Source organism: Garra rufa, chromosome 16 (assembly GCF_049309525.1).
Source record: "Garra rufa chromosome 16, GarRuf1.0, whole genome shotgun sequence".
NCBI classification, from domain to species: domain Eukaryota; kingdom Metazoa; phylum Chordata; class Actinopteri; order Cypriniformes; family Cyprinidae; genus Garra; species Garra rufa.
In genome coordinates, this window is record NC_133376.1 from 1,561,083 (window position 1) to 1,633,171 (window position 72,089).

The window sequence follows — 72,089 nt, forward strand, 5'->3', positions numbered from 1 at the left end:
ACTTGACTAATGCATCTGACTAATCCGTCTCATCTGTATCTTCATTCAACGAAAACCCAGGCAAGCTACCAGTGTATCAACGCACAGCAGAAAGGACTATAGTTAGCTTGTGTCTGGATACAGACTCTTCAGTCTAGTCACCTTTATTTTTATGGCATGTCATACAACAGAGATTGTTTCAAAGCAGCTTCACAGTGATAAACAGAGAAGAAACTGAATTAAAAATCCTAATTCTGTTGTAAAGCAGCTCTAACCACACAAGAGTGTCATCATTCAGCTCCAGCTCTTTCTGGATAGAAGGACTGTTTCTACTGCTCAAAGAGTGCTGTTAATTATGATTACCACCTAATTATGGTACATCTGTTTAAGCAGCACGGCTGAAGGGTTGCTGGTGGAGCGGGAGATGAGCAGCCTCAGCATGAAGTGGAAGTGATTGGGTGGATGTGTGACTTCAATGTGACTCAGAAGCTGCCAAACATGAGCAGCTGAGGTCCACACCGATCATGCCAAGATCTCACTGCTCTCAGCGAGAACCGCAGGAGGTAATGAGCGTCTGATAACTCAAGAGGCTGTCTTCTGGCTGGAGCGCTGAAGCCCTCAGTGGTACAGTGTGTTCAGCCGTGGGACATCCGCTGAGATGAGGAGCTGACAGAGAGTCACATGAAGGCATCTAAATAGAACAGCATGTGAGACAAACTGTCTCTGACTCAGATGTGATTTAAAAACTGCCTTCCACACCAGTCAAGACAACACATGAAAAATCAGACTCTTATTTGAACTGAGCAGAACCAGATTAGCTGTGAGTGTCAATGAATCTGAACTGAACTCTGTAACGCACATGAGATGTAGTTTTTTAACTTTTTGGGTTGAAATTTGAAAGTTCAAACACACACGTTCATAAGTTTACATTAACCTTGCTAAATCTGCTAAATTACCCCTTTTTTGTTATTTCACATATATTGACACATACTCACAAAGTTTACATACACTTGGTTCTTAAAGTTTGCTTTAAAGCAGCTTGAAAAATTGAAAAAATAATAATAATAATAATAAATCCGTAATTACAGTAAAATGACATCTTCAATTTGATCTATAAATGGTCCTGCAGAGAATATATTGGCATTATTCAGTTTGATTATTCAGTGACCTCATTCAGTCCAGTGCAACTAAATCAGTACATTTTGCTCAATATTATCATTATTATCATAAAGCCCCTCTTAGTAAGACATAGGCAACACTAGCAAAAACAAACAAAAAACTACTGGAGAAAAAAATGAGAAAAGAAAGACTTGGGAAGAAGAAACCAGGCTTCAGAAAATTATTTTGTCTTCTAGGAATTTTATTAATGTCTTATGTAGCTTCAGAAGGGCATTTCTAAATTATGAAAAAATAGCTTAAAGGGGTCATCGGATGCCCATTTTCCAATTTTTTGTTTAGGGTCCTGATGAGAATTCCATAACATACTTTGGTTAAAATTTCTCAATGGTAGTGTAAAAAACACTCTTTTTACTTTGTCAAAATCAACCCTTTTTTAGAGCGAGCTATTCTGTTGCATGTTCTTTTAAATGCTAATGAGCTCTGCTCGCCCCGCCCCTCTCTGCCGTGGGATGATGAGCCGTAATGTTTACTTTAGCTGCATTTAGCCACGTTTAGCTGCGAAACTGGCTAACTAGCACATTATTAAGAAAGGTCATTTGGAAAGATGCATAAAAATCCCTTATACTCACTTCTGCTGTGGGTGAAGCTGCATCAGGAATGATTCACACGAACATAGACGCATATGTAGATCGGGATCGGCGCTTTCCTTCTTAAAAACAAAAGTTTTCAGCGGCTCAGATGTCAGGAGTAAATGATGACTGCTATGTTCATAATTACATCCAACAACAGATTCTTCGATCGCTCAATCAGAGACATTCTTGTCTTCCTCTGCTCCTGAGTCACACAATGGTGATCAGAGTCGGACTGTTTGAGCTCGATGAGGGCGGGGCTAAGGTAAGACACTCATGTCAATCAACTATCGTGGGAGGGGCCTCTGTCTGTGTGTCGTCACACCTACAAGAAGCTGAGAATGAGCTGATTTTAGAAAGGGGATATTACTTTTAAAGATTTAAAAATACCACTGGGTGGATGTTTATCATTGTAGGGTGGTTGTGTTCACAAACTGCCAACACACATTAATGTTCAAACATCATGGAAAAGTGAGTTTTGTATCTGATGACCCCTTTAACTAACAAAATAAGGCCTATAATGGCACACATAGGCCTAGCTGTCAGATTAGAAAGGACAATAAAAAAATAAAATAAAAAAATGGTAAAACAAAGCGATTCAAGTTTTTAGTGTTGTAGTTGTAGTAAATTGTAGTTGTACAGTATTGTTAAACAGTATTTTTAAGTGTGTTTACACCATTTTTAATACATCCAAAAAATATATTTTATGTAAATTGAAGCAAAACAAAGTGTTAATTTTAAAATATTTAAAATGCATTATAGCTAATTAAACGGCTATTCAGCTAAATGTAAACAATAAAACAAATAAAACATAAAACAATTCATGACACTGCAAAAACAAAAAAGGTATATGCAAAAAATACAAGTATGAAAAACACAACAATTTTTGAAAAACTTACTTGAGTGATTAATAAGCTAGACCAGGGTCAGTTATAATACCTTTTGCTATATTCTTTTGTTAGTTTTTCGTTTATTGTAACAGTAAGTGGGATGTAGAAAACACAGACATCAGTTATTTTGTTGGTCAAATGTAGTTGTTTAAATGTATTTTTATTTCAACTGTTAGCGCAAGCTAGAGAAAGTGATTATTACATTTTAAAATGTATATTTTTCTTACAAAAAAAAAAAAACATCAATTCACTACAGGAGGCCTTTCTTCACCCCCCGGAGCTGTGTAAGGCACTTTTTTATTATGGATGGAGGCACTTTATTGGACTTGTTTTGAACTGTTGAAGAGAAACACCCACCCACTGCCATGATAAAGCTGGAAGTGCCAGGGTAATTTTAATATAACTCCGATTCGTCTGAAAGAAGGAAGTCATATACAGTCATTTAAAAAAGTTAGGACACCCTATTGAATTCCATGGTTTTCTGTATCAGGATATAATAAAAAAAGATCTGGTCCTTGGTAGATCTTAAAATTTGGAAAATAAATCCTCAGATAAACATCATCACATGACATATCACACAGTGTCATTATTTATTTAAGAAAAATACAGTCAAGAGGAAAAGGCAATGTGTGACAAAGTCAGATACCCTATGAGTCAACTGCCTGTAGATCCACTTTTAGCAGCAATTCATTTTCTGTGTGACTTTATCTGTCTCTCGGATGTTCTGGAGGAATTTTGGACCACTCTTCTTTTCAACGTTGCTCCAGTTTATTAATGTTTGTGGGCATTTTCTTATGCACAGCTCTCACCACAGCATTTGAGTCAGGATGAGCTCTGGACGTTGACTGGGTTTTTGAATACCTTGATTCTTTTCTTTTCAGCCGTTCTGTTGTAGATTTGCTGGTGTGTTTGGGATCATTGTCCTGTTGCATGACCCAACTTTGGCCCAACTTTAGCTGTCAGACAGATGTCCTCACATCTGACTGGAGAATTCTTTGATATCCAGAGGAGTTGATGGCGACTCAATGACTGTGAGGTGCCCAGGTCCTGTGGCTACAAAACAAGCCCAGAATGATCAGCCCTCCTCCAGCTTGCTTGTCTTTTAGTATGAGGTGTTTGTGTTAATATACTCTTTAGGTTTTCATCAAACTTGGCGCTGTGCATTATGGCCAGACATCTCCACTTCTTTCTCATCTGTTCAAAGGACATTATTCTAGAAGACTTGTTTTTTTCAGACGCAACTTTGCAGACCTAAACTGTGCTGCCATGTTTTTTTTAGATAGGAGAGGCTTTCTTTTGCTAAGGCTTCTAAACATGCCATTTTTGTCCCATGTTTTTCTAATGGTATTGTCATGAACTTTATCATTTAACATGTTAACTGAGGCCTGTAGAGTCTGAGGTGTAGTTCTTGGGTTGTGAGCGTTACACGTCTGATCTTGGGGTGATTTTGCTGGGATGTCCACTCCTGGAAGGAGAGGTGTCTGGTTTAAACGTCTTCCACTTGTGAATAAACATCAAATAGTTTGGAAATGGCCGTATTACTCTTCTCAGATTGATGGCAGCAACAGATGCTTCTCTAAGATGATTGCTGATGTCTGACCTCCTTGGCATTGTGTTAACACACACCTCCAGACCAGCAAACTGCCAAAGCTTATGCTTTTATAGAGGTGCTTAATCAGACTTAATCAAAGGTGTTTAATTAGCAGTGCTTGACTGTTATTTACCCTCTTAATTCTAATGTTAACAGTAAGGGTGTCCTAACTGTCACACATTGTTTTGTTTTTTTGTTTTTTATTTATTTTGGCTTAATTTTTGATCAGTAAATAATGACACTACGCATTAAATACAATTTGTCATGTGTTGTTCATCTGAGATTTTCCAAATTTTAAGACCAGCCAAGTACACTGTAAAAAGTTTTCACCAGATTCAGCTTAAAAAGTTCAGCAGCTGCCTTAAAGCAACACTAAGGAGTTTTTTTTTTTTTTTACCTTAAAATAATGTTTCCGAACTCGTGTCAGTGGTTCATCAACTCATAACAGGGTGAAACGGCACTTCCGCATTTCGCTTTGCGTCCCTCTATGGGCCAGAACAGCACTATGTAAGTTTGGGTCGTGGGGTAGCGGTTTTGTAGTTCAAATGAGACTACAAATGCGACTTGCTTTACGGAAAAAAAAATAGCAAAAAAAGTCATTATTATGTTTTATTTCGTTTTCATACTTTCAAAAAGTCATGCAACATACTCTACCTTGTCACTGGACATCGTTTTTCCAAAGCCGGTCCCGGATAGCCTCCAAACAAATAACGTGCATGTGACGCGTCGGTAGGCTAAATTATTTACGACAGCGGTAATGGACAATTCCCCTTCTAACCTGTAGAGGGAGCGTTGAGGAAAAAAGTTACTTGGTGTTGCTTTAAAATTTTAAGTTAAATCAACTCATTTTAAGTGTAATAAGTTAAAATGACTTGTAGTTTTAAGCTGATTTAACTTAAAATATTAAGGCAGCTGCTGAACTTAGGTTTTTAAGTTGAATCTGGTGAAAACTTTTTACAGTGTACCAGATTTTTTTTATGATGTCCTGATACGGAAAACCATGAAACCATGGGAGTTCTAACTTTTTCACATGATTGTGAGTAAATAACTGGCTCATTTTAATTTTTGGGTAAAACTAATTCTTTTAAAGTTTATTAAACAGAGCATTTTGTGAGAGTACTGCATTTATAAAAAAAAACACCATTAATCTAACAAGCTTTAAATAACTTTAAAGAAACAAATTCAAGGAAAACAAATAGCAGCTTAAACTAAAAACACATATCTAAATACAGATGTGTGTTTACTGTGTGCAACGGCTAAACGAAGTAAACCTACAGTCTTGAATGTATGGAAGAAGTTTAAACAGTATTTGATTTCATGACATTTCATTCTTAAACTGGTCCACTTGATGGTTTTAATGACAACTTTAATCATTTACAGTGAACAATAATCTAATATATATAATAAAAATAAGATATAAACATAATCAGACTTGTTTATTTTGAGACAGTATTAACCTGTTTAATCCCAACTTTTTCCCAGACATGAAAATATCCAAATAACGTGTCTTTAGTAACCCTTTAAAATAATCAATAATTATTTTGGGAATTTCCTAGGGAAAAGTTTGAGAAAGTTTGTGTTTTATGGTCAGTACTGAATTGACATATTTCTGCACTCATAAAAATGGTTATATATCTTAGCCCAGCTATTTTAAACCCTTTGATCGCTTTCTATGGTTACTATTATGCATAAAACAACCTTATACAACACTGACAGGAACACTGAGATAAAACACAAAAAAATACAACCATCAACGTATTTCAAAATTGTTACTTTTTATAAATTTTTATATAGTGCAATATTTCGTCATTTTAACGTTTTTAGTGTAATTTTCACTAACAACTGCAATTGGATTTATATGGTATACCTAAATTCACTGTTATCCCACCATTCACTATTATGACAAACAACATGTGTACCAAAAAATCTTTGTCATATCTTTGTGTTAACATACTTTACTAGCCTCATTTTTTGGAGTTCTGATGCATATATCATCTTCTCATGATGCAAACAGTTAAAAACTGCTCTGGTCATGTGAACCTGCACATATTTAATCAAGACCCTTTATTTCTCCATATTTGCAGGAAGTGCACCAAAACATCAGTCAGTAAAGTTTTTAGAGCTTTATAAATGAAAACGTTTTTTGGGAGGTGGGATTAAATGGGTTAACAATATAATACAGAGATTATATTGCGAAATTAATTAAACTAGGTGTAAAATCATAGCAGCTCCTGATAGGTAGACCTTGACAACCAGCTCCGGAATGGCATAATATTCTGTAATATTATAGAAATGTTTTCAGTTTATTAGAGAGATTACTACAACCGAGTCTCACTGGCCTCAAGATTAGTTTGGCACGACCTACTTTCTGACAGAGGCTCGTTATATGAAGTGCGACACCGGCGTCATCATTTGTCGTTTGTAGAAGTGTCGACTGGAGAAGTGTCGGGTCCTCCTGAAGGGTTTATTTTGGGCGGTCTCTCTCTCTCTCTCTGAGGCACTGACTTATCTCACCAACAGGGGCTTCTGTGTTAACTGAGGCTAAATAAACACAGATGAACTGTCGAGCACATTCACAAAAATGTCCTGGCAATGTCTGCCTGACTTCACAAGACTCTCGGAAACCGCAGGAGAAGCGCGTCACCTCACAAACACACTGACATGGAGCTGCTTTAAACAGGCGAAGCGGGCATGTTCCTCCTAGAAGACTCCACTGGCGCCCAGCGAGCGCGCCTTTGACGCTTTCCACAGCAGTTTACCTTCTGTTTGGACTTTTAGTGAGAGCGGACATCCGAGATGAAGAACCCACATCTGAACGACCACTGCAAGATCATGCACTCGGTGTCAGGAGACAAGAGAGTCAAACGGAAGGCGAGAGAGCCAATTAAGCACGTCAGTGACGAGCATTTACCTTACTTTAAATTGTACAAGGACGCGCATCTCATGGCAGAGACTGACGGCTGTCCGACAGAGGCGCGCGGCACGGAAATCATCGCGTCCAGGGACGACAGTGTGTTAAATACCGCGGTGGATATGAGGATTAACACCGTTATTGCTGGAGAGACTCCCGACTCCAAACTCAGAGCCGTCTCCGAGAAGACTGTCAGCGGCAGGAGCGCTCACGCGGGCTCGCGCAGTCCGCAGGTTTTTCCTCTGGAGCGAGTGTTGTCTCAGCGCGCCGCCTCTCAGGCGCCTGGCGAGAGCGCGGAATCACCTAGGAAACGCGCCGGAGAGCCGTCTGGCGTCGTCACGGAGATCAAAGCCATTCAGCAGACTCGCAGACTGCTCGCGAACGCGCGCGAGAGGACGCGCGTGCACACCATCAGCGCAGCCTTTGAGGCGCTGCGAAAGCAGGTAAAGTCCCGCAGGCAGCATCGCTTTGGTGCTCCACGAAGAACAATCAAATCATCAATTCATGAACTTCCAGCACTGCGTAGAGACAATTCATTCAAGTCGAAGTTAGAATAAAACAAATCAGCAACTTTAAGCTGTATATAAACTTTTCACAAGAAGATAAGCAGATGTTATTCTCATTTTTGCAGTTCTGATGGAGGTGTAATCAGTGTTGGGGAAAGTTACTTTTGAAAGTAGTGCATTACAATATTGACTCACTCCCTAAAAAAGTAACTAATTATGTTACTTAGTTACTTTTTATGGAAAGTAATGCGTTACGTTACTTTTGCGTTACTTTTTAAATCTGGGCAGGGCTTGCTTGTTTGTTTTTAATATAAAAAGTTCTATTTTTGACAAATGTAAAAGCCTTTTCCCACCAAAACGTGAAATGAATAAGTCTAAGGTTGAATGAAAAGTAATTTCACATCTGTAGAACTGGGAAAAAGAAGTTCAACAGCAATTCTTCAGCAATGAGAAAAAATGAAGCACAAATCTAAAGTAAGTTTTGCTTAATAGTATGCTTGAATCGGATCAACAAAGATCAGCAGCAAAGACATTGGTTAATAAAATGGGATTAAATACATAAAGGAAACAAAAAGTAACTTGTGTTACTTTTTTGAAAAAGTAACTCAGATATTTTCTTGTAAATGAAAAAGGATTGCTTGCTTTATTAGTTACTTGAAAAAAGTAATCTGATTGCGTAACTTGCATTACTTGTAATGTGTTACAAAAAAGTAACCAACTTAGTTACTTTTTATGGAAATTAATGCATTACAGTATTGAGTTACTTCCTAAAAAAAGTAACTAAATATGTTACTTTGTTACTTTTTATGGAAAGTAATGCATTACTTTTGCGTTACTTTTTAAATCTGGGCAGGGCTTGCTTGTTTGTTTTTAATATAAAATGTTTGATTTTTAGCAAATGTAAAAGCCCTTTCACACCAAAAAGTGAAATAAATAAGTCTAAGATTGAAGGAAAAGTAATTTCACGTCTGTAGAACTAGGAAAAAGAAGTTCAGCAGCAAATGTTCAGCAATGAGAAAAATGAAGCACAAATGTTAGTTAATCTAAAGTAAGTTTTGCTTATTAGTATGACTGAATTGGATCAACAACGGACATTGGTTAATAAAATAGGATTAAATACATGAAGGAAACAAAAAGTAACTTGTGTTACTTTTTTGAAAAAGTAACTGAGATATTGTCTTGTAAATAAAAAGTAATGCGTTGCTTTACTAGTTACTTGAAAAAAGTAATCTGATTACGTAACTTGCGTTACTTGTGATGTAAACACTGGGTGCAACGTAATTGTAACACAGTCTATCAGCACAAAACAAAGTTAAAGTATGAAAAACCTAAGCTTTAATATACTTCATCACTGATTTTAACACATCCAGACCACACACTCACACTTTATTATTAGAAGATAGCCAAGAGCTTAAATCCCAATTCACAAATCCCTTTTTTATGATGACAATAGTTCCAGTCACTTCAGTGTTGGTTCAGATCAATAACAGTGTGAAGTTCATTTCAGAAGTTCTACAAAAGTAAGTGTTGTATTCAGCTGTGAGGTTCAGTTCAGGTTAATTGAGTTTTGGTTTTCACATTGACAGCCTGCATTTCCTCTGACCCTGGTCTGCTTCCACAGGTGCCCTGCTACTCGTACGGCCAGAAGCTGTCCAAGCTGGCTATATTAAGAATCGCTTGCAACTACATACTGTCGCTGGCTCAGCTGGCAGACCTGGACTACACGCCGGACCAGAGCAAGCTGAGCTTCAGGGAGTGTGTGGAGCAGTGCACCAGGACGCTGCAGGCCGAGGGACGCTCCAAGAAGAGGAAGGTAATCCAGTGTCCAAGCGCTTCTCCGCTGCTTCTAGATATGCTCTTTATTATATGATTGTGGAAAAGAAAACAATGTGTGCGTTTCAAAACCATGCCTCTTGAAATACACGTTGCTCTCATGCGAACCACGACACTGACCCACAAACTGTGAATAATTATAGACTGGCTAGAAGCTTAAGACTCAACTGCATTCAGTTACACTTTATTTTCATAGTCCACTTTAGACATCTGTTTACTGTAACTTTGCAGCTACATAGCAGTCATTATTAGAGTATTAGTGGTTTAATATCTGATGACAGAACAGAATGCTCCCCAACAGACATTCAACTGAATATAACTTCACAGATACATGTCAGCTGACTCTCATTAGAGTATTAGTGGACTGCTCACTGTAAAAAACAAAAAAATAGCTGTGGTCGCCAGAATTTTACCATAAAAATATGGTAGCGATATTTTAACGATTTAACTTCAATCTTCTACTGGAATACTGAAATCTGTTTTGTACCTTTGTAATACACTGATAACCACCAAAAGCAGATGGCAATGAGAAAGGCACATGATGAACCAAAGCCCATCACAAGCAGCTTTTAAATACTAACATATATAGAAGGTGCACAGAGTCATTCACACAAACACTAAACACCATCATGGTAAACTCAAATAATGCAATAAACATTCATTTAACAACATTAGATGTAACATACAACCCTAATGCACACAACTGATAAGAAAAAACTAAGAAGAAGAAAAAATCAACACAAAACAAAACATCAAATGTGAAATAGGGAATTCTGGAAATGTTAATTTACAGTTATTCACTGCAAATTATACAGTCTTTTTCACTTCCAAAAACGGTATACTACTGTAAAATTACATGTAATATCCAATGCAGTTTTCACCGTATTTAGTAAGGGAATTTACTATTAATCAATTAATACTGAACTGTGGTATTTTTACCTTTAAAATCACAGCCATTTTTGTTAGGTTAGGGTTCAGGTTAGTGGAATAAGTTGACATTGATACTTGCCAAGTGACTTACAGTCAGAGGTGGATAGATTACTTACAGATTACAGATTACGTGATGAAAACTCTAGTCAGTAATCTAGATTACTCTTTTTAGGTCATGTAATCTGACTACTTTTTAAGATTACTTTTAGGTTACATTATCAAACTTGTTTTAAATGTAAAATTAAACACACCATATTGATATAAAAAGCAAGGAGAATGAAAATACATTCACTTTTTGATGTCAAATAACAGTGCATTAGCGGTTGATATAGTGAATCTTTTTTTCACATATTTTAGTAATCATCATACATTAAATGTAATTTGAAAGCTTAAAATTCAGTGGAGATTGGGCACCTGGTGACTGTGGTATAATTCCCTAAATAAAATCTCACAGGAGTCTCAAATTTTTTTTCTAGCAACTTCAGATTTGGAACATACTTATTTAGACATAGGACTTTAATTTTATAGTAAATTTATAATATTATGCAAATTATATATATATATATATATATATATATATATATATATATATATATATATGTATGTATATATAGTACAGTGCATTTTCTTCACAGTAAACTTCTATAACTTTTTGATACTTTCATAATTTGAAATAATTGTAAAAAAAAAACTTTTTTGAAAAGAGTCCAAAAATCAGTTAAATATTTTTGACTTCCAGAATTGATAAACGGAGTGTCTATTTACACTTAGTGCAAATAGCCTGACTTGTTGGCAGAGGCTATTTACACTAACTCCATGCACCATTGTGTGATTGGGACAGTCAACACTACAAAAGATGGCTGATAATCATCAGTTCCAGTGGTGCAGAGGATAAATCGTGTTTCACTCTTTTCGACGCGACAAATCCAGGTTCAAATCCCCCTTCTGACTAACTTTTTCCCCTCCCTTTTCAAATCTCATATCATATCGGAAAGGCATTTATTTTCAATAAAAATGAAGGACATAATTGAAAAGTTGAAATAAAGTATTGGTTAGGGTTAGAGTATACGTGTAGAGAGGGTTATATCATTTAATACATTGAATTAAAACTATAATTTACACTCAGTGCATAATAACTGCATTCTGTTTTAATTTACTACAATTCTGAGGTGCAGATAATTGCGTCTGTTTGCAATAAGTATTACAAATACCAGAAAGTCCTGCTATTTAAACATAGTGTATTAAATTATTAATAATTCCAGAACACAATCACGCAATCCATAAAAAGTAACTGTTATCTGACTACAAGCTTTTTTAAAGTGTAATATACTGTAATTACAAGTACTTAACTTTTGTAATCTGATTCTGTAATCCAGATTAAATGTGATCAGTTCCCACCCAGAACTGAATTTAGAGTCAGTAGAAAGTCAATGAAAATAAAGTGTTAGCGATTAAGCGGTCTACTAATGCTCTGTCTCAAAGTAATGTGTAAACTAGTCTATAGTTATGTTCTGCGAGTGACAACAGTAACCAAGCCAGAACATACATGATGTGTGTATATGTACCAATTAGAGGGAATTTCCCCCCTCTGCCTAATAACCGTCCCATTAAATGAAATTATCATCAGCTTTTGTCAGAGCAGGACTGGGTGTTCCGCCAGCTTTTTCCTCCGCCGCGTCCCGGCCGAATAAGCAGCGATTGATGTGTTTTTGGGGGAGTTTTACCACACGGTCATCTGTGCAGCGGTGATTTCCTGCAGCGCTATCCTATATCGGCGTGTGCATTTTGTCCTGCGATAGGAGAGTGCGGGACGTTTGTAATGAGATTACGAGTGGTAATTGAGCAGCTGTGACACACTTCAGGCTCTGGAGAAGGCCAGCAGTTAGTCTGTGTGTGCATGTGAGCTCATGCGCTCCCCCCGTCCCGTCCCCCGTCAGAGCCAGACACCAGATGTTCGCAGCGCTGCTTGGGAAGTCCTGCTGGCGCCACTCAGGGCAGAGGGCAGGGGGAAGGCACGCGAGCCGGAGCCCAGAGAACGCACTCGCTGCAGGAACTGGCACATTCCCCAGCGCGCTCTTGGCCCGCTCCCCAGTTCTCCCTCGGCCATCTGTTCCAAAAAAACACTTTGAAATAAAAACGCAGCGCTCATCACTCTCTTAGGATACGGCTCCACGGAGCAGCTGTTACAGAGGCGAGGGGAAACGGGAGGAGGGTTTGGAGGAGGAGGGGCGCCGTCCAAGAAAGAAATCCCTTTGTCAAGTAGAGCCAGTGAGTCTGAGGGGAAAAATGTTTTGGCAGAGCAGAGCCATGAAAAGCACTGAGCGAACATGGAAATGTGCATGAATGTTGCAATGCGGGAACCTTTCTCGACAAGTCCGTTTCTAAACCTATCTAGCCCAACGCTGACTTTGTTCTTCTTCTCAACAGGAATAAAATGAAGCCAATGTGGAGAAAGAGGGACCTCAATCCGTCCACACGAAGCCTTGTAATGTAATGAAAGTGTAAAGTGACTTTGCACTATTGACTATACAGCCAACGGAGTCAACAACAAAAGCAATATGCTATTCTACAACTTTTGCACAGCGGAAACACTTTTCAAATGATGTGAAATCAGTTCAGCAGTCACAGACTTATTTATTTTGGTTTGTTTTGCAGTGTTCTCATACACTTGAACAGATCCTACACAGCTGCAATGTGCACATTCTGTCCAAAACGTCCTGCCGTGTGCAAGAAAGTGCAGGTTTTCTCTTCTTTTTGTAATCCATGTTATTATGTTATTCTTCATTTTATCGATTGCATTATAAACCATGATATAAATGAAAATGCATATAATAAATTCAGCACTCGTCTCTCGTCTTGCATCTGCTTTGTATTAGCAGTCGTTCTTGTTCTTGAACAGCAGACTGTGTCTCTGTCAGACAGTTTTATAAATGTATTTACTGTTGAAACACTGGTGAATGTAGTCCATCTTCATTACTGAAAAACTGCTTTTCTGAGGCATTAATAGGCAGCTGTTGGTGACCCGCCAAAAACATCAAACTCCAGGAGGAAACAGATCTGAACGTTCTGAGCCGTGTGGGATTCCTATCAGCAGCTCACAAACACACCATTAAAACTAATTAATCAATGATTGTGTCACAGTCAGTATTATCTGCTACATACATGTCTGTTTTCCAGCCGCTACAGCGCATCTGTGTGCTCTGACAACAACAACTTACTTCAGAACACACGCACTGTTTTTAAGTTGAACGAACTGATCACTTTTTAGTGAAAAATGTTCAGTAAAACTATTTGATTTGTGTCTCTTACCATGTCATATAAAAATAATGAGTTTATTTAATGTGAAGACTGGCCATGTGTTAACCAACTGATATTTTTCAGGGAAACATACACATTAAATATTTCTCGTATTTTATTAACATTAAACATTTTATATGAGATGTAACTTTATTTTTGAATACTGTGATTCACATGATGCTACAATACTGTATGTCTCACAAATCATCTTCTGTGTTCATACTATCTCCCCGTGGTCAGCTGCTAAAACTGCACGTTTGCTAAAACAGTAAACATGCTTTCCATATTCAGAGGTGGCTGCTCAAAATGTGCGTGCGTCGATACTTTCATTCCTCTCTCAGGCCATCTGTCCACCACGTCGAAATTTCATATTGCAGTCTTTGATTACATCACTTCTTCCATTTAAATGACAGCGTTCAGAGACAGGAGCACTGGTGTTCTTCTCTCACTCCCCTCATTGTCTGGCTCATCTAAGATTCCAGAACTATTTGACAATGTCTTTTTCCATGTCCTATGCTTTGCAGATTTCCTTTAATAAGGGGGTTGCCTCTCTAATTCTCCAAGTACAATTACACCACAGCTATATCTGTTTTGGTTTTATGATGTGATTTACATTTTAATCCCTTTTAAGATTAAAAATAACAGATCATTTCAATTTAAAAGGCACCTATTATGCCCCTTTTTACAGGATGGAATATAAGTCTCAAGCGTCCCCAGAATGTGTCTGTGAAGTTTCAGCTCAAAATACTCCACAGATCATTTATTTTATCATTTTATAAATGCCTATTTTGAGTGGAAGCAGAAACAGGCTGTTTGTGCATGTCTCTTTAAATGCAAATGAGCTGCTGCTCCCTGCCCCCTTTTTTTGCGTTCTCTCGCAAATCCAGTTGAGCTCGTACAAACACTTCCTGATTACTTTTTCATTCAGCTCTGTGTATTCACAATGGAGCAGTTAACAGACTTTTATTTTTGAACTTGAACTCAAGTATAAAGAAATACAGTCAGTGTTTACGGTAGTTCAAAGCACAGTTTTGGGACAGTCTAAAATGCTTAATGTGAAACACTGGAGGACCAAATTCAGTACACACCTTATAAAGCATGCAAAGAAGCAGGATAACCCAGAATGTGAACAAAACCCGCTAAATTGCATGTAAAGGAAAAAAGATGAAGACCTCCCATAAAGACTGTGATAAAAAGACCAAATATGCTATAGAAATGATTGAAAATATATTGTGTAACTGCAAGCAGATGAGTGCAGAATATGAGCTGAATTGCATAAGCGTTTTCTTCCCCATAGAAAACTGTGCTTAATGTGGCTTAACATTGTATATATTTTATTAAGAGTATATTATGTACAGGTGAGCAACGCAGTAATCCGTTAAGCGTTTATAATGTTTTTCTATGGGGGAGGAAACACATTTGGTCTTTTGATATTATTGTCTATTAGCCTCTTAAGCGTGTTAATGTTTTTTTGTATGCTGGCTTATTGTTTTAGTACATTAAGCCACTTCAACCCTTTAGAATGTCCCAAAACCATGGCTTGAATGAAGTGGTATGAACCACTAACTAACAATACTCTGCTAAAAAACATTTGTTTCGTTTATCATATCTATCGCTCTGAAATAACACGTCTTAAACCATATTAGTTTAAACGTCTGGTATAAGGTTTTCTAAGTGCACACATTTGAAACACGTGGACAGAAAGTGGCTTTGTGTCACATGCGAGTACTAATCTAAGTTCTCTTTCATGTCTAATTGCACCTAAACGGTCAAATACAAGTTTACGTTAAAAAGCAGGAGTTACAAGAACAGTCAGTTATGACTATGAAGGTAAACAGCTGGGAAAGGAATCCCATGTTTATATTAGATCTGTGTGGCAACAGCATAATATACAGTAAATCAATCAATCCACTGTTCTCTTGTCTCCTCTGAAAAGGGGACTCTAGGAGACTCTGGGACTCTAAACAGTGTTCTGTGCTTGTCTGTGCCGCCAACAATAGAACAGATAGCATGCTTTGCTTAAACTTTTGCCATAGTGTTAGAACCATTATTGCTTGAAAAAAAAGAAAAGAAAAAAAGATGGTGCTGTGGGTGGAAACGTGCAGATAAAGGGGCAGAAATATTATAATAAGATCTGAGCAGCTCATTTTTTCACATGCTTGCAGAGAAAGGCTTACCAAAAATTTTGTTTTCTTTTTCACAATTTTTGGGTTTGGTAGATGCCCTGATTATAGTACTTCAACATGGAAAATGTCAGATTTTAAAGTCATATGATGTTGCTAAAAAGAGCATTATTTTGTGTATTTGTTGTAATGCGATGTGTTTATGCAGTTTGAGGTGCAGAAAAGGCGCGATAAGACAGAAACAATAAAACCCATTATAAACTAGGCATTTGTTGCATCCAGTGGGGACATAACTACTGATTATAATGACTCATACTGTCTTTTTACGCATTGCATTGTGCCACATAAACATAACACCATGTCTGCATTTGCGATCTTAGAACGAGAAACAACAAGCACTACTCTACACTGCTCAAAACTCACGTGTAAATAGTCAGTACTGAATTCTTTAAATATGAAAACGTACTTACAGGCTGCGAGTCAGAAGCGCAGACTGTCCTTCAACATTGGAATTGCTCCACTTTATAGCCTTAACCCTTTGTGTACAGCTGGCATTGTAAGCTGCTCTCCCAGGTTCAGGAAACAGTCCTCCGTGAAATGTGAATCACCCACTCCAATATTAGCGTTGCACTGTTCCGGTACAGTGTTGTAAATATAACTTAACCACTGATTCCTATTTGTGTCCTCATTTGGAAGGCTAAACACACTGTGTCTCCACAACATGGCGGCTGCAACACTAATACAGCTGGTAAAAGTTAGGCCTTTTTTCTTTCCATATACATATAGGCGGTAAATGCAGACTCCTTGACAGTTTTCAAGCAACTTCTGAAAACCCATCTCTTTCGACACTATTTGACTCAATAAAAAAACAAAACAAAAAAACTTTTTTCTCCTCTCTTTCTTAATCTTCCCTTTCTAGCCTGTACTCATCTAACGACGCCTGATATTTGGTATTTTGAGCACTTCCTATGTCGATCTGCCTCCTTAGGATGAAGCGCTTGATGTATTCCCCAATTGTAAGTCTCTTTGGATAAAAGCGTCTAAATGTAATCTACTCTCCCCGTGACGTGGACCAGTGAGTGTGTTTGAACGAGCCGTTTTAGGGAGGTGTGGCTGAGTCTTAACTTTTATAATAAATATCTCTTTGGCTTTGAGACTTTAAGCTCATCTTTAAAAATCTTATCTATACACAAACAGCTTGTAACACTCCAAAGACAAAGGAAAACAAGAAACCGCATCACATGACCCCCTTTACTATGTCACTATAAAGTGTTTTTCACATAAGGCCAACTCTTTCACACAAGTACAGGTTTTACTTCATACTGTTACCACAGACTTCCTGAAAGATGGTGAATGTCCATATCTGTCTCCAACACATTTGGTGAGATCTGTCCATCCTCATTCTGCTGAAGCTTGAAGGGCAGGAGCTTTAGGCTCTTTTGGGAAGGAGAGGTGTCGAACCCTCATTTATCCAGTGGCCCGCTCTCCTTCTACATACGTATCATCGTTGAGTCCATTTCTACAGGCACAGACTGGCCATACAGAGCATCGGGATTTTCTCCTCTGGGTCGGTCGGGTGTGGGCTGACCAGACTGTCACAACCAGTTTAATAAATAAATGATTTAAACAGGAAGAAAACGAATAGCATGACATGCAGATCTCACACCCATTCACAAACTACTGAATCATTCTAATTCCAAAAGATGTTTTCCAAGTTTCTGTCTAGGCAAGGACAAAACAGGAGAGAGATCAAATAAACCAAAGGACATTTCTGAATGATTTGTCTCACCAGCTAAAGGAAAGAAAAATAGTTAAACACAGGAACCTAAAAACGTGACCCGTTCAGAGACATGGCTCAGGTCCAGCACAGGGTTTTGTTAAGGGATAAATGAAACCATCTGATGGACAAAAACGCTGTGGACCTCACCAAAGCTGGTGCTTAATATCAGGAAAATCACATCCACCTGTCTGAATACTCTACACAGGTCTTTTGCATTTCAAAGACAATCGCAATGCTTTAATATCTGATCTTTCAGCTCCAGCACGACCTGACATCACACTTCACTGCTTCTGTGTCCAAACACAATATCAGACGCCAAAAACAAACACCAAATGGTGCTAACGAACACTCGCAGTTCTGAAATACTACTGATAAATAATAAATAAATAACAGTCCTTGCTTTTATCTCCTTACCAAAATATCAAACGGTCAGACAGTAATTTATCTTTTCTGAAAGTAAAAACATTGGTGTTCTGGACGCTGTGAACCCTGAGACCAGTCAACAGAGTAATTAAAAGCTTTTAATAGCTTAAATGTGTGCTATTAATACATAATACATATAAACAGCTGTTGATGTATTCTCACAACATCAGATCAAAACACAGAGACATGCTCGATTACCCACATCAGACATTCTGTCCCGCTACAGTCTACAAAAAAGTCGAACCATTCAGTCAAACCATCTCTTTCTTACCTTTTTTATAACCTAAAAAAACCTTCTTTTGCCACAACGAACCTTCGTGAAACAGAAAGGTTCTTTAGAATATAAAAAGGCTTTTTACGGAACCATTCAGACAAAAAAAAAGGTTCTTCTATGGCATTGTGAAGCACCTTTATTTTAAAAGGAACACTCCACTTTGTTTGGAAATAGGCTCATTCTCCAACTCCCCCCCCCCCGAGTTAATAAGTTGAGTTTTACCGTTTTGAAATCCATTCAGCCGTTCTCCTGTTCTGGCGAGAACACTTTTAGCATAGCTTAGCATAGATCATTGAATCCTATTAGACCAATAGCATCGCGTTCAAAAATGACCAACGAGTTTCCATATTCGTCCTATTTAAAACTGGACTCTTCTGCAGTTATATCGTGTACTAAGACCAGCGGAAAATGTAAAACTGTGATTTTCTAGGCTAATAAGATTAGGAACTACACTCCCATTCCGGCGTAATAGTCAAGGAAGTTTGCTGCTGTAATAAGGCCGAAGCAGGCGGAGTAATACCACACAGCGCCTGAAATTAGTTCCCAGCTGGGTTAGCATTTGCACATGTGCTGTGTGATATTACTGCACCTGCTTCAGCCACAAACTCAACTTATTAACTCAGGGGGAGTTGGAGAATGAGCCCATTTCCAAAAAAGTGGAGTGTTCCGTTAAGTGTGTACCTTTTGTCTTAAAGGGGTCATCGGATGCAAAACTAACTTTTCATGATGTTTGAACATTAATGTGTGTTGGCAGTTTGTGAACACAACCACCCTACAATGATAGACATCCACCCAATGGTATTTTTTTAATCTTTAATAGTAATTTCCCCTTTTTAAAATCAGATCATTCTCAGCTTCTTGTCGTTGTGACGAAATACATTTGATTGACATGAGGGTCTTACCTTAGCCCCGCCCTCACCGAGCTGAAACAGTGTGACTCTGATCGCCATTGTGTGACTCAGGTGCAGAGGAAGACAAGAATATCTCAGATTGAGCGATTGAAGAATCTGTTGTTGGATGTAATAATGAACACAACAGTCCTCATTCACTCTTGACATCTGAGCCGCTGAAGACGCAGAGGATTAACGTTACTTTAGTTTTTAAAAGGAAAGCGCCAATCCCAATTTACATAAGCATCTATGTTCGTGTGAATCGTTCCTGATGCAGCTTCACCCACAGCAGAAGTGAGTAGAAGGGTTTTTTATGCATCTTTGCAAATGACCTTTCTTAATAGTGTGCTTGTTGGCAAGTTTCGCAGCTAAACGCGGCTAAAGTCAACATAATCCCAGAGAGGGGCGGGGTGAGCAGAGCTCGGTGGCATTTAAAGGGGCCATGTCTTAAAATGAGCTGAAATTTTGCAGAGCTGATTTTGACAAGGTAAAGGGTGTTTTTTTTTTTTACAATTAAATATATTAGAGACTTTTCATTAAGACCCTAAAGAATCATATGAACTTGTGGAAAATAGGCATCCGATGACCCCTTTAAGGCGAGACACAGCAGGTGAATAGGGTGAAAATTAACTAATAACTATCACCTTAATTACCCAGATGATTGATTACATTGATAATTGCATTTTTTGTATTACAAGTTTTCTCAAATGTTAGGTCTAAATATGCAAATGAGGCATTATTTAATGAAGTATGTGCTAATTTGCATACATTTCTAGTACAAAAATTTAAACACTGGATGAAATCAGTTTCAAAATTCTTGTTTAATTTTTTTGACATATTAGAGTCAAATGTTCTTACAGAGGGGATCTCATTTCGTCACGCCATAATTCAGAAAAAAAAGTTAGGAAACACTATTTTTTTTACATTTTGGGGGGAATAAAATGTATAAAATCAAGCAAATTATATCAGAACAAATCCCTCTGTAAAAACCTTCAGGAATAAAACTGTAAAGTGTGGTGTGTGTAAGTGCAGCTGAAGTGGAGGTTTATGGCTCAGTGTAGGAGAAAAAACGGCCTTATGTAAAAATCTGGATTGTAATTGAAATCTATTGACATAAATAGATAAAGTGCTATAAAAGAAACACTTAACAGTGTCTTTTGCATGTTTTTTTTTCCACTAGTCTGAAAAAACACTATGAAAAACCAAAAAGCCCAAAATCTCAAACTTGCTAGGTGCATGAATAAACTGAGTTTTTGGCTGCATTTTCTCTTGTTCTCATTCTGCTGCGTTCTTCTAAGACATGAATGCTGTTCCATGTCTTGAAATAAGACCGCTAATGTTAGTCAGCCCCAAAGTACAACGATTTCAAAGATGTCCACTCGCAGGAAGACTAAAGATGACTGCAGTCTTCAGCTGGAGATCAAACTAGTGTCAGGAGGCAGAAATCATCTGAATGCTGTGTACAAACATGTGTGCGTCTCTACATGACAAGAACGGCAAACGGAAATAAGAAATTAATTTCTCATGTGTCACACGTACAGATGGTTTACTGGAAAGATGAAGTTTGACTTTACTAGAAGTTTGCTAGACGCTTCAGAGTATTTTCTACAGCAACAGCTCCATCTGTTGGAGGACTGCAGTTATTGCACTGAAAACTAAATATTACAGATATAACATGCAAGTTCAGACAACCAGAATCTGCTTTTATTGCATATTAATACAAACATTCAAACAAGCGTTGATTATCCACCGAACAGCTTACAATAAAATATTTTCCTTTGGCAAAATATCTTTTTAAAACAAAAGACACTAAAATGAATATTAAAAGTTGAATCTAAAACATTTTAGTAAAATTACTTTTGATTTGATATAAAACATCTTTCAGAGCATCAGTAGCACAGCTTTAAACAGTAAAACACTCAGCAGGATGTCAATGACCGTCTTGAAGTTATTCTTCATCTTTCTCTGTGAGAGTCTGTTGGTCATCTTCAGCAGTAGTCGCAGTGGATTCCTCCGGTGAGGTCAGTAATACTGCCTGATGCTACCAGACGCTTGAGGAAGACCGTCTCGGTCTGCACGTCGTGCATGGCTTCCTTCAGCATGGATGTCATCAGTCTGTTATCGTAGTAATGGAGAGGAGCTTCTTTCTGGCTGAGGTTATAGCCAAAGCCGGCTAAACTCACCTCGTCACACAGGTATGTGGCCAGATTGAGCGCAGACACTCCTAATGTAGGGACATTCTGGAGAGGAAACACATTTGAACATTTTTATATACACACACAAACAGTGCCTTGCAAAAGTATTCACACCCCTTCATTTTTTTCACATTTTGTTTTGTTGCAGCATTGGGTTAAACTGCTTTAAATGAGTTTTTCCCCCACATCAATCTACATCTCATACACCATAATAATGACAAAGCAAAAACCAGATTTGCAAATTTTACAAATGTATTAAAAATAAAACCCTGAAATAAGTAAATTGCATAAGTATTAACTCAGTAGTTGAAGCACCTTTACAGCCTCAGTGTTTCATTCAGTGTTTCATGACGCTTCAGTTCAGTTTGAAATGAGAATGTTCACGCTGCAGTTTATCAGAAGAGAACGTCTGATTCAGACTGTCTAACGTTATTTAAAAATAGCAGCTTAAGAATCACTTATTCAACATCAAAATATCTTACAAGAAAGCATTTTTATTAATTTGCCCACTTTTAGAATACAGTAGTCAACATTTGAAGTGGACCAAAACTATTCATCAAATTTGTCCTAAAACAAGAACGAACACCATTCTTGTCTTAGGACGACTTTGATTAACTTTTTTGATATATATATATTAGATTATAAATGAATATGTTTTAATATACAATCTGCTAACTTGGAAATTTCAAGATATGCCAGCAAAAATGCTTGTGTTCAGCAATATGACACGAGCAAGAGTTCAGAGTGCTGTTTGTTTCGTTTCTGTGTTCGAATCCGAATTCACATTGGTTTGGGCGAATAATAAAAACAAGTCGTTTGATTTGCTCCTGAAGGAATTTATTTTATTTTATTTTTTTACTTTATGAACACTGCTGCCACCTGTTGGGGGATTTGTTTTCCATCGTATTTCATTCTTTTCCAACATATTTCTATATTCAGTGTTATGTTTAAAACGTTAATCTCACAACATTATTTATGCAATTATAAATAGTCTATATTAATAAATAGCACATCTAAATCTCACTTCATGAAGCTTCTGTGCAGTGCTAAGATTAGTTTTGTTGACAAGATTATTATAGCATCATGACAACCCTACATTCTGTTTATGCTAGTATTTGCTGCCATATACTTTGCAAATACTGTAAACACCTGATGATTATGTCAATAACATTTTGATTTTACGATTGCATTTATACCTGTGTGTGGCGATAAATGATTTACAAATGAAACTACCAGAATGATTCACTCGTCAATTAAATACTACAGTTTTTATATAGGCTAGTCTATTAGACAAAATAAAGTCAAATATATGTTAAACTCAACCTTTAAACTGCATTCCAGTAAAAATCACAGTCATATAGCATAATCAAAACTTCACCGGCATGTCCAGCATTTACAGTATCATTTACATTCAAAACGTTAAGTAAAGAGAACGAAATTAAGGGAAAAACTAATGTAAACAAATATAAAAATTAGGGGTGGGCATAGATTATTTTTTTTAATCTAGATTAATCTAGATTAAAATGGCTAATTTGAATTCTGCTGCTACCCAAATAATGACTAAAATTAAGTCTTTGAGAATGGATCATAAAGCTACATGTTACACCGTACTTTTATTTTGACAGGTTGCCGTGAAGTTTCTGTGTATACAGTATGATATGATGCTAGTTTTCTCAAATGAAACGGTATAAGTGACACTCACAGCAGTTTGGGAGATTGAGTTTATCTGTTCATGTGAGATGCAAATGCCAAAAATTACCGGGAGCGTCACGTGTGTTTCAGTATGCGTGTAGTAAAAGCGCGTCTCCACCATTCATTCATACCTACAGAGGCAAACGGAACATATCGGATTCATATTAAAACGGTCTTTTTGCATTTCAGTTTTCACATACACTAGTCCATATCGCGATTTGAATTAAGTGACAGACCAAAATTTGATTTATGAATCCAAAAAACGGCGAATTTACGTGGCATTTCGCGCTATAGTAGATTCCGTTTTTATGAATGGAGGACGACGCGATCCCGTGTGTGTTTTGGCGGAGGAGACGTAAACGCGCGACCATATTCTATAGTCTTTGGTATACATCCACGTTAAACTATCAAGGTGAAAGTCATCATATCTTGCGTAGTTTAGAACCAGCTCCCAACCCAAATTTGAGAATAGATTAACGGCGATATTTTTTTTATCGCACGATAAGAGTCTCACGTTAACGCAGCACGTTAACGCCGATAACGGCCCACCACTAATAAAAATATAACCAATTGTAATAGGATAATAATAATAACTAGATAAAAAGTTTGTTAGCAAACTTTAAGTTGGCTTGAGAAAGCCTAGCCAGTAAGTTTTAAGTAGTTTTAAAAGCTTTTAGTTTAAAGAAAGTTTAAAGGTTTTCAGTTTGAAATAGTTTTAGTTTGATTAATAAAGTTTGAAGATAGATAGGCTAGATAGATATAAATAGTTTGAAAATAGATAGATTTATAGATATAAATAGTTAAAAGATATAAATAGTTTGAATGTGAATAGATGCTAAGGTGTTGCTATGCGGTTGCTAAGGTACCCAGGGTGGTTGCTAAGGTGTTGCTATGCGGTTGCTAGCATTATTTAAGCAAGACTAGCAAGTCGCTAACATGATTTGAAGCATGACTAGCAAGTCGCTAGCATGATTTTAGCACGAATAGCAAGTCGCTAGCATGATTTTAGCACGACTAGCAAGTCGTTAGCATGATTTTAGCAAGACTAGCAAGTCGCTAGCATGATTTTATCATGACTAGCAAGTCGCTAGCATGATTTTAGCATTATTTTAGCATGACTAGCAAGTCGCTAGCATGATTCTAGCATGACTAGCAAGTCGCTAGCATGATTCTAGCATGACTAGCAAGTCGCTAGCATGATTCTAGCATGACTAGCAAGTCGCTAGCATGATTTTAGCATGACTAGCAAGTCACTAGCATGATTTTAGCATTATTTTAGCATGACTAGCAAGTCGCTAGCATGATTTTAGCATGAATAGCAAGTCGCTAGCATGATTTTAACAAGACTAGCAAGTCGTTAGCATAATTTTAGCATGATTTTAGCATGACTAGCAAGTCGCTAGCATGATTTTAGCATGACTAGCAAGTCGCTAGCATGATTTTAGCAAGACTAGCAAGTCGCTAGCATTATTTAAGCAAGACTAGCAAGTCGCTAACATGATTTTTAGCATGACTAGCAAGTCGCTAACATGATTTTACCTTGACTAACAAGTCGCTAGCATGATTTTAACATGACTAGCAAGTCGTTAGCATGAGTTTAGCATGACTAGCAAGTCGCTAGCATGATTTTAGCACACGACTAGCAAGTCGCTAGCATTATTTTAACATGACTAGCAAGTCGCTAGCATGATTTTAGCATTATTTTAGCATGACTAGCAAGTCGCTTGCATTATTTTAGCATGACTAGCAAGTGGCTAGCATGATTTTAGCATGACTAGCAAGTCGCTAGCATGATTTTAGCATGACTAGCAAGTCGCTAGCATGATTTTAGCAAGACTAGCAAGTCGTTAGCATGATTTTTAACATGACTAGCAAGTCGCTAGCCTGATTTTAGCATGACTAGCAAGTCGCTAGCATGATTTTAGCACGACTAGCAAGTCGCTAGCATGATTTTATCATTATTTTATCATGACTAGCAAGTCGCTAGCATGATTTTAGCATTATTTTAACATGACTAGCAAGTCGCTAGCATGATTTTAGCACGACTAGCAAGTCGCTAGCATGATTTTAGCACGACTAGCAAGTTGCTAGCATGATTTTAGCATGACTAGCAAGTCGCTAGCATGATTTTAGCATGACTAGCAAGTCACTAGCATGATTTTAGTATTATTTTAGCATGACTAGCAAGTCGCTAGCATTATTTTAGCATGACTAGCAAGTCGCTAGCATGATTTTAGCATGACTAGCAAGTCGCTAGCATGATTTTAGCACGACTAGCAAGTCGCTAGCATGATTTCAGAACGACTTGCAAGGCGCTAGCATTATTTTAGCATGACTAGCAAGTCGCTAGCATGATTTTAGCATGACTAGCAAGTCGCTAGCATGATTTTAGCATGACCACCAAGTCGCTAGCATGATTTTAGCATGACTACCAAGTCGCTAGCATGATTTTAGCTAGACTCGCAAGTCGCTAGCATGATTTTAGCACGACTAGCAAGTCGCTAGCATGATTTCAGATCGACTAGCAAGGCGTTAGCATTATTTTAGCATTATTTTAGCATGACTAGCAAGTCGCTAGCATGATTTTAGCATGACTAGCAAGTCGCTAGCATGATTTTAACATGACTACCAAGTCGCTAGCATGATTTTAGCAAGACTAGCAAGTCGCTAGCATGATTTTAGCATGACTAGCAAGTCGCTAGCATGATTTTAACATGACTAGCAAGTCGCTAGCATGATTTTAGCACGACTAGCAAGTCGCTAGCATGATTTTAGCATTATTTTAGCATGACTAGCAAGTCACTAGCATGATTTTAGCATGACTAGCAAGTCGCTAGCATGATTTTAGCATGACTAGCAAGTCGCTAGCATGATTTTAGCATGACTAGCAAGTCGCTAGCATGATTTTAGCATTATTTTAGCATGACTAGCAAGTCGCTAGCATGATTTTAGCATTATTTTAGCATGACTAGCAAGTCGCTAGCATGATTTTATTATTATTTTAGCATGACTAGCAAGTCGCTAGCATGATTTTAGCATGACTAGCAAGTCGCTAGCATGATTTTAGCATGACTAGCAAGTCGCTAGCACGATTTTAGCACGACTAGCAAGTCGCTAGCATGATTTCAGAACGACTTGCAAGGCGCTAGCATTATTTTAGCATTACTAGCAAGTCGCTAGCATGATTTTAGCATGACTAGCAAGTCGCTAGCATGATTTTAGCATGACCACCAAGTCGCTAGCATGATTTTAGAACGACTAGCAAGGCGTTAGCATTATTTTAGCATTATTTTAGCATGACTAGCAAGTCGCTAGCATGATTTTAACATGACTAGCAAGTCGCTAGCATGATTTTAGCATGACTACCAAGTCGCTAGCATGATTTTAGCAAGACTAGCAAGTCGCTAGCATGATTTTAGCATGACTAGCAAGTCGCTAGCATGATTTTAACATGACTAGCAAGTCGCTAGCATGATTTTAGCATTATTTTAGCATGACTAGCAAGTCGCTAGCATGATTTTAGCATGACTAGCAAGTCGCTAGCATGATTTTAGCATTACTAGCAAGTCGCTAGCATGATTTTAGCATTATTTTAACATGACTAGCAAGTCGCTAGCATGATTTTAGCATTATTTTAGCATGACTAGCAAGTCGCTAGCATGATTTTAGCATTATTTTAGCATGACTAGCAAGTCGCTAGCATGATTTTAGCTAGACTAGCAAGTCGCTAGTATGATTTTAACATTACTAGATAGATAGATAGATAGATAGATAGATAGATAGATAGATAGATAGATAGATAGGGTTTGAAGATGATAGATAGATAGATAGGGTTTGAAGATGATAGATAGATAGATAGATAGATAGATAGATAGATAGATAGATAGATAGATAGATAGATAGATAGATAGATAGATAGATAGATAGATAGTTGGATAGATAGATAGATAGATAGATAGATAGATAGATAGATAGATAGATAGATAGATAGATAGATAGATAGATAATGTTTGAAGATAGATAGATAGATAGATAGATAGATAGATAGATAGATAGATAGATAGATAGATAGATAGATAGATAAGGTTTGAAGATAGATAGATAGATAGATAAGGTTTGAAGATAGATAGATAAGGTTTGAAGATAGATAGATAGATAGATAGATAGATAGATAGATAGATAGATAGATAGATAGATAGATAGATAGATAGATAGATAGATAGATAGATAAGGTTTGAAGATAGATAGATAGATAGATAGATAGATAGATAGATAGATAGATAGATAGATAGATAGATAAGGTTTGAAGATAGATAGATAGATAGATAGATAGATAGATAGATAGATAGATAGATAGATAGATAGATAGATAGATAGATAAGGTTTGAAGATAGATAGATAGATAGATAGATAGATAGATAGATAGATAAGGTTTGAAGATAGATAGATAGATAGATAGATAGATAGATAGATAGATAGATAGATAGATAGATAGATAGATAGATAGATAGATAGATAGATAAGGTTTGAAGATGATAGATAGATAGATAGATAGATAGATAGATAGATAGATAGATAGATAGATAGATAGATAGATAGATAGATAGATAGATAGATAGATAGATAAGGTTTGAAGATAGATAGATAAGGTTTGAAGATAGATAGATAGATAGATAGATAGATAGATAGATAGATAGATAGATAGATAGATAGATAGATAGATAGACTAGTTAGAAAGAACATAGATAGCTTAAATCTTAATTGAGTATCAATGGCTTCTAGCAGTTTACATTAAACACAGTTCAAACAGACATGGACTTTTGGTCAATGAAAGTCTATGGGACCTTTTTATGATTTTTAATATTAATTTTTAAGAAAACCGTAACTCAAACCAGTCTGAAAAGATATAGCAATCTAAGTCAGACCAGTATGAAGATCTGACCCGAGTTTGGAGTATGTAGCTTGAACGGTCTAGGAGGAGTAGGTGTCTAAATATTTTCCGCTCAGAAAAATAAGAAGAAGAAGAAGAAGAAGAAGAAGAAGAAGAAGAAGAAGAAGAAGAAGAAGAAGAAGAAGAAGTTTAAATAGGATTTCAGTAAGTTGGCTTTCCCAAGCCAACTTAATAATAATAATGCAAATATTACAGAAAAAAAGAGGATCAGTTAATGGACTCATAACTGCATAAAAGTGTTTCTTGTAGGCCTATTTTATTTGTACTATTTTGATATTTATTTATGATAAACTTCTTTTGAGCATAGACAGCATCCCCTGTTGTTACTGTAGTTAATATTGTATACATTTCTATAATAAGTAATATCATTTCTTAATTCAAAATAAAATATTAATAAACCCATCTCTACTAATCCCAGGTTATTATGGTCACGCAGGTTTATTTACGCATTAAACTCATGGCCACGACATAATAATCACGTTCCCACAAGTTTATAAGTGAACCCATCATGTCCTCTAGCGGTCACCGTAGTCATTTGCTGCGGCTCTATACAAATATGGTTTTGTCTATCAAAATGAAATCCATAACTTTTTATCAGCACAGTCAGAAGATTGGACTCCATTTTGATAAAAAGAACGTTCTAGGATGAGTTTGAAAAAGTAGGTTTCAACAAATCAAAATGGCGGACAGGACGTTCGACCAACTATGTCAACATTTGTATCTCGTTTTTGGCATGACCTAAGGATTACTTTGCATTAGCCTATTGCAATTAAACTGGTCTCAATCAAAAATTATTAGCATTTTTGAATTTTGGTCAGTGTGAGGTCACAATGGCGCACACACAGTTTGGTGTAAATACTGTATGTCAAAGCTTTGCAGAGATGCAGCCTCAGACGCAGTTTGGCACAATTCAAGCACATTCATTGATGTCTACAGTCACAAAATCCTTAACATTTTGCCAGCATGGTCTTAAGATGATCTGAGCCTAATCTGATGAAAACTGGACCAACGGTCTAGAAGGACTTTGAAAAAGTAGGTTTTCAACAAAACCAAAAGGACAGAGAGGAAGTCCTGTTGACTATGGCAAAAGCATGACCCAAAGAATACACTACCAGTCAAAAGTTAGGACACACTTCCAAATCAAAGAGAGTGGAAGTGTGTCCAAACATTTGACTGGCAGTGCATATGAAAGGAGAAGTCCGGTGTGATATTGACCTAAAGTGTATTGAATCATGATACCGAGTGTGAACGTACCTTGCATATTTCATCTCGGTTTGTGTCCAGCTGTCCGAAATCTGGGGTCAGTTAGCCGATGCTCACAACAGGTTGTCAATGAGAGTCAACAGGGCATCGGAATAGCCATGTAAATAAATCACTGTTTTACGCCATTTACGAGGCACAAAGTAGCTCCACACTTCATCGGTAGACTTCCAAGGGCCCTGACATTTAAAACGAGACACTGAGAACTCAGAAAAAGCACCGGTAGTTTATTTACAAGAAGATTTATACAGACATCTTCCACCAGGAACAGACCGGTCGCCGCCATCTTAAATGTAGTCACGATAAGTCGAGTGTCGAGCACCAAGGAATTTATCAGGTTATCAACTTATCAGGTTGTAGTTTCCTTCGTGCTCGACACTCGACTTATCGTGACTAAATTTAAGATGGCGGCGACCGGTCTGTTCCTGGTGGAAGATGTCTGTATAAATCTACTTGTAAATAAACTACCGGTGCTTTTTCTGAGTTCTCAATGTCTCGTTTTAAATGTCAGGGCCCTAGGAAGTCTACCGATGAAGCGTGGAGCTACTTTGTGCCTCGTAAATGGCGTAAAACAGTGATTTATTTACATGGCTTTTCCGATGCCCTGTTCACTCTCATAGACAGCCTGCTGTGAGCATCGGCTAACTGACCCCAGATTTCGGACAGCTGGACACAAACCGAGATGAAATATGCAAGGTATGTTCACACTCGGTATCATGATTCAATACACTTTAGGTCAATATCACACCGGACTTCTCCTTTAAGACCAGTTTAACAGGCTAATACATTCAAAAGTCATGCAAATGTATTTATAACTTTGGACTAGAAGGTGGTGCTGCCACAAAACTATTCGAGTAGCATATGCCGAAGACACATAGTGAGTTTTGTTAAGACACAGCAATGCATTCGTAAAAATGACACCCAAAATGAATGACTGAACAGTTTTGTGATTTTCGGCTAAATCATTCAGAAGTTATTAGCAAAAAGAGCCATTTTTCATGTCTCCTGACCACTAAGTGGCACTGCGCCGAAACACCGCAGATAGCCTCAGGTCATGTTTGGTGTCAATACAATAAACTGTTGCGGAAACATAGCCTTACATCAATTTTTGACAGCAGGGTCTGAAGATGATCTGAGACAATTTTGGTGAAAATCAGACAAGTAGTCTAGGACAGGTTTGAAAAAGTAATCTAGAAAAAATATAGCAAAAAAACCTTACAAGTTTTTAATTGTTGATGTTCAATAGATTCGATTCAGAGAAAAAAAATTATTTGACCTTACATTAGACCTTACATTCAGAAGTTATTAGCATAAACATTAGTGAAACTTTAGACAAGTGTTAGCGCTGCTGTCCTCTATCATTGTGCCAAATTTCATAAATTTCCTGCAAGAGGTTCTATGTGCTGACACAGATTCAAGAGCTGAAGAAACTGAAAAAGGAAGAATAATAATAAGAACAAATCTAACGAATACAAGTGCTGTTGCACCTTTGGTGCTTGGCCCCTAAAAAGAAAAGGAAAAAAGAAATTATATTTTACATGTAATACTAAAATCATCAGTAGATGGCAGCAAGGTCTTTTTTTGGTCAGACCAATATGTCACAAATGTATCGTTAATATATTGGATCAGATACTTTGTATCGAGATGCGTATCAGATCGGCATTATACCTTAGATGCCCAACCCTAGTCTAAACTCATAGTTTTAGACAGATATACCTGAAATCTAACCTATATAGATTTTTTTTCAGTACATCAATTGAATTTACATGAAACAGTTCTGTAACATCTCGTAAGTTTCACAAAACCCCAGCATAGACGCTCCTGATAAAATATTTGTTATATAGGCTAAGCATCAACATTCACAAACCACTATTATTCTTAACAGAAAAGCAAGCATGAGCTACTGTGTGCATCCACAGCAGAATGCAAACAGACAAAGCTCCTTTAAAGCTGACATCTTAGTTCATATGCAATCTCATAAAGCTCTAACACAATGAATATTATGCATCTAATACAATGAATCTTTCACAATGTCTATGTCACGAATCAGACAGGAACAGACACAGCGACGGAACAACGACGTAGAATAACGAACAGTTTAATAAAAATCCAGGAGAACACTGGGAAACACAGGAGCACGGGGAAGTAACATTAAAGACCGACAAGCAACAAAGCAAAGACACAAACTTATATAGACACAATGATTGGGATACACAGGTCTGGGAAATTAAGCTGGAACCAAAACACACAGAGCAGCGGGGGAGATGGGAGAAACCAAACTAAATAGTCCAGGGGTGTGACATTACATCCCCCTACCGGAAGGCGCGTCCTCGCGCCGACACTCAGAAAAAACTGTCCAAAGTTCTAGGAGGGGGTTTTGGTGGAGGACAGACTCCTGGGAGGAGGGCAAAATACAGTGTCCAGGGGTGTGACAGAACAGTCCATGGAGGTGATGATGGAGGGAGGAGCCAAGGAGGTGACAGGAGGGGGCTGATGCAGGAGGAGCCAGGTGGGACCCAGAACGCAGCCATGATGGAATGCCACAGTGGAGCCGATGGAGGGAGGAGCCATGGTGGAGGGGAGGCTGACGACTCCATGGGGCCGACCGACGGAGGCGGAGCAGGAGGTGGTAGAGCCCGAGGTGGAGACGGAAAGCCGATGGTCAAGGCTCTGGCGACCAAGGCGAAGACAGAGATCCGGAGGTCCGCGGCGGAGCCGGTGCGACAGAGGGCCGAGGCTGTGCCCGCGGGAGGGAGGAGGTACACAGAGCCCGACGGATGGAGCGACGAGGCGCAGCCAGGGGAGTAGAATCCATAGGTGAAGGTGGGGCGACGACTGACCAGGGCGGAGCCTGAGGGACGATGGAGCCCGATGGAGCTGGTGGACCGACAGGCGACGGTGGAGACGAGGGAGCTGAGAGACGGGGTAGAGCCGCAGGGTCTGAGGGCCGAGGCGGAGTCCAGGACTCTGAGGCTGGAGATGGAGATGAGGGATCCTCCAGCCGAGACGGCGATGAAAGCTGGCTGACCTGCGGCGAACCCACCGCACAGATGGTGGGCTGAGGGTGAGCAAGGGGACAGACAGAAGACAGCGGGGATTCTGGAAGGCTGGACGGAACCAGCGGAGATTCAGGCATTGACAGAAGAGGGAGGGTGGGTGGGAAATCCAGGCAGACAGGTATTACCATGAAGCAGTCTATTAATTCCCCAAAGTTTTGCTCAAGCTCACCCCCAGTGGTGGTGCAGTGGGCAGGGCTCTCTACCGCCCCTTCTTGCTCCACGCAGCACTTCACCGTTGCAGAAGTAATAGCCGGCTCTCGCACCTGGTCGGAAGTTATGAGCCCATCGGCGCTCCATACTGCTGTCGCTCCGGGCTCGCTCCGGACAAACGCGGCGAAATCCGCTCGAGGGCCGTCCTCGGATGACGGCGCTCTGCATGACGCGTTGATGCTTGCGTCATAGAACGCACAGAGCGTGTTGTCCGGATAGCTGGTGGTATGAGCTACGAGCTGAAACATCAATGTGTAGCCCTTGAGCGGTAATTCCCCCTGCTTCAGCCTAAGAAGGATAAATTCCAGACTGAGTAGGTGATCCATGGGGAAAAACACAACGGAAACAAAAAGACTGGAGAAAGCGAAACGAGAAATAAAAACGGGGTGTAACGCAAAAAAAACTGTATCGGTCGGTCTTTCTGTCACGAATCAGACAGGAACAGACGAACAACGACGTAGAATAACGAACAGTTTAATAAAAATCCAGGAGAACAACGGGAAACACAGGAGCACGAGGAAGTAACATTAAAGACTGACAAGCAACAAAGCAAAGACAAACTTATAAAGACACAATGATTGGGAAATTGAGACCAGTTTAATTGCAAAAAGGTGAAAAATTGGGAAAAAGGTGTGGGAAATTAAGCAGGAACCAAAACACACAGAGCAGCGGGGAAGATGGGAGAAACCAAACTAAATAGTCCAGGGGTGTGACAGTCTACACTTTGTGTGTTTTAATTCGTGAGAACACAATATTCAGCACTGTGCAAGAATTTTTGAGCAGTGAGTGGATTCTAACTTAAACACCTCTGATTGGCCAATGCGTTGCTCATGCTGCAAACAGGTTTTGAATCGAAACTGCCTATCCTTATGCTTACTAATCATAGTTGTAAGTTGTATACTAGTTGTTTTTGCTGCTTTTGTGCAATAGATGAATAACAACGTTTTGTTTTTTAGATATATTATGTTTAGAGATTTCTATTTTGCGGGAGTCCCACAAACCATTTTATTTTCCCGCATCCCACACTCGCCCATCAAGTTTTGTCCCGCGTCGCATTCTGTTGCATTGGGTCCCGCTGTACTCCCGTAGGAGTGCAGGTCTCTACTGCATGTACTGACTGAACGAGCAAATAACGTTAAGGCCATTTGGAAAAGATGAGCGGGAGCAGCGGCACAACTTCCCAACAAAGTGTCTCTTAATGTAGGCTATCGTCAGTGTTTTACTGATGTAAAACTGTTTACAGTGTGTTTGGATTCCTATAAGTTTAAGATTTTATATAAAATTGTTAATTTAATTTTAAGATACTGTAGTTATTTTCTTAATTTGTCAACTGACAACTTTATTTAAAAAATGTCAACAATGTTTAAGAGGTTTTAAACAAACACAGGGTTGCATACTTTATGATTATGTTTCATCTTTCTTTGGTGCTGTTAAAACCACCATAACAAACCAGCAGCTCTTTTATGAAATAGTAGTAAATCGCATTTTAAATCGCAATTTTCATCAGAAAAATCGCAATTGGATTTTTTTCTTCAAATCGGGCAGCCCTACTTCCTAGATTAAAAAAAAAAAAGCCTGTCACTGAATCAACCTGTTCAGCCATGGATTCATTTAGAAATGTTGATCAGAGATGCTCAGCAGTTTTGCTGTGGCTTTGATTGGAACTATATTCAGTAGTGAAACTAAGCAAAACAGACAACACTGCATCTAAAATGTAAAGATACTACAAAACTGTTTATTCAACTGTCATCTAAAATCACATCACATTTGTAATGGTGCAGATTTTTGGTAAAAACAGCACTCTCGCTTGAGTGATATTATTAAACGGCATTATGTTAAATACATATAAGGGGGTGTTTTTGTTGCGCTCATGTCTAGAATTTCAGGTTTTATATCTCAATAATCATGTTCAAACACTGCATCAGTGTGAAACGACAGACAGGTCTGGATTGGATGCAGCATTAATGCATTAATCATCATGATATTTTTACACAATCACACCAAAAGAATGTGTTAAATCAACAGCAAAAACAGCAGCTCACCTGGTCCCAGTCCAAGAGGTGTTCCCTAACACTGGGATAGTGAAGCAGGTCGAAGGCCGTCTCTCTAATAATCTCTGGGTTCAGCAGACGGAACTGGGAGGCCTTGAGCGGGACACTCGCCGGCACGCTCTGCCAGAAAGACAGCCAGTCCCACAGCGCCTGAAGAGTGACAGGTAAACGTGATGTCCAGGTGTACCGCACTGATCAAGACGATCATCGCTCTGATTCATGAACAAACACTTACAACGGACGTCTTGGTAATCATGGCACGGAGCCATTGGAAGTCGACAGACTTGTAGATCACAGCCACGAATCTGAGATCTGAATCTGTATCATCCCAGACCTTTGGGGAGCCCTCCGGATAACTCATCCTGATGGAGGTGCGGTTCCCCACGTCTGCGCTGAAACCTCGCACGGGACCACTGTTCAGTCTGACCACAAACAAGAGTCATGAACACATACACACACGCACCTTTAGCTAAAACAATACAAATTAAGCGGAGAACATTCCCACCTGATGATGGTACTAAACTGGTTGAAAAGAGACCCGAGACCCAATCCTTTCAGTATCCCTCCATTTCCAATCACTAGACATCGACGACAGTCCGTCCCTCCACGTCTCTCCTCAGAGGAGGCCGGTAGGAGGTCCAGGACCTCCTGAAGCTTGCTCTTCATGTTCAGGAAACCAAACGGTGGGGGATATTGGAATATTTGTTCATTCAAATGAGTGTTCTTGTCCAAAAAGGGCTCTAGTACTGGTGTGGAGCTGTAACGTTCAGCTTCCATTCTCTGTCGGGCAAAAGAAGGTCTGCATTCTCGGGCGAGTATCTCTCGGACATAGGACTGGACACGCTGCAAGTCAAAATGCACTGCTTAATGCAAACGTTCACAACAGGCCAACTGAAAACATTTATATTGTGCAATTTATCTCGATTGTGGACAGGCACTAATCTGTCCTTTCCTAAAATATCTGAACCCAAAAGTAGTAAAGTATGTTGTGCCACAAGGCTCGGTCCTAGACCCCTTTGATATTCTCCCTAAATATGCTCCCTAAACATGTTTATAAGTCTTGTTGTTCTAGGGAGCCACAGCACAGGCGTGTAAATAATAGAATGCAGTGCTGTGCAAGAACGGAGCTCATAAGAACTGCGTTCGCTGATATGAGGAAGCATAGCATTTCGTCACATTAGAATTATAAGGTTCTAGCTGACATTTTTGTCAAAATTGAGTTATTCAAATTTTTTTATTCTGTGACAACTTATTTACATTTTTTGATGTTTCTTTTGTAAGCTATGTACATTTGGGGCCTTTTTTAGAAAACAAAAATAGTTCTATCTACAGAAGTCTATGGAACGTAAAAACAATATCTTGAAAGTTCTCAGAATGCATAGAACCTTATAATTCTAAGGTGACGATTTGTTTTCACACCTATGCAGACACACCTCTACTAATCAATGTTTCTTTTACTTCCTTCTATCTTCCTTCCTTTCTTTCATGTAGAGTGCTTGCAATCTCTATTCCATTGCGGGTGTCAGAAACAAAAAGTTTCACAGCAACAGGTTGTATCAGGGCACTTCTGCTTTTCTATCTGCAGCAGCAACTGAATTTACATTTACATTTGTTCATCAAGCAGACAGCTTTATGTAAAGCAACTTACAAATGAGGAATACGTTTTCATTCCAACCATCACATGCAGACATTTTCCATGACCAACATTCATCTAGACATTTTAAGGCTTGGTAAACTTTAACAGTGAGAGGTTCTGTAAAGCTGCTTTGAAACAATGTGCACTTTGAAAGTTCACAAATAATATTGACCCATCTGTACTTCCTCCAGAGCAGTGGCTCTGCACATTTGCACATCTCTCTTATCTGATGAGCTCTCGCATTAGATATTTAGACATCCAAATGTGCGGTGGGTTCCCAGCACTATAGTATTAGATGTTAAAAGTATTTCAGCACTTTCTGGCAGATATTTAAACTCAAAGGAACAAAAGTAGAAGTGATTTTTGCTTCCAGTACTTTCAGATTAGCATTCAAATTTAAATTTTTAATATATAGCAAGTATATTAAACTAAAATGGCAATGTTCACCAAGAGTTATAAATATGTTTCAGCAAAACTCTACAATGCAAGTAAGGGTGTGTTCACACTTGTCATGTCTGTTTAAATTAAAACAGACTGTGGTGCGATTGCTCTATTAGTGCGGTTCATTTGAGTAGGTGTGAACACTGCCTTCTGAACCCTGGTGTGCACCAAACAAGCAGGCCCAGATCTCTAAAAATATGGGTTTCGGTCCGCTTTCAAATGAACCCTGGTCTGGTTCAAATTAAATATGAACGCAACACAGACCAAATACTTCTAAACTAACCAAAAACAGGAAGCAATGATAAGATGCAACGCTATGCGACATGATTTCACGAAGGGAACAAGCGTGTATCAAAAACAAAACGAGCAGAGGGCAAGTGGAAGCAGCAAGGAGATAAAGTGCCTTTTATAAGCTTTTTGTGAGTTTGCAGGTGGTTAAAATAAAATCATATACACCCAACAATGAGTGCGCTTAGTCAAGCAGACAGAATTAGGTGTAGTTGATTTAAAGCATGGGTACTTTGATGTCATGGCGCTTTAAGTCGAACGCACCTTTTTCTTTTGTTTGGAGTGTTCGGTGACTTCAGTCATGAAATATAGGTCATTTAACTGGACTAATTAAGTTATGAATGTTTCACTATGCCTTTATGTTTGGTATTTGTGCCAGTGTGCCAAAAATGCCAGTGTGAAAGCTAAGCAGACCAGGACCAAAAGTATCATTTTATTTTTTAGTCCGGATCAAACTACAAGTACTACAAGTGTGAACACACCCTAAATAACTTGCATATGTAACTAAATCTTTATTTCTGTGTGACTTAATGATGCCTAACATTAGCCATTAGCTAATATTTTTTTAGGTTTTACTCGCCAGTGTGTGAGTTGGAGGCTCATTATATGTTTAGACAGACTGTGGGTGTCGCTGTTTCGCTGTTTTCCCTGCTTCCTGTTTGCCTTGCCTTGCTGCAGAGTGATCTGTGTTTGTTGCTCCCTGCAGCTTCGATTTTTTTTTTTTGATTCCCTATCTTATTGTTAATTCTGCCGTTTTAAATTGATAGATATAGCTTAACTTGATTCCTGGCTTATCCATCAAACTAATCTGACTAATTTGATCGTTTGCCTTATTCTATAATCACGAGTGCAGCACGTTAGCATTCCATTAGCCAGTTAACTTTCTACTCGCACTCCATTCACGCTTTTAACTTCTCTCGTGTTTGATATCGTCAGTTCTCCTTTAGCCAGTTCCGTTCCGTTTTTTCAGGAATTCGAACAACAACAGTTGGTAAGTTGGAAACATTCCACAATCACGGTGAGTAATGGCTTCTTCTCCTACAATTGTTGTCTGCACTGCTTGCCACATGTATAGCTTATCTATCTCTGTCAGCAGTGAGCCTTATACATGTGATAAATGCAGGAATATAGTCAGGCTGACAGAGAAGATTTCAGAACTAGAATCACGCATCCAAACTTTAATAGAGGATAGTAAGAATGTGAGGGCCTTAGATACGGTTTTGGATGCGACTAGCTCAGAAAGCCCTGTACATTGTTCGGTTCCGGTAACAACGCCCGTGCAGCAGGGCCACTGGGTGACTGTGAGACGGCATAGTCGCGGGTCAAAACACCGCTCTTCCGTTCCGATCAGAACATCAAACAGGTTCTCCTCACTCAGTGAAGCACCCACTGAGAAACCTGATGAAAGTGCTCTAGTAATTGGCGATTATATTGTACGGAACGTGAAAATAGAGACTCCAGCCACCATAGTCCAGTGTTTACCAGGAGCCAGAGTGCCTGACATCTTGGCAAATTTAAAAGTGCTGGCTAATGCTAAACGTAAATTCAGTAAGATTGTTATTCACGTCGGCACTAATGATGTTCAACTTCGCCAGTCGGAGATCACTAAAAATAATGTTAAAGAGGTGTGTGAACTTGCAAGTACAATGTCAGACACTGTAATATGCTCTGGTCCCCTCCCGGCTTACCGTGGTGACGAGATACACAGTAGACTGTGGTCACTCCATGGCTGGATGTCAAAGTGGTGCCCGCGAAATAACATAGGTTTCATAGACAATTGGACGAGTTTCTGGGGCAGACCTGACCTGTTGAAAAGAGATGGTCTTCATCCCTCCGGATGTGGAGCATCTCTCCTATCTAGAAATATGGCACATAGTCTTAGCGTTTGCACTTGACTAACTAGGGCCCAGGTCAGGAAGCAGACAGACTGGCTAAACCGACCGTCTGCTAGCCGCCTCACGTCACAGAAATCAGTTAATACTCAGCACATAGAGACCCTTTCACCTAGATATCACACTATAGAGACTGTGTCTGTTCCCCGAGCAAGAAAATATAAAAAACGGCTGAATCAAATCAAGACTAACAATTTAATTGATGTTCAACAAATAAAAAATATATATAATACAGAGAAACAATTGATAAAGCTTGGCTTATTGAATATCAGGTCCCTTTCTACGAAAGCACTTTTTGTAAATGATATGATCACTGATCATAACCTAGATGTGCTCTGTTTGACGGAAACCTGGCTAAAACCAGACGATTACATTATTTTAAACAAGTCCACCCCCCAAGATTACTGTTATAAACATGAACCGCGTCTAAAAGGTAAAGGGGGAGGTGTTTCTACTATTATATTATACTATTCTCAATGTCTCTCAGAGAACGGGCTTCAAATAGAACTCGTTTGAAGTAATGGTGCTTCATATAGCATTATCCAAAGAAACTAGTGCTAATGATAAATCCCCTGTGACGTTTGTGCTAGCTACTGTATACAGGCCACCAGGGCACCATACAGACTTTATTAAAGAATTTGCTGATTTTTTATCCGAGTTAGTGTTGGCCACAGATAAAGTCTTAATAGTGGGTGATTTTAACATCCATGTTGATAATGAAAAAGATGCATTAGGAACAGCATTTATAGATATTTTGAACTCTATTGGGGTTAAACAACACGTGTCAGGTCCTACTCATTGCCGAAACCATACTCTAGATTTAATACTGTCACATGGAATTGATGTTAATGGTGTTGAAATTCTGCAGCAAAGCGATGATATCTCAGATCATTATCTAGTCTCTTGTATACTCCAGATATCTAAAACTGTAAATTCAACTCCTTGCTACAAGTACGGTAGAACCATCACTTCTACTACAAAAGACTGCTTTGTAAGTAATCTTCCTGATTTATCTGAATTCCTCAGCATATCCAATAGCTCAGAAAAACTTGATGATGTAATAGAAACTATGGAATCACTCTTTACTAGCACTTTAGATACAGTTGCTCCAATGCGCTTAAAAAAGATTAAGAAAAACAGTGTAACACCGTGGTATAACGATCACACTCGCGCCCTAAAGAGAAAAGCACGAAAAATGGAACGCAGCTGGAGGAAAACAAAACTAGAAACTGCTTGGCGTGAATGCAACTCATCTTATAGAAAAGCATTAAAAACTGCCAGATCGGATTACTTTTCGTCTCTCTTAGAAGAAAACAAACATAACCCTAGGTATTTGTTCAATACTGTGGTTAAATTAACGAAAAATATAGCAGAAACAGGTGCAGACATTTCCCAACAGCACAGCAGTAATGACTTTATGAAGTACTTTACCTCCAAGATAAACACTATTAGAGATAAAATTGTAACCATACAGTCGCCCGCTACAGTATCGCATCAGATAATGCGTTGTAGATCTCCTGAGGAACAATTCCACTCATTCTCTATTATAGGAGAGGAAGAATTGTATAAAATTGTTAAATCATCTAAACCTACAACATGCATGTTAGATCCTATTCCATCAAAGCTACTAAAGGAGGTACTTCCAGAAGTCATAGATCCTCTTCTGAATATTATTAATTCGTCACTATCATTAGGATATGTTCCCAAAACCTTCAAACTGGCTGTTATTAAGCCACTCATTAAAAAACCACAACTTGACCCCAATGAACTTAATTACAGACCAATTTCGATTCTCCCTTTTCTGTCAAAGATACTAGAAAAGGTAGTATCCTCACAATTATGCTCCTTCTTAGAGAAAAATGGTATCTGTGAGGATTTCCAGTCAGGTTTTAGACCATATCATAGTACTGAGACTGCTCTAATAAGAGTAACAAATGACCTGCTCTTGTCAACCAATCGTGGTTGCATCTCCCTATTAGTGCTACTGGATCTTAGTGCTGCATTTGATACTATTGACCACAACATTCTTTTAAATAGACTTGAAAATTATGTAGGCATTAATGGTAGTGCACTGGCTTGGTTCGAATCGTATTTATCTGACCGTCATCAGTTTGTGGCAATAAATGAAGAGGTATCATTTAAACCGCAAGTGCAGTATGGAGTACCTCAAGGCTCAGTACTAGGGCCATTACTTTTTACGCTTTACATGTTACCCTTGGGAGATATCATCAGGAAACATGGTGTTAGCTTTCATTGTTACGCTGATGATACTCAGCTCTATATTTCTTCGCAGCCCGGCAAAACATATCAATTCGAAAAACTAACAGAATGCATAGCTGATATTAAAAACTGGATGGTGAATAACTTCTTACTGTTAAATCCTGATAAAACAGAGGTGTTAATTATTGGACCTAAAACCTTGACAAGTAATGACCTAAAACACAGTCTAATACTAGATGGCTGCTCTGTAAATTCGTCGTCATCAGTTAGGAACCTAGGCGTCCTATTCGATAGCAATCTCTCCTTTGAGAGCCACATTTCTAGCATTTGCAAAACGGCATTTTTCCATCTTAAAAATATATCGAAATTACGACCTATGCTATCAATGTCAAATGCTGAAACATTAATTCATGCGTTCATGACCTCAAGGATAGATTATTGTAATGCTTTATTGGGTGGTTGTTCTGCATGCTTAATAAACAAACTCCAGCTGGTCCAAAATGCAGCAGCTAGAGTTCTTACTAGAACTAGAAAGTATGAGCATATTAGCCCGGTTCTGTCAGCATTGCATTGGCTCCCTATAAAATATCGTATAGATTTTAAAATCTTGCTAATTACTTATAAAGCCCTCAATGGTTTAGCTCCTCAGTACTTGAGTGAGCTTCTATCGCATTATGGTCCCTCACGTCCGCTGCGTTCTCAAAATTCTGGCAATTTGATAATACCTACCTAGAATATCAAAATCAACTGCCGGCGGCAGATCATTTTCTTATCTAGCGCCTAAACTCTGGAACAATCTACCAAACACTGTTCGGGAGGCAGACACACTCTGTCAGTTTAAATCTAGATTAAAGACACATCTCTTTAACCTGGCTTACACATAAAACACTAACACATTCCTATAATTCAAATCCGTTAAAGGATTGTTAGGCTGCATTAATTAGGTCAACCGGAACCGAAAACACCTCACATTACATCTGATGCACTCGTTGCATCGTAAAAAGAATGGCATCAACGCTAATATTAGTCTGTTTCATTCCGAGGTCACCGTAGCCTCCAGACCCAGCCTGTATCCGGATCAGATGGTCACTGCAGTCCCCCGGATCCAGTCCGTACCCAGCTTAGATCATGGAACACCACCTAGAGATGACTTCAATAGCCGTGGATGTCAACCAGATGAGCTCCAGAGACCGATCATCAATGAAGACCTCGCCAACCTAGATAGCCATCGGTACTACACCACAGGAACCTGATGAGTTCTCTACAATTGGACATTGGTACAAACTGCTGGTTTGGTCTGGCCAGAGGAGAACTGGTCCCCCGACTGAGCCTGGTTTCTCCCAAGGTTTTTTTTCTCCATTTCTGTCACCTGTGGAGTTTTGGTTCCTTGCCGCTGTCGCCTCTGGCTTGCTTAGTTGGGGACATTTTCCAGCGATATCGTATACTATTTGAACTGAACTGACGATGATATCACTGAATTCATTGATGAACTGCCTTTAACTAAAATTTATTATCTTCAATAATGTGTTACTTACACACTATTGTTCTGTTTAAATACTGTGCAGTTGCTTTGACACAATCTGTATTGTTACAAGCGCTATATAAATAAAGGTGACTTGACTTGACTTGACTTTAGCACAGATATATTTTCACTCGCTGAACACTGACTGAGCGCATAAGAGTTTCACTCTCCAGAATCGCATTTGGTCTAGATTGCTTTCTGCATTTAAAATCATATTCCAGGGGTGGGTCACAGCATCATTGCAGGGGGCTTCAGGCCATCATGGGGCCCCTTGACGCTGGGCCTAGTGTTATACACCATGCATAATTGACACGCTACATATGAACCATATTCTTTGTTGTATTTTCCTGTAAAAATAATAGAATTCATTTAGCTTTTATGAACAAGTATAAGATATTGTCTCATAGGCTAGCGCTAACGCTCACCTATTTTGGCCCATTTTGATTTCAGCAAATTAGTTTGAGTGAATTCGGACAACATGATTAATATTCATGAACCCAGCAGCTCAGTAATACTTACTGCATTTTATAGTGTTACACACATACTGTGAGGAAAATAACTATTTGATCCCCTGCTGATTTTGAACAGGTTTATTTGAACAGTGAGAGACACATTTCAAATGTGTTATAATGTTATTTGCATTTTAATGAGTGAAGTGAGTATTTGACACCTTCACAAATCATGACTTGTTGGTAAAACCCTTGTTGTCAATCACAGAGGTCAGACATTTCTCGTAGTTTGCCATCAGGTTTGCACACATCTCAGGAGGGATTTTGTCCCACTCCTCTTTGCAGATCCTCTTCAAGTCATTAAGGTTTCGAGGCTGACGTTTGGCAACTCGAACCTTCAGCTCCCTCCACAGATTGGAGTCTGGCTAGACCACTCCAGGACCTTCATGTGCTTCTTCTTGAGCCACTCCTTTGTTGCTTTGGCCGTGTGTTTTGGGTCATTGTCATGCTGGGAGACCCATCCACAACCCATTTTCAATGAGGGTAGGAGGTTCTCACCCAAGATTTGACATACATGTCCCCGTCCATCATCCCTTTGATGCGGTGCAGTTGTCCTGTCCCCTTAGCAGAAAAACAGCCCCAAAGCATGATGTTTCCAGCTCCATGTTTGCCGGTGGGGTTGGTGTTCTTGGGGTCATAGGCAGCATTCCTCCTCCTCCAAACACGGCGAGTTGAGTTGATGCCAAAGAGCTGGATTTTGGTCTGATCTGACCACAACACTTTCACCCAGTTCTCCTCTGAATCATTCAGATGTTGATTGGCAAATTTCAGACGGCTGTACATGTGCTTTCTTGAGCAGGATTTCAGTCCTTCACGGCGTAGTGTGTTACCAATCGTTTTCTTGGTGACTATGGTCCCAGCTGCCTTGAGATCATTGATGAGATCCTCCAGTGTAGTTCTGGGCTGATTCCTCAGTGTTCTCATGATCATTGAAACTCCACGAGGTGAGATCTTGCATGGAGCCCCAGACCGAGGAAGATTGACAGTTATTTTGTGTTTCTTCCATTTGTGAACAAATCGCACCAAATGTTGTCCCCTTCTTACTAAGCTGCTTGGCGATGATCTTGTAGCCCATTCCATCCATGTGTAGGTCTACACAGCCACAGCCATATCACCCTGCAGCCCAAGACTGGTTGCTCAATGAAGCTAAGCAGGGCTTAGTCTGGTCAGTACCTGGATGGGAGACCTCCTGGGAAAACTAGGTTGCTGTTGAAAGAGGTGTTAGTGAGGCCAGCAGGAGGTGCTCACACTGTGGTCTATGTGGGTCCTAATGCCCCAGTATAGTGACGGGGACACTATACTGTAAAAGGCACTGTCCTTCGGATGAGATGTTAAACCGAGGTCCTGACTCTCTGTGGTCATAAAAAATCCCATGGCACTTCTCGTAAAGAGTAGGGGTGTAACCCCGGTGTCCTGGCCAAATTCCCTCCACTGGCCCTAGTCTGTCTTGGCCTCCTAACAATCCCCTTTCATTGAATTGACTCCATCACTCTCTCCTCTCCACCTGTAGCTGGTGTGTGGTGAGCGCACTGGATGCTCCACACTGGTCATTTGTCATTTCTTCTTCTTTTTAACCCACATGTTGAAGGTGCTGAAAATAACTGCTGAGCATCAGGATGTTCACTCTGACACAAATTACTGATAACACTTCCCCCACTAACATTTTAAAGTGCACCACACTTTGTTAAGTGGACAAGAAAGTTAACATTTACAGACCTTAAACCCTTGATTCAACAAGACAGAAGATTATAAAAACGTTAAGTGGAATGTAGCCACTATAAAACAAGCAACCAGGAACATCAGTGGTCAGGATGTCCACTGAAGTCCTCACAATCTCCAGAAGATCTTAAGATCTACATCAACTAAAGCCTTATTTGGACAATAATTTTGTAAGATATTTTCACCATTTCCAGGGGGTAGACAGTTATTTTATTGCCATCCAAATACAGAATGTCTCTGTTTATCTCTCACCACTTACATAAAACTCCCTGTGCAAATTACCTACATATTTTTGACAAACCTGAATCCACATCTGAGTTTACTGGAAAACAATTAAAAATGTACAGTTTGAAACCCTCTGTCTACTGCAGAGCACTATATAATAACTACATTTTAAATTTAGTAACAGTTACTTTTTTAATTATCTAGTTTTAACATTAATTGTTCTTCAGATATACCTCTTTAAGAGGAAAAAAAAGTATCAGGTGAAGGCAAAAATGACCCATATTTGGTTTTTGACCACTGAAAATGTGATCAATTTACCAATTTACTAACGGAGCTGCATTAAGATCTCCACGTGTCTGGGATTGAGTCATTGAGGGCCTTTAAAATTAATATAAAAAAAGTAAAGTTTTCAGAATCAAAAAGGATATTAAGATATCTTTAATATTTCTCGAGCTACAGGCATGCAAAATTGGAAAAAAACAAACAAACAAACAAACAAAAACACAAGAAGTGCTTTTTGTTATTTTTTTACTGTAATTGTTGGCATAATAAAAGAAAGTTGGTAACACTTTAGAATACTGCTTCTTACTGCAGAACTAATAAGGAATTATTGAACAACTAACAGGCAACTATTCATTAACACTTGACTCACTACTGTTAACTACTAAGAAAGATGTGCTAACTAATCAGTATGTAATACAATTTTATGAATGTGTTAAGTAACTGGTAGCTAATCAATAACTAATGTATTCTGTCATACCTCCTGGAGAACTAGCTACTATTAATTATCTAATAGTTAAGGTTCAAGAAAAATAACTATGAAGAACCTACTAATGAACAGTCATACACAATTACATTGAGTTGTGACCCTTTCATATATAAATGTTATTAGCAGTAGTAGTAGTATGCAAATGTTAATAAATTGAATAAACTTTATAGAGGTTTTGCCTGTATATTGAATTGTCTTGTGAATGTTTTTTAAGAAATTCACTTAGCTTCCGATAGGAACCCAACTACCACTCCAGTGCCATGCAATAACTTACCGTAGATTTTATATTTTGTATAAAGTACTGTGTGTCCTCAGCATATACCATATTAATTCAGTTCCTGTATGTAAGGCCAGGACTGAGGGAAAGTAAAAATACAAGTAACCCATTGGTAAATAGAATTAGAATTGTCAAAATAACAGTAGGCCTATTCTAAAAGGAAAATATTGGGAACCCATTAGTAATTAATAAATAATTATTAGATAATTCTGCAAGAATTATTTAGAAACTGAAACAGTATTCTAAAGTGTTACTAGAATGTTTACTAAAGTCAACCGATTTTACTAATAGACCTACCAATAACTGTACAAATAAAATAATGATGCTGCCAGCTTTCACAAGTCATTTCTACAACCCTCTAATTTGGCTCCAAATCTCAGGTTATGAGACCCTCCTCTACAAAATAAAGCATGGCTCAGTAAATATACTTCTTTGAAATGTATTATTTTGGCTTTCATCAATATACACAGTATGTGTGTCTTCAGAAAAAGAACATTAACAAATCAAATATTTGTACTGGGAGCCTCAGTTTAAGCTGACGGAATGACTCTATAGGTTTTAAAATAATAACGTCACACTACATTTAGAAATGATTATTTTCAAAATAATATCCTCTAGTATAATGTTTGCTTTACTATAAATTTACTGATTAAATTTATTATCAGTCATTACTCCATCCAGGTCTCACCCATTAAGTATTCAACCATACAGCATTATGTTACATTTCTTTCAGCCTTATATTCAGAACATGGCTCAGTCATGTGTAAGTATTGTTTTTCTCTGGCTCAGGTCAAATCCACTCTCACATCTATCTCAACATCATCCAGTGGTTTGCTCTTGTGCTCACATGATGAGAAGGTAAAACACATTAAAACCTGTGGTCACTTGTGCAAAACACTTAATCTAATCCTACAAGTTAGTCATTTAATTTTTTGTTTACTTTAGAACAGCCAGACATAACTTTAGGTTATTTACATATTGTAGAACGGGTCTAATTTGAATCAAAAAAATAAGTCTGATTACCTCTTGGTTAAGTGTTTAGTTGGTCAGACTAGTTATTAAGACACAGTCATAACACATTAAGGTTATATAGAGTGTATCTTCACCTCTGACACATGGCTTTGATGCTATACAGTGGGGAAAATAATTATTTGATCCCCTGATGATTTTGTACATTTGCCCACTGACAAAGAAATTAGCAGTCTACTTTAATGGTAGGTTTATTTTAACAGTGAGAGACACAATAACAAAAAAAAACAACAACAAAAAAACAACAACAACAACAGCAAAACGCATTTTTAAAAAAATATATACATTGAATTACATTTCAATGAAATAAGTATGTGATCCCCTATCAATCAGCAAGGTTTCTAGCTCCCAGGTGTCTTGTTTACAGGTAACAAGCTGAGATTAGGAGCACTCTCTTAAAGGGAGTTACCTGTATAAAAGACACCTGTCCACAGAAGCAATCAATCAATCAGATTCCAAACTCTCCAGCATGGCCAAGACCAAAGAGCTGTCCAAGGATGTCAGGGACTATATTATAGACCTACACAAGACTGGAATGGGCTACAAGATCATCGTCAAGCAGCTTGGTGAGAAGGTGACAACAGATTATTGGCCAATGGAAGAAACACAAAATAACTGTCAATCTCCCTCGGTCTGGGACTCCATGCAAGATCTCACCTCGTGGAGTTTCAATGATTATGAGAACGCTGAGGAATCAGCCCAGATCTACACGGGAGGATCTTATCAATGATCTCAAGGCAGCTGGGACCATAGTCACCAAGAAAACAATTGGTAACACACTACGCCGTGATGGACTGAAATCCAAAACATTATGCTTTAGGGGTGTTTTTCTGCTAAGGGGACAGGACAACTGCACCACATCAATAGGACGATGGACAGGGACATGTACTGTCAAATCTTGGGTGAGAACCTACTTCTCTCATTGAAAATGAGTCGTGGATGTGTATTCCAGCATGACAATGACCCAAAACACACGACCAAGGCAACAAAGGAGTGGCTCAAATAGGGATGCACCAAAATGAAAATTCTTGGCAGAAGCCGAACAAAATTAAACACTGGGCCGAAGGCCGCTTACTGAACAGGGTTTTTAGTGTTTTCCCCCTCCATGTATTTTGCCAAAAAAAAAAATAATAATAAAATAATAATAATAATAATAATAATAATTCACCATTGCATAAATAGCCAAAATGTCCTTTTTACAGTTTCGTCTTGCTTTAAAAAATAATAATAAAATAAACAATTTAAAAATATTTAACACTGAACATTTTTAACATTCTAGTAGACATTATACCAACAAACCACAATTTACCATAAAATTAATAAGTTAGTAAAATAATATTCTTTGGCCATTTTAAGACCCCCTTAAGGAGGGAGTGTGTTATAATAAATGTATTAATAGAGCTGTTGTAATCATTGTTATCATTATTTTTGTCTTACTTTTTTATTTTATTTTACAGAACAACCGTATAATAAACAGTACTAACATTTCTGAATGTTGACTTTTATTTAGTGGTAAACCCGCAAGAAGAGCTCAGTCCTAGTTTTTGCTGGCAGCAGCAGATTTGTGAATGATTGTCATCTTTGGTCTTTGAACCCTGGCTAAGGAGCTGCTGTCAGAATAAATACAATTGGTGTCTGGTGTATTAGACAACAGAACGATCTGGAGTTGATTGACTAGGCCTGCACGATTAATTGTTTGTAAACCGAAATCGCGATTAGAAAGGGTCCGATTTTCAAATCGCAAGAGCTGCGATTATTTAGATTGACTATCAAATATGGTAACAAGCATAAACGTAGTTTTTGACAGTTCGCTTCACGTGCATATTACGTACTCATGCGTATATTACGTTTGATGCAGAGTTTAACCAATAGGGGGCATTTTAACACTGCATGTACTGACTGAACGCGCAAATAACGTTAACACCATTTGGAAAAGATGAGCGAGAGCAGCGGCACAACTTCTCAAGTAAATGTGTCTGCAGAAGAGCAAAGTCCTGCAGACGACTTGGTACCTAAAAGAAAAAGCACCGCATATGTTTGAATTATTTTGGATTTTGAAGTTCTGATGTACTTCAAAGGCAAGTACTTTGTAAAACGTGCCGAACGTCTGTGTCGATCTCACGAGGCAACACAACCAATCTGTATCAGCACCTGCAGAAGCATCACAGACAACTCCATGATGAATGCATGGCCAAAAGGCCCACCGATGAAAACATTTCATCACAACCACCGCGACTAACACCCAAGCAAACTTCAATTGTTCAAGCATTAGAATGTGGCACACCTTATGACAAATCTTCACGAAGGCACGGTGAAATAACAGATGCCATAGCAAGTTACCTGGCTAAAGCTATGGTGCCGATTAACAGTCACAGAAGATGGTTTTAAGAATCTTATCCTAACGCTGGATAAAAGATATTGCATTCCTTCTCGTCCGTTCTTCACTCAAGCCATCCAAAACCTGTACCTTTAGTGCAGGAAGAAGGTTGAAGCTGAGCTAAAAGAAGTGAAATATTACGCGACGACAACTGACATGTGGTCGAGCAGGACGACCAAACCATATCAAAGTCTCACTCTTCATTTCATATGTGAGGATTCTGAATTAAAGAGTCGCTGTTTACGAACGTCGTACTTTCCCACTGACCATTCCGGAGAAAACATCGCTTCTGCTTTGAAAGATGCTCTAGCTGGCTGAGGTCTGAACGAAGAAGGCCAGGCATGCATCACAACTGACAATGCAACTGACATAATAAGGGCAGTGGAAATAAATGGATGGACCAGGCTGCAATGCTTCGGTCACAGACTCCATCTTGCTATCGGTAAGTGTTCATAAAATACATTTCATAATTGGGAATTATTTATATTCAATACATAATCATATTGTAATAACAACGATAAATAAGTTTACAGCATTGGTTGAGCTTTGTTAATAATAGATTTCACTGCAAAATCTTATACATGTTTAACATTTCTGTTAGTTTAAAAAAAAAAAACGATTACCAGCTAGTGTGAATTATTAATAAGGAGTTATGCACTTATAAACTAAAGAAGTATGTGTGTATAAATTAAAATTAACTTAAGCACTCTTAAAAAAAATCATGATAGGCTCATTTACATCTTAGATATTGTCAGGATTTAGTCTTGTCTGTTCTGTTTTCCTAGTGTCTTTCCCCCTATGTTTCCTATGCATAATGGTTTAGTCCTTGTCTCCCCCTTTTGGTTCGTGTTCTTTTGGTTCAGTCTTGCCCATATTTGTATTTCCCGCTCGTCATCCTGTTATCTCGTTTAGTAGCCACACCCCTGTTTCTATGTATTTAAGTCTGTGTCTGATCACACCCCAGTGTCCGTCGATATACGTTACTCCTGTCTTGTTTTGCTCCATGTTTTCCGTTTGTTTTCTAAATAAATATCAGTGTTTTATTTAACTCCGGTTCCTGCCTGTCCATCCTCCACTCATCATCCAGCTACAATTGTGACAGATATTAACTAATGCTAACTGAGATAATTGAATTCTAAGCTTTTTATAATGGTATATTTTCAGAAAAGGCACTGAAACATGACAGGGTGCAGCGAGCAGTAGGCGTTTGCAAGAAGCTGGTCAGTCAATTCTCCTACAGCTGGAAGAAAAGAATGGCATTGACTTCAGCCCATGCAAAAAGAGCTGAATCTGCCAGAGCACTCATTAATTACAGAGTGCCCAACAAGATGGGGAACCAAAGGAAAAATGATTGCAAGGGTTCTGGAGCAGTGTAAAGCTCTGAATCATGTGCTGTATGCAGACAAGAAAACAAGACATCTAACGCTGACATGGCAAGACACAGAGGTGTTAGAATCATTTATGTACTGAAAATGTTAAAACTTAAGTAACTTGCTTGCCCTGTTTTTGAATGTTACAAGAGAAAAGTTCACCTGTGTCGGAGTCACAGGATTTAGCAGCAGCTTCATCTGTGAAAGCAAAGACTCTTGGCAGCTATTTCAAGACTTCCTCTGTCTCTCTAGAAGAACCTCCTAGTTTTCATCAAGTGGTGGAAGAAGAGCTAAGCAGCTACTTAACTGCATCAGTGATTGATGGAGAAGAGAATCCCCTGACCTGGTGGAAACAGCACCAGGTTAACTTTCCCAGGTTGAGCTGGTTGGCTTGTCGATACCTGTGTGTTCCTGCCACAAGCACACCGTCGGAAAGACTCTTCAGTGCAGCAGGCAAAATAGTAACTTGTCAACGGTCATGCCTCAAACCAGAGAGAGTGGATATGCTGCTCTTTTTGTCAAAAAATCTCAAGCACATTACCCGGAACAATGTGAAAAATGTAACACAATCTAATTGTGAAGGTTTTCTTGTTGACCTTTAGAATTATTCATGTTCTTTGCACTTTCAATGGCAAAAACATTTGCTGTCGTTGTTTCAACCTTAATGTAGGTTAGCGTCAGTGTTTTACTGGTGTTAAATTGTTTACAGTGTTTTTGGATTCTTAAAAGTAAGATTTTATATATAATTGTTAATTTAATTTTATTTAAGATATGTAGTTATTTTCTTAATTTGTCATGACAACTGCCAACTTTATTTCAAAAAATGACAACAATGTTCAAGAGGTTTTAAATAAACAGTGTACAGTGTAGCATACTTTGGGATTATGCCTGGTCTTTCTTTGGTGCTGTTAAAACCACCATAACAAACCTGTAGCTCTTTTATGAAATAGTAGTAAATCACAATTTTGATCAGATCACTGATCACTGTTCACATCCTGCATGCATCCTGTGTGAACTCAAGAATCACACAGTGCTGTTAGCACACAATCAACATTATCAATACAACAAAAACTATAAAAGAAGTCAAAGGGAAAAAGTGGTTAATACATTTTGAAGTAAATTTTGGTAGATTTTAAGTTAGACTGAACATCACTCAATGTGATGTTGTTAACTACCATTTTCCACATTATAAAATAAAGTCATTAAACAATAAAATGTGACATCAATTCATAAATAAACTCATGTAGAGGCACAATTAATCCTCAGAGCAGATATCTGCACTCCAACAGTTGAGTGGAAGCAAGTGAAAAGAAGTTTTAGGATGGTGTTTGTCAGTCGTATCACTTTAGGGGTGTGAAGAGCACAGACGGAGCAGATCTGTTTCCCAGAAGCATAACCAAATATGGTCACCAGTTCTGCTGAACTCTATTCTATTGGTAACAATGGAACTTCCAACCATAGGTTTCTGCTTTTATGCACCAGCTATTAATTTGGTGCCACAAATACCATTCACATCACTTATATTTGTGATTTAACACCACAGAAGTCAATAGAAGCTAAATTAATCTGAGCTGACCACAGAAATGGTGCAGATACTTCCTGAATGAGATGTAAAAATGAAGTGAAACAGACGCACCTCTCTGTAGACGGGGTCCACCGGCATCTCCACAGGCTTGGGGTCCGTGTGAAAGACAGGCCATTTCAACAGAGCCAGCGAAATCAACACCAAGCTCAGAAGAGGAATAAGCAGTCTTCTGCTGGAGTGAAAAGGTCGTTACAGCATCACTGACAGGACATTCTCAGGTGAGTTCGTCATCTTTAATGTTTTCCAGGTAAGGCTGTGTTCTAGTATTGAGGTGTCTGGGGTTTACCTGGGTTGGCACTGCCACTGTCTGACAGCTCTCCTCATGGTAGCCGGACACCAGATCCTCTCTTCACTTCTGCTGCCGGAAACAAGAGACGTGCGCTTCCGCATGAATGAATGAATGATTTTGGATATCTTGAAGCAGAAGTTTCTCTTTATTGAGATACTAGCTGCAGTCATCAGAAGTCATCTGACTAAGGCATATTATACATTACAGTTTATATACCTTTCCAGGGGGAGGGATACATAGAGGTGCAGACAATCTAAACAAATCATGCAAATGTGATATAGATAATCAGCCTAGTAGGAATTTCCCAGCATTGATACATTTAGCAGCCAAATGCAAAGGTGCTAAACAAAAGGCAATGCTGTACTTTGAGCTTGGGATTCATGCCAGATGTTCTGTTTCAGGGCCTGGGCTGCCTGCTCTTAGAAATCACAATAAACACAACTTTTCAGTTCTTGCTGTTAATTTTGGAAACCTATGTTTAATCTTTTATAAATTTGAACAGATTCTAAAATTTGTAATCCTTCACATACAAGGGTTTAACAGTGATTTCTTGACAATTTAAAGTGTTACATAGCCAATCATTCTCAGACTTGATTAGATTAGATTCAACCATATTGTCATTACACATGTACAAGGCAACGAAATGCAGTTTAGGTCTAACCAGGAGTGCAGTAAGCAGCAAATGCAGGACAAAGGTATAATTTATAAGTGATAAGTGCCATTATGGGAGATATGTGCAGGGAGAAGCTATGGAAAATATTTACAGATGAAGTACTGTGAGCATAATTTACAGATGATAATTAACTACAATTAGAATGTACAAATAGATGAACACAATATACAGGTTGCTATTAACTATAATGTAAATTGCAGGTAGATTTGAACATAATATACAGGTTGTGTCACAACTGTGCGGGAGGTGGACTGGTGGAAATATAAAGAGATGCCGGGAACCAAAAGTACAAAGCAAAGCACTTATTTATTAAGGAAACTAAAACAGAAATCAAACAAACAGAAAACACACGTCGTCGACGGACAAAGGGGGCGAGCAGACACAGACTTTTATACACTGAAGACAGGGGTTACGTGGTTACAAATGAGATAATAGGACGACGAGGGGGAAATACAAATATGGGCAAGACTAGACCAATGTATTGTCTAACATTCCCAATTTTTCGATGCATGTCCTTAATTTAATTATATATGTTGGTATTAGTTCAGCGTTTATAATGCTAGAGCAAAGATTTTGCGAAAAATAAATGCAAGACAAAGTCTGTTTTTGATAATATACGTTATTTTGTGTTGTCATACTTTTTAATTGCATTAATAACAAAGGTTAGGGTACGTACAAAACATACAAAAATCCTTTTAATAACAAACGAGTTATGGTTTAATAATTAACCGAAGTAGCCTATAATACAAAAAATCTTAAGAAATAAACGGAAAGGAGTAAAGAATATATATTTAAAAATGTTGTCTTGATTCAGGTTGTGTATTTTAGCTTTAAAGTACTTTTTTTTTTTAAAACAAAGCAGCTGATATTTGCCATAGCATGGAGGTAGTGGACTGCCGAGTGGCTTTCACTCCAAAATGGCGGAAGCGTAGAGCTGCTACTGGGCGCCGCTGTTGCAATGGAACGTTCTATTGACTTTCACTTCTTGTCAGTATAAGTTCTTTGTCACTAGTTCTAATACTACGTTTTGCATTGCAGATTACAGTTTTCTGTTGCTATGTGGGCGCTCAGTTTTTTTCTGACATTTAGCTAAAATATAAGGATTCAGTGCTTCACATAAGCAATTTGGTTGTGTCGACAGCAAGTGCTAGACTAAGACACTCTTCTCATCTCCTCGAATGGCAAAAAAACATTAGCCTTTGTAAATACAGTGCTGTGTTATAAATACAGAAAACATGTACATTTCAATCTACACTTCTTTATTTACCTCAAGTCTGCAAACACGCTGAGATGCTTCAAACTACGCGCCGCACTTCATTCACGAGAGAGGCGGGACTCGGGAGGAATAATACGGTTTGACTGACAGTTTAATGAGCCAATGGCGTCACGAGGTTTAGTGGCAGTGACGTCGCTTACTGACCCAGGATCAGTGATCCGTAGCAGTTATATTCATACCTGTCAAGTTTTGGATTTGAAAATAAGGGAAATTTTCTGGCGCCTGCCGCGAGCAGTCCCACCACCCCAACCAAGCTCCAGTATCCCTTACATTTTAAAACAGGTGACAAGAAAGCTAAAATCACCACTTGTCAACCACTTATAAACTACAATTGGCTTTATGCAGCTGCACTACTTCCTGAACTTCAGGCATCTCCTTTGTTTCCTGTCTGCCATTATTGGACAAACTGATTAATCCAGGTGATCAGTTTGTCCAATAATGGCAGACAGGAAACAAAGGAGCTGCCTGAAGTTCAGGAAGTAGTGCAGCTGTGCATAAAGCCAATGATAGGCCTACCTTTGTTGACATTGACATGCTGTGAGCATTCATAGCCTAAATGAAAACACAAAAGGGTATATATGAAGAGCATTTATTTAAAGGCCTATTTGCATATTTTCTGTTCATTTAACATTGGTAGGCAGTTATCGCGAGGCTAGTGACAGAGCTCAGATTTTTTTTGGGGGGGAGGTTTTTTATTTTTTTAAGAATGCAAGTTAAAATTAGTGATGGCAAGTTCGGCTCTTTTCAAAGATTCGGCTCTTTTGGCTGGGCTGCCTTAAAAGAGCCGGCTCTTACGGCTCCCAAATGGCTCTTTATTTAGTATCACTCAGAGCCTTCTATTTTAGCCCAATTTATCAATTTTGAATGTTTTGTGTATTGATAAGCAACTTTTTAATTCCTTATTTTTCATTTTAAAAATACAGTTACTATTATTTAACATTTTAATAAAACTTTGATTGAACTCAACCACAGCATAACCTAAATAAAGGGAAAAGTCTTAACATATATAATAAACATATATAACAAAACACCTTGGTCTTTAGTGCAGGTTGGCATTGAGAAATATGAGATGCCTCAGTTTGGCTTTGTCCTGTTTTTGAGAAGACTCTCTGAGGGCACCGATGTTGCAACAATGCAGAGTCTTCCTACCATTACCTTAACCAGGCATCTGCATTCAGCTTTTCAGTCTCCAACATCATTGAAATGCAGCCAGATGCTGCTGCTTTTTCATTTTTCACTTTCTCCCAATGGACTCACATTTAATGCCGTCTTCCCCGCCTCTCTCTGTTGCTCTGTGTACCTGGCCTGTCCCACTACACTCGCTGTCTTTAAAGTATGCGTCCCCCTTTCCTTCTTTCACATAATGGTACGATCCCACCACTACTTGCGGCGGAAGATTCGGCTCTGGCTTTTCTCATTCGCTACAAAGAATCGGCTCTTAGAGCCGACTCGTTCGCGAACGACACATCACTAGTTAAAATACGGGAGATTTACGGGAAAATACTAATACGGGAGGATGGCGGGAAAGAAGCGTAAAATACGGGACTTTCCCGGCCAAAACGGGATACTTGACAGGTATTTCCGTTTTGAGCTTGAAGTATAGAAAATATATAGCTTGTAGCTTTTGTTGACGCTACCGCGTTACTTGATCAAAATAATAACTTAGCTACTGAAAAGCTATTTGATTTAGAAAACAGCGACGCTACCACCACGCTACTGAGAAATGTAGTTAAGCTAGTAGCGTCACTATTTGTAGCGACGCTACTGCCCAACACTGCTCTAAAGTCTAATAATGTCCCATTTCTCAGAAAAGAACCGAAAATTACACCAATGAGTAAAACGGATATTAAAGCTGAAATGCAAATAAATAAGTAAGTAAAAATTCACGAGCACTTTGTAGTATTATCTCTCAGTCCTGGGCGTCTAAATCAGAGCCATATAAAAAGAGAGTTGCGACACGCTTTGATCTCGCCGCCGAACGGTCACGTGGTTCATGGAGCTCTCAATAGTTCCAACGAGCTCCGCGCTGTCAATGTGTTTGAATGGAGTTAAATAGGATAGACAGCAGTTTTACTATATTTGCAGCAATTTCGAGTAATTATTAACACATAATGTGCATTGATTGTGTATTGATAACTTCTCTGAATACGCTTTACAATCGCATTTTATTCTGGGGAGTGATAAAGAGAAATAATTAATATGTTCTCATACTCTTTGGCAGTCAAATGTGACCAAACACCTTAAGTGTAACTTTTATTCAATTAAATAACTGTAATATATATAGTTAAGTTCTATTTAGTAAATATTTTGAGGAGGTTTTTTTGTACTTAATATGTGCAATAATGATCCTGACCATTTAAAAGATAACATTTTCTAATATAGTATTTAGATTACAGTTAGTGTAATCTTTAAGGTTAAATACATCTGCATGTGTATTTGGACATGATCATACAGTATGTTTCGATTTAATGATTTAATGTTAAATTAAAAAAAAGTAATTTACTCTTGTTTTATGATATTCAAATATACAACATAAGTGAATATTATAAAAGGCAAGCAAAAATGGCATTTAACATAATAGAAAAGATGAAAATAATGTTTAAAAAAACACAAGGCAACGAATTGCATTCAGCATACATTTTTATCGTGTTTCTTGAATGCAGTCTTTACTGAAACTCATTCAACCTCCTACAGTGAGAGAAAGATTGCAGAAAGACTAAAAACGTACTCGGTTACTAACGTAACCTCGGTTCTCTCTAGAGAGGGAACGAGTACTGCGTAAGAAGTATCTTACGCTAGGGGAAAATCCTTTTCTGCGAGATATTGAAGCCAAAAATTATCCTTAATTTTGAAATAATGTAAAGCGCGTTGCAGCAGCATACAGACAGGCGAAACAGCTTGCGCGCCTATTGGCTGCTCTGCGGCAACTGCAGCAGCCTATTAGAGCGAGGCCTGACGCGACGCCAGATCCAATGGGGGCATTTCGCGCCCTTTGCGTCGCTGCGCGCCCTTTTCGTAGCTTCCCGCCTAAAAGGGCGTGGTCTAGACCTATAAATATCGCTCATAGGCAGCTATTATCTGGTTTTTCATCATCAAAGCAACCAGAGCGTGCGCATGCACGGCAAGATACGCAGTACTCGTTCCCTCTCTAGAGAGAACCGAGGTTACGTTAGTAACCGAGTACGTTCTCTTACGAGAGGGAACGAGTACTGCGTAAGAAGTATCTTACGCTAGGGGACCCAGTGTAAAACGCCGTGCATGCTGAGATCTGACACCAAAGACCCAAGGGCGAAAGCCCGGGGTTCATACAGTTCATAATCACCTATAGAACTCACAGGGAGTCCGGGGAAGAGGGAGGGGCAACGCCGCACTCTTCCACATAGTGCAGCGTCACTCAGACGCTAAGTAAACGTACATACAGGGCGGGGTTACGGCCTGAGCTGACGTAAGAATAAGGGTCTTCACACAGTTTGCTCAGACACATCTTGTGCTATCACTTTCACTGTCGACCCTAGAGCTGTGCTCAGTAGACGCAGCATTCCGAGCTGATAACATCAGGTCAGACAACACTGAACATCTAGACTGACAGCAATCTGGCCTGTAAGGCGGGAACCTCCAGGTTGTAAAACCTTATAAATGTAGACGGAGAGGCCCAGCCCGCCGCCGTACAAATATCTTGCAAGGCAATCCCACTCGACCACGCCCACGATGAGGCCACGCCCCTCGTGGAATGTGCTCTGACACCTAGCGGGCACTGCATGCCCTTGGAAGCATATGCCAACGCAATAGCATCAACTATCCATCTGGATAAGCTCTGTTTCGACACGGCCAGTCCCTTGGGACGCCCGTAAAACGAAACAAAAAGCTGCTCTGTCTGTCTAAAAGCAGACGAGCGAGACACGTAAACTCGTAATGCCCTGACTGGGCATAGGAGGCTCGCGTCCGTTTCCTCATCATTGACCGGTAGGGCTGACAGCGCGATGACCTGTGCCCTAAACGGTGTGTTGAGTGATTTTGGAACGTAACCATGTTTGTGTTTGAGTATGACTTTAGAGTCATTAGGTCCAAATTCCATGCACGTCGCGCTCACAGAGAGTGCGTGCAAATCCCCTATGCGCTTCACTGAAGCGAGAGCCAGCAGAAACACGGTCTTAAGAGACAGGTATTTCAAATCAATCGTCTGCAGAGGCTCGAATGGTCCACCTTTCATGGCCTCTAGTACCACAGAAAGGTCCCATACGGGGACTGTGGGAGGTCTGGGGGGATTTAGTCTTCTAGCTCCCTTCAGGAAGCGAATAACTAAATCGTTCCTTCCTATTGACTGACCTAGCGTTGTGCTCGAGAACGCTGTTATGGCCGCCACATAGACTTTGAGCGTGGACGGGGTTCTGCCCTTGTCCAGCAGCTCTTGTAGAAAGGAAAGCACCTCCATCACACCACAGTTAGTGGGTGACGAGCCGCGAGCTGCGCACCAGCCCGAAAACACTGACCATTTTGAGGAATAGAGCCGTCTCGTAGACGGGGCTATAGCCTGCGTGATCGTGTTTAATACTCCTTTAGGGAGTTCATCATATATTCGCTGGTGGCCCAGACATGAAGGGACCACAGCTCTGGGTGAGGATGCCAAATCGAGCCGCTGGCCTGAGAGAGAAGGACTCTCCTCACTGGTATCGGCCACGGGACAGTGCTCGTCAGCTGCATCAGCGCTGGGAACCAGGGCTGGTTTTCCCAAAACGGCGTTATCAGCAGTATTGAACATCCTTTTTCCCTGACCCTCTCTATCACCTGAGGTAGGAGAGAGACGGGGGGAAAAGCATAGAGATGACGGCGGGGCCATTCGTGGGCCAGCGCGTCTCTGCTTTTTGAGTAAAATTCCAGACAGTGAGCGTTGTTCGGAGACGCAAACAGGTCTACTTCCGCTCTGCCGAATTTCTTCCACAGTAGTTGTACTGTCTGTGGGTGTAGAGACCATTCGCCTGCTGGAACATTGTTCCTGGACAGTCTGTCTGGCCCTATGTTTAGAAGCCCCGGCACATGCGCTGCTTTCAGCGAGCGCAGGTTGCGCTGAGCCCATACCAGGAGGAGTTCTGCAAGTCTGTATAGGTTTCTGGACCTGAGACCGCCCTGGCGATTTATATAGGAAACCACTGACATGTTGTCCGAGCGGACTAATACATGGTTTCCTTTTATTTGGGGACAGAAGCGCATCAGCGCGTTCTGTACTGCCAACATTTCGAGGCAGTTGATATGCAGGAGCTTTTCCCGTTCTGACCACTGGCCAAAAGACGGTCTGCCCTCGAGCAGAGCCCCCCATCCCGAGGTGGACGCGTCCGTAGACACCACTTTTATTCTCGAGGAAGTCCCCAGGCTTACACCTAACTGGTACCAGTCGATTGCTCTCCACGGATTCAGGGCTGTGACACATTACTGATTGACCGTGATACGAAGCCGACCGGGCGCCCACGCTTGACGCGGGACGCGCGCTTTCAGCCAGAACTGCAGTGGGCGCATACATAGCAGACCCAGCTGCAGAACTGATGACGCTGAGGCCATGAGACCCAGCATTTTCTGAAATTTTTTGAGCGGGACAGACGCGCCGCAGCGGAACGAGCCCGCTGTGCGCTGAATGTCTGCTGCGCGCTGTGGTGACAGCCGCGCTATCATTGACAGCGAGTCCAATTCTGTGCCCAGGAAGGAAGTTTTCTGACTGGGGGACAGTGAGCTCTTCGCCCAATTGACTCTGAGACCCAAATTCTCGAGGTGATCGAGTAACATGGTCGTATGCTGTACAAGCACTGAGCGAGACTGCGCTAGAATCAGCCAATCGTCCAAATAGTTCAGTATGCGCACGCCTTTCAGTCTGAGAGGAACGAGCGCTGAGTCCATGCACTTCGTAATGTACGGGGTGCCTGGGACAAACCGAACGGCAGGACTGTGTACTGATATGCCTGGCCCTCGAAGGCGAGTCTCAAAAATCGCCTGTGACGTGACGCTATCTGTATTTGAAAATACGCGTCTTTCAGATCCACTGACACGAACCAGTCTCCTTGGCGAACTTGCGCGAGGATTTTTCTGGTCGTGAGCATCCTGAACCGACGCTTCACCAACGCTTTGTTCAGTTGCCTTAGATCTAATATGGGTCTGTGACCCCCGTCTTTTTTCGGTACCAGGAAATATCTGCTGTACAGCCCCCCTTCGCTTTGAGCTTGAGAAAGGGGCTCTATGACCCCTTTGCTCAATAGTTTCGCCACTTAGGCTCGAAGCAGGTGTGCTGCTTCTGTCTGCATTGTGGTCTCGACGCGCGCTGTATAGCGGCGCGGGCGTCGGTGAAACTGTAGCGAATAGCCTCCTTTTATAATGTCCAGCACCCATTTCGAGACCCCTGGAAGCTTTTCCAATGCGTTTGCATGAATAGCTAGAGGTTGAATACGAAGCGCTTTCATTAACGGAGTGGTTTCGGTATGCTGTGGCACCAGAGACGTGCTCGTGACATTCGGGGCGTGGGGCACGCTGATAGCGGGAACTATTATGCCTGTGTGTGTATGTGGTTGTGTGGCAACAGGCACATTTAACACACTGCAAACACCGTTCGCCTGCATACACGTTAGTTTCGTTTGTACAGAAACCTTTTGACGTGCATAATGTGATGTCTGTGGGCACTGTTAAGTGGACACGTTTACCACATGTGAAGCGCAATCGATCTGAGCCGATTTTATGTTCGCAGGGTCTGTATGACAGGTTGTGCTTGTGTGTAGAAATGAGCACTGGAGGAGTGGGCATTTTTGACTACACGTGAAACACCATCGGCCGTGGCCGGGACTCCAGAAAATACACTCTATTGGGGGTTTATCTGGGTAGCCGTGAAAACAACCTTTGTGTGCAGGCAAGCGGGCGACAGAACCGGCTTGTTGGCTGCAGCAAACACTGGAACAGTCACATTTAACACACTCCAAACATCGTTCGCTTGCATGGAGCGAATGCACGCTGATTTCATGCAAAACGTGCTCGTGATATTTGAGGCATGGGGCACGCTGATAGCGGGAACTATTATGTCTGTGTGTGGATGTGGCTGTGGGGCAGCGGGCACATTTAACACACTCCAAACAACGTTCGCCTGCGTAGAGCGAATGCACTTTTGGTTTCGTTTTCACAGAAACCGTTTGACGTGCATAATGTGGTGTCTGTGGCCACTGTGAAGCGGGCATATTTACCACGTGTGAAGCGCAATCGATCTGAGTCGATTTTATGTGCGCTGTGCTTGTGTGTAGAGATGAGCACTGCTAGTGGGCATTCTTACACGTGAAACACCATCGGCCGTGGCCGGTTGTGAAGCGCAATCGATCTGTGTCGATTTTATGTGTGCTGTGCTTGTGTGTAACGTTAGAGATGAGCACTGGTTAGTGGGCATTCTTACGACACATGAAACACCATCGGCCGTGGCCGGGACACCAGACAATACACTTTATTGGGGGTTTATCTGTGTAGCCGTGGGAACGACTTTTGTGTGCAGGCAAACGGGCGACGGAGCCGGTTTGTTGGCTGCAGAAAACACTGGAACAGTCACATTTCCTGGAACTGGACGAGCGAATAACTTTGGTGGGGGTCCGGCAACAGCGGGACTCGTACACCGTCGTTTTCCCAGTTGTGCTAGGACGATTTCGGAGGCTCAGGTTTCAACTCAATCCTGGGCCGCGGGCCGCGTCTGGCGGGGCGGCAGCCAGACGAGAAAAAACGTCAGAAAGCGTTAACCACGGGTGCCTCTCAGCAACGGTGAGAGACCATGTTACGCAGCGCTGACGCGGCTAGGCGGCGGCGAAAGCGCGGCGAAGCAGGTTTGACGTCTGACGGCAAGCTTTAAAGGGGAGGGCCGACTTAGCACGCCGTCCAGCGGAGGGCAGACATAAGTGGGCTGCTATCGCCTCTTCTGAGCAGCATGCGCGTTCCCGCTTTGGCGGGAAACTGAAATCAGAATCAGAAACCTCTTCCTCCTTCATGGCCCCCCTCGTCAGCAGCGTCGATGGAAGCGGTGGCAGACAGCGGCCGCTTTACGTCCGGAACAGAGGCTGACGAGGTCGATGAAGCAGGCCGGCGAACCGGCGAGCTTTGTCGGCTGGGGGAAGTGTCCGGGGCCCGCTGGGCACGGCGCTTTTTACGGCGCTACACCGCGGCGGGCGGGGGAGCAGTCTCAGTGAAGAAGGCAAGGCAAGTCCTCAGAGTCACCATTGGCATCTGCACGAGCCGTATGAAGGCATCTTTAAAAAGACGTTTTGCTCTTTTTAGAGAAACAGTGTGTATCGCAGCGGCGACACACACTGTAGATTATAAAGGATATAGGCGCCGGAAAGCGCAGCAGGAAGGCACGGAAGGCGGCGTGGCCAGCAGCTTCGGTGGCTCGTCCCGCTGAGATGCTTGCAGTCAAACGGCGGCTTCTTATCCGGCTCCAGCGATGCGTGTGCTTCGCTTGAAGGATGAAAAATCAGATAATAGCTGCCTATGAGCGATATTTATAGGTCTAGACCACGCCCTTTTAGGCGGGAAGCTACGAAAAGGGCGCGAAGCGACGCAAAGGGCGCGAAATGCCCCCATTGGATCTGGCGTCGCGTCAGGCCTCGCTCTAATAGGCTGCTGCAGTTGCTGCAGAGCAGCCAATAGGCGCGCAAGCTGTTTCGCCTATGTCTGTATGCTGCTGCAACGCGCTTTACATTATTTCAAAATTAAGGATAATTTTTGGCTTCAATATCTCGCAGAAAAGGATTTTCCCCTAGCGTAAGATACTTCTTACGCAGTACTCGTTCCCTCTCGTAAGAGAACATAAAAATATGACAACTAGTATCTGGTTATGGTCGCTATTACGGTGTTTCTCACGTTATCCAGCTGCATTTACAGTTTAACTGTTGATTTTTTAACGATAAACATTAACTATAACTAGCTTCATAAAATACCACTATTGGCCAGTTTTTCGAGAGGTCAACTGATGCGTTAAAATGTTAAAAAATGCAGTAATTTCTTCAATATACTTGCGACTGTGCTTGAGAAGCGCTGAAATGAATGGGCTTCAATGGAGGAGCTATTGGTTGTTTGGAACTATTGGCCGCTCCATCACACGCTTTACTTCCGCATTCCTCAGTTCCTATGGAAGCCTATGAGAGTGTCTCAACTCTCTTTTTATATGGCTCTGGTCTAAATGAAAAGCGCTCTGCAAGTGTGTTCTCTCTGTGTTGTTTCTGAAACTACCGTAATCACTGTAATATGCGCGCGCACTTAAAATCAATCGCGGCTGGCTTGACCGTGTTTTTCTGAACCGCGGCTGGCTTTACCGCAGTGATTAACTGCATGAGACGCTGCTTTAGGAAATATATAAAAAAAATACGGGACAAAACCCGTCCCGTATTGATTCAAAACGGGACGCGCAATTTCATTCTCAAATACGGGACGATTCCGTATTTTAAGGGATGGGTGGCAACCCAGGTGGATTTAAAACATGTAGGTACAGCTGCTTGGGCAAGGGACATGTTAAAAATGTCTGTGAATACCCCAGTAAGCTGCTCTGCACATGCCCTTAGTACACGGCCAGGAATACCGTCTGGTCCAGGGCCCGTATCCCTAAAGAATTTTTGTGCAAAAAGTGGCTCCTAGCGGCCAAATTCTAAGAAAATTCTCAGAGTCATGACGTTTTCTTAGAATTTCCCCTAAAAGTGACACGAAAATCCCAGTTAATATAAAAGCTATTCCTCAAGATTCCTAGCGCTTAAAAGGGCTCCTAAGGCGAGATCTGCTAAGAGCAGGGAAGAGGACTTTTAGTGGCTTAGGAGTTCCTCTAAGCAGCTGCACAAAATGGCCATTTTCTGTGTTTGTAGGATATTAGTTAACAAGCCTTCATAAATAGACCAGCCAGCAATCACAGACATTGATAAAAGCTGAGCCGTGTTTCCCTCGCTAAGACCACACTGAGTTGTAACGTTACAATTTCTACTTCATTAAGGACAGCCCATCTTGTTTTCAATGGGGTCCATATGGGAGTGAAAGTACAAATATGCCAGCTAGGATATTAATATGAGCAAATAAGACACGAATCATTATTTGAACAGGGTGTGATGAGCTTAAGTTTTCACATATTTTAGTTTATAATGCTAGGCTATAACCCCTACAGCTTACTATTCATTTTCCAGATATTTTCTTGAATGTGAAATATTATTTACAATTACAGTCTGCATAAGATTAGAGTGTATAATTATGTTTATTGATTTGAGGGTACATCCTTTGCTCATTATCACCAAAAGTTCATTTTCATCAAACTTGTAGGATCAACCAATCACAGCTTTTGAAATGATGACTCATACCTAGCAACGGGGTCAACCACACCTCCTCACTAAGATAGGATTTTCCATCCATTCCTTGCTCAGAGTTCACTGAAAATGTTCTGGAATCACTTCTAAGCTAAAACTCCTGGCAAGGAATTTGTAGGTTAAGTTAGGAGCTCTCTGAGAGGATTCTCAGAATCTTTAGGGATACCGGCCCAGGAGTCTTGCACGCATTGATCCGGCTCAGTGCTGTGTGTACGTCAACTGTTGATGCTGACAACAGTAGAAGCGCTAGGCAATGGATCATCAAGAGCATTTCTTTGCATTAAGAGGACAATAATACAAAAATAATGGATTTGTGACAAGACCCTTGAAATAATCACGGCTTCATTTTAAGCATTCATTTAGTAATGAGTATTTTTTTATTTTATTTTATTTATTTTTTGCTAGAAAAAGAGCAGGGGAAACACCAAGCACGTGTCTCAGAGCCTCTGTTTAGCTCACAGAGATAGTGTGCAGCCTGCAGAGGAGACATGCACTGTTCATCTACCCCAAAACCACCAACTGTAGCCAAAGCCCTTTGAACTAATTTAGACTCTTTCTTTCATACAGACTTCTGGGAATCCAAACTTCAATCACAGGTGTCCGGCTCAAATTTCAGATTTTGCTAATATGTATTCTGAAGAAAGATAAACATGTATAGTAATGAAAGCCAAAATATTAAATGTCATGGAAGAATATTTACTGAGTGATCCACTATTTTGTAGAGGGGGCAATTTTCACCTGAGATTCAGAGTCAAATTACAGTAAAAAATAAAGTAAAATAAATTACTTTAGAAAGATGGCAGCATCACAATGTTATTTTACCACAGAAATTGGTAGCTCTATTAGTATAATCTGTTGACTTTAGCTATCTTTGTTGCATTATGTACCAATGCTGACCATTCAAAAATGGGGAAACAGCACTTTTCCAAGATTTTCTCCAAAGTTGGCAAGCCTATAACTCAAGAAGTGTTAAAGATATTGCATTATAATTTTAGATTTGAGTTCTTAATAAACGTTTCCTTTGGAATCTTTTGGAATTTCCAAGGCCCTACATCATTCAGTCTCAGAGATATGGGGATCTCAATAAGGCTCCATGTCCAGATTGTTGAATGTTACCCATTTTCAGTGGTCGAAAACCAAATGTTGGTCACTTTGCGTACAGCTGAAGGAAGAAATAGCGTTCTAAATAATAATGAAATTAGAATTGTATCTTGTTTCCCTCTATGAATTTGGTTGACTTGACCAGCAATGACCCTATGGTGTTTCTAGAGCAGTGTTTTTCAACCACTGTGCCGCGGTACACTAGTGTGCCGTGAGAGATCGTCAGGTGTGCCGTGGGAAATTATTCAATTTCACCTAATTGGTCTATTTAATACAGCAGTTAAATAAACAAGAAGTTATTATTAAGTGACTTACATTGACTGACTACAACACTATTGCCTGATTTTGCTCTATTTCCTCGTCAAAAGTGGTCTGAAACAAGTCACAACTGCGCGCATCTCCATTCAAACACAGCGGTGTTTCGTTTATGAATGAAACGTGTGTTTTTAAACGAATCTAGTGAAATTATTCACTTTCCCATTCATAAAGACAGTCACTTGCTTTGTTCCCGAATGAACCATCCGTTCAAACGAATCAAATGAACGATATGATTCAGTAATTAAATCAGTGTCTTGCCGCCACCTGCTGGCAGATCTGTTCAGTTATTTAAATTTCTATAGTCATAATTTTATATTAAAAACATTAATCTCAACATGAATTTATGATTTTGATTGCATTCATTTCACCTCTGAGCCTCATTAAACAAATGAAAGGATAAAAACAAAGGTAAAAAACAAAATTCCCCTGTAAATCACTTTGAGGAGTCAAATAGCACCTCGTAATAGGAAGGCTAATTTTTTTTTTTTTGATTATTGGTTAGAATGTGCTCCTAAAATTTTGACTGTGCTCCTATTTTTTTTTAAGTTAGGAGCACAAGTGCTCCTAGCAAGAAAAGTAAGTATAGAGCCCTGAGCCATTTTTTTATTTATATTGTCAGACAGCTAAAACATTTTACAAAATGTGTTAAATCAGCTGCACAAAGGGATTGACATGCTGAAAAGATTTGTCTATTCTTATTTTTGTTGAATGATAAATATACTTAAAAATCATCATATTACAGTTCTTTTTTTTAAGAATTGTATATATTCTATTAATATTAATAATATTGTATTCTATTGATGTTGATTTTACTAGTAATATTCTAATCTGTATTCTACCTCAATTGATCATTGTTTGGAAAGTATGTGTCTTGTTCTGACAATAAACCATAAATAATAATTAACTATCTGGTTTTTCTTTCATTCAGGAGAAAAAATCTGCCTTTAATATTGATAGATATAAAGATTTGACATTTATCGTAATAATTATCGATATCGACTGATATGAAAAAAATTATCGTGATAATTTTTTTTGCCATATCGCCCAGCCCTAATAGGCTACAGAGTTTCATTTTTTTACAGTTTCGATTGTTGGTGTGCCTTGTGATTTTTTTTTCAATTAAAAATGTACCTTGGCTCAAAAAAGGTTGAAAAACACTGTTCTAGAGGAGTGCAGTGAGAAGTGTTGAGCTCCCACAGACATGTTCAGTCATAGCTCTTCTATAGGGATGTATGAGTGCTGAATGTGCAGTTTAGTCTATGCGGTCTTCAATTCACATATCACTGTGATGTAATACAAAAACTGAAACGGAAAATGCTCCTCATTCCCCGCATTGACGGGCATGTAGCAACATCACAATGACTAAAGACATTATTTCAGAGTGAAAATCCTTATAATCATCAATAAGAAATAGAATCAAAATAGTTTGTGTTTGTTTAAAGGGGGTGTACTCATTTCTGTCAAGTACTCTATATAAACCATATAGAAAAAAATGCCACTGTATTACAATGTTTTGAACACGTACTACAATAACAACACCAAAATATAAACAGCATGTGACAGTAATAATAATAATCAGCCAGGTGTAACATTACCACCTTAATACTAAAAACAACTACGAGATTCATTACTGATCTAACTAATAAAACATTAACAAAGTTTAGGGAAACTGTAAGGTTCTTAGCTACATTTTAATCAGCTGCTTGTTGGGCTCTACTACAAACCAAGTTTATTATAAGCCACGTGACACCACACTAAAGTATAAGGCCGTTGTTTACAGTTGTACATGATTTAATTACTCTAATAATAATGGCTGATCAATATTCAGACTTACCTTTAGCTTTAGCCTATAGTGTTGTCATAATGACCCTCATGATTCCCCGCTGTCCATGTCAGTGTCCACATCCATGACCGAACCATTTACAGTAAGATCGTGGGGATTTCCGGACGCCGCATTGACGCTACATCTACAAACGAAATGTTACGGTTATGTCATGATCTCTCCAAATGCTTTAACATAAAAGCCACTGTGTAGCCACCTATCTGTGTGTCGACGCCATTGCTCAATAAGCCAATCGACAGTCCTGAAGGAAAGACACAAGTCATGCCTTTACTAGACTAAGCTTGTTGTTGCATTGTGATGTTTTGTTGTCAGGAGCTGGAGCCGTGTATCGGCTGTATGCAGGCCAGTGCGAGCGTGAAGCTGGTGCGTCTGTGTCAGTCTGACGCTGAGGGTGAGTGTCAGCAGTGCTACTGTCGGCCCATGTGGTGTCTCACCTGTATGGGGAAGTGGTTCGCCAGTCGGCAGGACCAGCAGCAGCCGGAGACCTGGCTGAGCAGCAGAGTCCCGTGTCCCACCTGCAGAGCCAAGTTCTGCATTTTAGATGTTTGCGCCGTCGAGTGAGGAGAACCTGGTGTTTCTCTGCACCTCTGTGTGCTTTCCAAACCTCTGTGCCTCTCAAACTTCAAACATGACAGAGAAGGAAGCCAGTCCAGAGCTTGTTCGGCTCATGTTTCAGACCGTTTCACTTAACTTCATGAAGCTGCTGTATCATATTTGATGTGAATGTCTGAGGCTCTGAATGATCAACATGATCAAACCTGGCTGTTTCACACAATCCACTCCATGCCCTCTGTCTCTGGTTGATAGTTTGGATGAGTTTTTAATTGTCAAAGCTCTTTTAGTGTAACTGTACAAACGTCCAGCTTCAGCTGGTTCTTCACATGTCTTTCTTTCTGTCAAACCTTGAATTAAAATAAAGGGGGTTGCCTTTCTAATTCTCCAAGTACAATTACACCACAGCTATATCTGTTTTGGTTTTATGATGTGATTTACATTCTAATCCATTTGAAGATTAAAAATAACAGATCATTTCAATTTAAAGGGCACCTATTAAGCTCCTTTTTTAAAGATGGAATATAAGTCTCAAGCGTCCCCAGAATATGTCTGTGAATTTACAGCTTAAAATACTCCACAGATCATTTGTTTTATCGTTTTGTAAAAGCCTATTTTGAGTGGAAGCAGAAACAGGCTGTTTTCGTGCATGCCTCTTAAAATGCAAATGAGCTGCTGCTCCCTCCCCCCTTTTCCAGAATATGGCTGGGCCTTTACAGCTTGCACCTCTACGGAATATTATTTTTTTATTTTATTTTTTTTTGCATTCTCTCACAAAACCAGTTGAGCTTGTACAAACACGTCCTCTTTACTTTACAGCTTGCATTGGTATATTCAGCTCTGTGTATTCACAATGGAGCAGTTAACAGAGTTTTATTTTTTGAACTTGAACTCAAATATAAAGAAATACAGTCAGTGTTTACGGTAGTTCAAAGCACAGTTTTGGGACAGTCTAAAATGCCTAATGTGAAACACTGGAGGACCAAATTCAGTACACACCTTAAGCATACAGACAAGCAGAATAGCCCAGAATGTGAACAAAGCCTGCTAAACTGCATGTAAAGGGAAAAAGATGAACACCTCCCATAAAGACTGATAAAAAGACCAAATATGCTATAGAAATTATTGAAAATATATTGTGTAACTGCAAACAGATGAGTGCAATATATTAGCTGAATTGCATAAGCATTTTCTTTATGTAGCTTAGCATAAGATGACAGTGAAATAAGTCCAAATTGTATATTTTATTAAGAATATATTATGTACAGATGAACAACGCAGTAATCCGTAAAGAGTTTATAATTTTTTTTTTTATGGAGGAGAAAACACATTTGGTCTTTTGATTTTATTGTCTTTGTCTCTTAGCCTCTTAAGTGTTTTCTGTGTTTTTTCTATGGTGACTTTAAAGCGTTTTAGAATGTCCTAAAACCATGCCTTGAATGAACCACTGACTTACAAGTTGTAAACAGGAAGTGTTTGTCTGAACTCAACTGGTTTTGCAAGAGAATGCAAATATCTTTGCAAGCAAATGCAAAAGTTTTACGAGGAAATGCAAATATCTTTGCGATAGAATGCAAGGGAACAAAAAGTTTTTTGAGGGAACCCAAAAGTTTTGCGAGAGGATGCACCCCTGATTTTTTCCACCACCATGTCCCCTTAGGGACTCCATGCACCTCAGATACTCTGCCAAAAAACATTAGTTTTGTTTATCATGTCTATCTCTCTGAAATCATGCGTTTTAACAGCATAATATACAGTAAATCAATCAATCCACTGTTCTCTTGTCTCCTCTGAAAAGGGGACTCAAGGAGACTCTGGGACTCTAAACAGTGTTCTGTGCTCATCTGTGCAGCCAACGACAGAACAGATAGCATGCTTTGCTTAAACTTTTGCCATGGTGTTAGAACTGCTACACTATTATTGCTTGAAAAAAACGAAATGATGGTGCTGTGGGTGGAAACGTGCAGATAAAGGGGCAGAAATATTATAATAAGGTCCCCTTTTGACGTCATGGGGGAGTGTAATCTGAGCAGCTCATTTTTTCACATGCTTGCAGAGAAAGGCTTACCAAAAATTTTGTTTCTTTTTCACAATTTTAGGGTTTGGTAGATGCACCAGGGACCTGATTTTAGTACTTAAACATGGAAAATGTCAGATTTTAAAGTCGAATGATGTTGCTAAAAAGAGCATTATTTTGTGTATTTGTTGTAATGCAATGTTTTTATGCAGATTGAGGTTCAAAAAACATATTTTACACATACTGTACATTATTGTTTCTCCTCTCTGCCCACCTTTTCTGAAATGCTTTGATTTTTACAAAACTCATCTGATGAAAACTGAGGTGTTCTCTGATTGGCCAGCTATCCGGTGCATTGTGATTGGCTGAATACCTCAAGCGTGTGACGGAAATGTTACAGCCCTTACCATGCAGTTTCTCGGCGCAACAAGACAGAAACAATAAAACCCATTATAAATGAGGCATATGTTGTATCCAGTGGGGACATAACTACTGATTATAATGACTCATACTGTCTTTTTACACATTACGTTGTGCCGCATAAACATAACACCATGTCTGCATTTGTGATCTTAGAACGAGAAACAACAAGCACTACTCTACACTGCTCAAAAGTGGCGTGTAAATAGTCAGTACTGAGTTCTTTAAATATGAAAACGTACTTACAGGCTGCGAGTCAGAAGCACAGACTGTCCTTCAACATTGTAATTGCCCCACTTTATAGCCTTAACCCTTTGTGTACAGCTGGCATTGTAAGCTGCTCTCCCAGGTTCAGGAAACAGTCCTCCGTCAAATGCGCATCACACACCCAAATATTAGCGTTGTACTGTTCCGGTACAGTGTTGTAAATATAACTGAACCACTGATTCCTAGTTGTGTCCTCATTTGGAAGGCTAAACTAAGTACTTTTGCTTTGGCAATGAAACACACTGCATCTCCACAACATTTAGCTGCAACACTACAACAGCCGCTAAAAGTTACGCATTCTCTCTCTCTCTCTCTCTCTCTCTCTCTCTCTCTATATATATATATATGGGCGGTGTTACGCTAATCTACTCTCCCCACTGGTTCACTTCATGGAGTGTGTTTGAACGAGCTGTTTTAGGGAGGTGTGGCTGAGTCTTAACTTTTATAATAAATATCTCTTTGGGTTTGAGACTTTAAGCTTTGCATCTTTAAAGATCGTATCTATACACAAACAGCTGGTAACACTCCAAAGACA

At 39.6% G+C, this 72,089-nt stretch overlaps 2 protein-coding genes across 3 annotated transcripts; one reads left to right on the top strand and one right to left on the bottom strand.

The window, feature by feature from the left end:
• Positions 1–5,838: 5,838 nt before the first annotated feature.
• On the top strand, positions 5,839–13,249 carry LOC141288616 (transcription factor atoh8-like). 2 transcript variants are annotated; one of them, XM_073820783.1, is made up of 3 exons: positions 5,839–7,562; positions 9,247–9,438; positions 12,326–12,763. In XM_073820783.1, exons 1-3 carry the CDS (start codon positions 7,005–7,007, stop codon positions 12,515–12,517), a joined length of 942 nt encoding a protein of 313 aa, XP_073676884.1. In that variant the 5' UTR covers positions 5,839–7,004; the 3' UTR covers positions 12,518–12,763. The 2 variants fall into 2 exon arrangements, with proteins under 2 accessions (XP_073676884.1, XP_073676882.1); XM_073820781.1 differs by lacking the exon at positions 12,326–12,763 and adding an exon at positions 12,816–13,249 and having other exon boundaries at positions 5,851–7,562.
• A 7,285-nt stretch (positions 13,250–20,534) lies between these two features.
• On the bottom strand, positions 20,535–52,837 carry LOC141288711 (lactosylceramide alpha-2,3-sialyltransferase-like). The gene is made up of 6 exons (XM_073820878.1): positions 52,739–52,837; positions 52,504–52,624; positions 35,099–35,436; positions 34,829–35,015; positions 34,585–34,743; positions 20,535–21,415 (listed from the first exon to the last, which is right to left on the bottom strand). The coding sequence occupies exons 1-6, from the start codon at positions 52,774–52,776 to the stop codon at positions 21,164–21,166; spliced, it is 1,095 nt and encodes a 364-aa protein (XP_073676979.1). The 5' UTR covers positions 52,777–52,837; the 3' UTR covers positions 20,535–21,163.
• Between the last annotated feature and the right edge of the window lie 19,252 nt (positions 52,838–72,089).

Bases quoted from the DNA above. Each gene is read 5' to 3' on its own strand.
- LOC141288711 (XM_073820878.1), bottom strand. From the start codon at position 52,776: ATGAGGAGAGCTGTCAGACAGTGGCAGTGCCAACCCAG. The intron at 35,016-35,098 runs GTGGGAATGTTC...GTTTGTGGTCAG, and splicing joins CAGTTTAGTACCATCATCAG to ACTGAACAGTGGTCCCGTGC. The intron at 21,416-34,584 runs GTGAGCTGCTGT...TTTCCTCTCCAG, and splicing joins ACCTCTTGGACTGGGACCAG to AATGTCCCTACATTAGGAGT.
- LOC141288616 (XM_073820783.1), top strand. From the start codon at position 7,005: ATGAAGAACCCACATCTGAACGACCACTGCAAGATCATGCACTCGGTG. The intron at 7,563-9,246 runs GTAAAGTCCCGC...CTGCTTCCACAG, and splicing joins TTGAGGCGCTGCGAAAGCAG to GTGCCCTGCTACTCGTACGG. The intron at 9,439-12,325 runs GTAATCCAGTGT...GTCCCCCGTCAG, and splicing joins GACGCTCCAAGAAGAGGAAG to AGCCAGACACCAGATGTTCG.